The 72089-nt window shown below is 38.6% G+C and overlaps 3 protein-coding genes and 2 long non-coding RNA genes across 5 annotated transcripts in view; 1 reads left to right on the plus strand and 4 right to left on the minus strand.

Annotated features, from left to right (window-relative positions):
- The first annotated feature begins 3488 nt into the window (after positions 1 to 3488).
- Positions 3489 to 6502, plus strand: LOC121993830 (beta-eudesmol synthase-like). Its single transcript, XM_042548125.1, has 7 exons — positions 3489 to 3611; positions 3773 to 4031; positions 4441 to 4813; positions 5143 to 5361; positions 5552 to 5687; positions 5772 to 6020; positions 6095 to 6502. Exons 1-7 carry the CDS (start codon positions 3489 to 3491, stop codon positions 6386 to 6388), a joined length of 1653 nt encoding a protein of 550 aa, XP_042404059.1. The 3' UTR covers positions 6389 to 6502.
- A 29808-nt stretch (positions 6503 to 36310) lies between these two features.
- On the minus strand, positions 36311 to 40947 carry LOC121996194. The gene is made up of 4 exons (XR_006115987.1): positions 38189 to 40947; positions 38021 to 38083; positions 37838 to 37900; positions 36311 to 36486 (listed from the first exon to the last, which is right to left on the minus strand). It is a non-coding gene; the product is annotated as an uncharacterized LOC121996194 (long non-coding RNA).
- A 2-nt stretch (positions 40948 to 40949) lies between these two features.
- On the minus strand, positions 40950 to 42127 carry LOC121996193. Its single transcript, XR_006115986.1, has 4 exons — positions 41721 to 42127; positions 41553 to 41615; positions 41370 to 41432; positions 40950 to 41013 (listed from the first exon to the last, which is right to left on the minus strand). It is a non-coding gene; the product is annotated as an uncharacterized LOC121996193 (long non-coding RNA).
- Positions 42128 to 42419: 292 nt separating this feature from the next.
- LOC121994708 lies at positions 42420 to 43049 on the minus strand. The gene is made up of 2 exons (XM_042548652.1): positions 42734 to 43049; positions 42420 to 42622 (listed from the first exon to the last, which is right to left on the minus strand). Exons 1-2 carry the CDS (start codon positions 43047 to 43049, stop codon positions 42420 to 42422), a joined length of 519 nt encoding a protein of 172 aa, XP_042404586.1.
- A 7294-nt stretch (positions 43050 to 50343) lies between these two features.
- The window catches only part of LOC121994709 (cysteine proteinase inhibitor A-like), a 26811-nt gene continuing 5065 nt past the window's right edge, over positions 50344 to 72089 (minus strand). Inside the window, exon 4 of the mRNA XM_042548653.1 lies at positions 50344 to 50460. Within this exon, the coding sequence (XP_042404587.1) occupies positions 50359 to 50460 (102 nt within the window). The 3' untranslated portion in view covers positions 50344 to 50358. The remainder of the gene's footprint in view (positions 50461 to 72089) is intronic.

The following is a 72089-nucleotide window of genomic DNA, read 5'->3' on the forward strand; positions in this document are numbered from 1 at the left end:
GAACTCCGGCTTCCTTGACCTTTGGTGCCGGTAGAGTTTTCCTAATCCTCTTTGGACATTTACTTTTGTAATGCCCATATTCCCTACACTCAAAGCACATTATATGTAATTTACTTGAAATTAAGTTACTTGAGTTACCTAGGGTTGAGGATGGATATAAGCTCTCTCCTTCATCCCTTCCGGAGGTAGAGGCTTCTTCTTCTTGCTCCAATCTTGAAGAAGAACTCTCCTCCTCTTCTTCCTTAGATGTTGAGTAGCCCTCAACTTCTAATTCCATACCTCCATGATGTGAGCTACTTGACTCACTTGACTCCTCTTCATAACTTGAATTGGAGCTCTCTTCATGGAACTTAGCCAAGTTGTTCCACAACTCCTTGGCATTGTTGTATTACATATCTTACACAAGATATTATTAGGTAATGAAAATTCAAAGATTTTCGTTACCTCGTCGTTGATTATGGATTGGTGGATTTGTTCCTTCATCCACTTCTTCTTCTCGAGAGGTTCTCCTTCTTTATCCACCGGAGGAATAAAACCTACTTGTACACAATTCCAATTTACTAGGTTAGTCATAAGAAAATACTTCATTCTTACCTTCCAATACACGAAGTCGTCGCGATCGTAGAAGGGTGGAATCGTGATGTCTTCTCCAAGTTGATCCATTCTCTAGCTCGTGCTCCCCCGGGTGTTAATCCGACGAAGAGCGACCTCGCTCTGATACCACTTGTTAGGACCTTCGGACGCGGCTAGAGAGGGGGGTGTGAATAGCCGACCCCAAATTCACGTTTCTTCCTACAATTTGAGTTAGCGCAGTGGAAATAAAAGATAGAAACGAAAATGGAGAAGATCAAACGTCAAACGCGACGATATAACGAGGTTCGGAGATGATACTCCTACTCCTCGGCGTGTCCGTAGGGTGGACAAATCCTATCAATCCGTCGGTGGATGAGACCCCGGAGAACCGGCTAATGAAAACTCCTTCTGGGTGGAGAAATCTCGCCACAATCTCTCTTGCAACAGCAAGATCAGTGTACAAGAAATACAGCAAGAAGCCAAGAACAATATGAATGTAAAAACACTAGTATGCTTGCCTTCTCGTCGACTGGTGATGAAGCAACCACTTCACGCCAACAACAGCAGCAACTGATCAGTTGGAGTCCAGCCGAGGGAAGCTCACACGAAGCTTCAGTAATGGAGAGCTCAGCAAAGCTCTGATCGCAAGGAACAAGAAGGAGCAAGAGCAAGATCAAAAAAAAAAAAAACTACTGTAGAGGCCCTTGATTTATATGAACCTGCGAAGAAGAAGAAAGAAGAAATCTAGCCGTTGTGTCTCAACGGCTAGACCTGGACCGATCAGGCTCCACCCTGATCGGTCCAGGATGGATCTGATCGGTCAGGGGACCGATCAGGCCCTACGCTGATCGGTCCCCAGACCGATCCCAACTCTCACAAAGAGTTGGTTGCGATTCCTGATCGGTCTGTGGACCGATCAGCCTTATTACTGATTGGTCACCAGACCGATCAGATTACTCACAGAACGTTTCTGTGTGGTTACTGATCGGTCCACAGACCGATCAGATAACCAAGTGTTTCACTGGATCGGTCAGCAGACCGATCCAGATACCCAGCCTTAAACCTAAAGTCTTCCTGATCTAGAGAACGAGCTACCGAGCCCTCTCTAACCTAGTCCGGAGAACAAGCTACCGAGCCCTCTCCAACTTCGTCCGGTCCAGAGAACGGGCTACCGAGCCCTCTCTGACCTAGTCCGGAGAACGAGCTACCAAGCCCTCTCTGACTCCATCCAGTCCAGAGAACGAGCTACCGAGCCCTCTCTGACCTAGTCCGGAGAACGAGTAACCGAGCCCTCTCCGACTCCAACAAGTTCAGAGAACGAGCTACCGAGCCCTCTCTGACCTAGTCCGGAGAACGAGCTACCGAGCCCTCTCCGACTCCATCCAGTTCAGAGAACGAGCTACCGAGCCCTCTCCGACCTCCCATGCCAAGCTTCCATACTTGGACTTTTCCCCGTGCCAAGCTCTCTGCTTGGACTTTTCCCCGTGCCAAGCTCCCTGCTTGGACTTTTCCGTGCCAAGTCTCCATACTTGGACTTTTCCCCGTGCCAAGCTCCCTGCTTGGACTTTTCCCGTGCCAAGCTCCCTGCTTGGACTTTTCCCGTGCCAAGCTCCCTACTTGGACTTTTCCCGAATCAGGTCAACTCAAGTCGGGTCAACCAGATCAACCTTGACCAAAGGTTGCACCCACAATCCCCCAAGTTCCTATTCTTGTCAAACATCAAAATACAACTTCTCTATTCTTGTCAAACATCAAAATATACCTCGAGTCAGGTCAACTCAAGTCGGGTCACCCAGGTCAACCTTGACCTAAGGTTGCACCAACAGTCTTAAGGTATTGTAATGGTTGAACTTTTGCTCTTGCTCGGTGGATTTTCTATTTGGTATGTTTAGCTATGTGCCTGTCAGTCGGTAGAAGAGGTAAGTTTGGATGTTTGTTTTTGATTTCTTTTCATATTGTGATGACAGCCGGAGGCTGTCATATTATAACTGTGTGGATTGTTTGTTTTTGTATGTCATATATATTCCAGCCGTGTTGGCTGATGAGTGTGAGCCCTAAGGGCTTTGTAGAAAAGTTTTAGATTGTCATCCGTATATGGGAGATGCTATCAAAATTTCTTCTGACAGGGACTTCCCCAAGGCATGACAGTTCCGAGATGCGATCGATAAAATATAGAAAATCTTTTGTTTGATAGAAGGATTATTGAGATTACAATCAAAATTCTAGAAAGACATAAAAGATATCATGAATTAAAAAAATGAAAATATCTATATTAATATAAGTCTTTTTAAGTAAAGTTAAAAACAAAACCATATCTAAATCCAAATAGTCTTTAACAAATCGTTCTCGAATTACAATCTAATTCCATTAACTTAATTTTCAAAGAAATATTTAAGATTATCCAAATCAATTTCTAAATTAAAAAGACCGTTTGAATTATATCATTGCGGCACACGTTCTTAAAAATAAAGTGCACGTTCTTTAAAAAACATGCACGTGTATAAAAAAATCTTAAATGAGATAAATAATTTTGACATTTATAGTTAAATTAATAGTAATTTTTCACAATCGACTTCTTTAGACATATGCAAATACATATGTAATACCAGCAACAACAATTAAAGTTTCTTATATATCAAATGTGATGAGCACCTCTTAAATCAATAATATTTATGGAATAACAATTTATATTTAATACGTAAACAATTTATTACGCTTACACATGCTTTAAAAAATGTCACAAAATGTTGTAATTTCTTCTTCCATACACCCTAAAATTTAGAAATCAATATCTTTGATTATGTCCTCAACTCAAACGCCATAAAATTAAAAGAAAAATTATACATGAGAAGGAAACTGGAAATGTGAGATCTTATAAATATCGAGAGAGAGGTAGCTTTAGACCACAAAAAAAAATGGAGAAGCAGTCACTACTAACTATTGTTGGTGATGAAGAAGCAAAAGTTCGTAAGTCATCAAAATTTCATCCAAGCATTTGGGGTGATTATTTTATCCAAAACTCACTCTCTCATGCAGAGGTATTATCAATTATAACCTTCTCACATTCATTCAATGTTCCTCACGAATTTCTTAAACTTTGAAATTTGGTTAGTAGAGACATATGTTAATTAGCTATGTATAAATAGATAGTGATCAAGTGATATTGTTGGATGTATATCTAATCATTTTGATTACGTAGGAGTCCACTCAAAGGACGATAAAGAGAGTGGAAGAATTAAAGGTGGAAGTAAAGAGCATGTTCGAGGACACTAGTGACATATTGCAGCTTATGAATTTGATTGATTCAATCCAAATGCTTGGATTGGACTACCATTTCGAGAATGAAATAGATAAAGCGCTAAGATTGATCTATGAAGTTGATGATAAGAACTATGGGCTTTATGAAACTTCACTAAGATTCCGATTGCTTAGGCAACATGGATATCATGTATCTGCAGGTAACACTAAAAATGGGTTAAAATTATTATGCTATATATATATATATATATAATAAAATTGGGCATGTCATGATAAACCATATCTTAGAGAGTTAATAGGATTTTATTACTGTAATATATTTAATTTTGGTACAAAATTCTAATATGCTAGATAGAAAATTTCACATATTATATTTATTATAATGAAAGAATGATGAACAAAAAGGTGTCAATGTATTCATATTGGTAAAAGGTAAATTGATGCCAACGTCTAGGTTTAAGATTTATTTTAATTAAAATGAAAACTTGCTTTCACATTATTACAAAGAAAAAGAGGATAAAATTATCATTAAATATAGCTTGCTATAGTATACTAATAACTAATAGTTTTTATGAACACAAACTATTGATTTCTTACCCACTCTTGTAGATATTTTTAACAAGTTTAAAGATGACAATGGAAGCTTTATATCTTCCTTGAATGGAGATGCCAAGGGATTATTAAGCTTATATAATGTGTCGTATCTTGGAACACATGGAGAGACTATACTTGATGAAGCCAAGTCATTTACACAGCCTAGGCTTGTATCCTTATTGAGTGAACTTGAACAATCTTTAGCTGCACAGGTCTCTCTTTTCCTTGAGTTACCAATATGTCGAAGAATCAAAATACTCTTGGCAAGAAAATATATACTTATTTATCAAGAAGATGTGATGCGAAACAATGTCATATTAGAACTTGCAAAGTTGAATTTCAATTTACTACAATCTCTTCATCAAGAGGAGCTGAAGAAAATTTCAATGTAAGTAAATTTAAATATTTCTAAGAAATATTTGTTCAACGTTTGTGAATACATGTGCACCAACGTTATAATCATCACATTTTCTCAAATATCTATTTTGTAAATATAGTTAGACATTTGGAAGGAATTTAAAAATGGGCATTTTGTAGTTAATAAATTTCTTTTAGTGCTTATTATTTACATGAATTTTAATTTTCATACATTATGTTAATTTGTTACTTCTAGTTTCCTAATTATAAGTTTTTGCATTTTATTTGTATTTGTGATTTAAACTAATCGTTTTACTTTATTATGTATACTTATTTTTTCCTATTATGACATATTTCAAGATGGTGGAAAGATTTAGCACTTGCTAAGTCTCTAAGTTTTACTCGTGACCGAGTTGTGGAAGGTTATTATTGGATTCTTTCAATATATTTTGAGCCTCAACATTCTCGTGCACGAGTGATTTGCTCCAAAATGATTTCTCTTCTATCAATTACGGATGATATCTATGATAACTATGGCACCTTGGAAGAGTGTACTCTATTAACCGAGGCAATCAAAAGGTTAGTTTTTCATATATCAAAATTCTAATAGTTTCTTGTATCCTTTTAAAATGTTGTTGTATTGTCTATACACCTGAAGGACTAAAATGTTGTAAAATGAATCCTACTGAAAATGTAAGAAATAATGCAACCTGATAAGTTACTTGTGAATACCATGATCATATGTTTGAATGTATTTTCTTACATTTAGGTGGAATTATCAAGCCGTTGATTGTTTACCAGAATACTTGAAAGATTATTATCTCAAGCTATTAAAGACTTGTGAAGAATTTGAAGAAGAGTTGGAACTCAATGAGAAGTACCGTGTGCTATATCTTCAAGATGAAGTACGTTGATAGGAAAGCGATAATGTCTTATGTAACCTTTAAACTTAATTATATACTAAGTTTGTTTTCCCATGGTTTACATAGATGAAGGCTCAAGTGATATCTTATCTTGAAGAAGCTAGGTGGGGTATCGAGCGACATGTACCATCACTTGACGAACACTTGCGTAATTCGTTAATATCCTCTGGGTGTTCTATTGTCTCCTGTGCCTCATATGTAGGTTTGGGAGAAGTGGCAACAAAAGAGGTATTCGATTGGCATTCAACTTTTCCCAAGGCTGTAGAAGCTTGTTGTTTAATTGGTAGACTCCTGAATGATATAAGATCACATGAGGTACATATTTGACACCCTTCCTTTGGTAGAATAGTTTAGCAACAATGTTTGACAATTCCTTAAAAAAAATTTAGCTGGAGCAAGGGAGAGACCATACTGCCTCTACTGTGGAAAGTTACATGAAAGAGAATGACACAAATGTAAAAGTTGCATGCGAGAAGCTACAAGAGATAGTAGAGAAAGCGTGGAAGGATCTAAACAAAGAGTCTCTTAATCCAACAAAAGTACCTCGAATTATAATTGAAAGAATAGTCAATCTTTCAAGATCACTGCAAGAAATATACAAGTATGATGATATGTACACCAATTCTGACACTAAGATGAAAGATAATATCTCTCTAGTGTTAGTTGAATCTTTTCCGGTATAAGAGTGTTACTACATCAATAAATAATAGTGAGAAGAGCATGTTGAGGACTATTAGAGGCAACCATTACAGTTTGAGGATGCTAAATACTCAGTCAATGTTTGAATAAATTAAAGTAAACTCATATTTGGATGTTTTATGAAAATGTTACTAATATGTATTGATAGCTTATGTTTGTGATTTGCTTAATAAAACTTGCACTTTTGGTGGGAGATATTAAAAAAAAAATTCCAATTGACCTTAGTCACTAGTTTTTTTTTCTTAATCAATAAGATTTATAGAATAGTTAAAAGATTTTATAATTACTATGGACCTTTCTCTATTTGCTATGTCATTCTTTTCCAATTGATTACAAAATTGGCCTATGTTATGTCTTTCATATCCTTGATATTGATGAAACAAATGCAACCATATATATATGAAATTGATTTAGAGCCCCTATATACTATATATCAAAATATTCTTTCACAATATGTCTAGGGTTAAAGGGAAGGTTGATAACTAATTAAAGATAAAACCACTTATATGGAGTTCGATGGAAAGAGTAACTTGTTTACCAATGCATAGTAGACTATGGATTACACAAGTGAAATATAATAACATATAAAGAAATGGGCGAGCATATCTAGAGCTAGGGGAACACTGAAGAGCGCTTGCAAATGGCTGATCAAGGAGGCAAGAGGAACATTGTGGAAAAATTGTGCTCGAAGGCTAGCATTGGCATGTATGGTGTATCGATTGTGGTAAACATGTAATCAAGCAATATTTAAAGTTTCAATAGTTCTGGTGACCGTAACGATTCATAAAATCCAGACACATTTATACAAAATAATATTTGTAATTTATTCACAAATTCAATTCTTGTATGAACAAAATGGATAGTAAATATATAGTTGATGAAAAAAAATAATTGAGAAGGATTTGTGAGACATATAGTATGTTATGAAGATCGATTAATTATATGAGTAGATTAGAAAGAAAGTGTACGTGTATATTTTTATTTTAGTAAGTAATATTTATATTTCCTATCAAAAGAAATAAATTACTACGCTTACCCATTGATAAAAAAAATTGGGAGCTTTTTGATAAAAGGTAATAATGTGTTTTATTATAATCAGAGAATTCATATAAATGACATATAAATTACCTATCATGCGCTCGTTGTTGTTGATTAATTACTTTTATTTTTATGTGCTACATATGCCTTAATAATTATTAATAAATGGTTCTGATATTATAAGCTAAGAAAAAATATTTAAATAATTAACTTCCATGCCTCTTACATATGCTCTTTAAAAAAAAGAATCCCACTTGCATTATGTGAGCTTATAAGTAACAAGAGAAAGAGCTAGGTATCAACCACCAAACCACTTGGTCATATTTGCTAATTAAGTTTCTAATTAAGATGGAGAAAAAAACCAACCACCCTTGTTGCTAGCAATCAAGAGATAGTTCGTAAGGCATCGAAATATCATCCAAGTGTATGGGGTGATTATTTTATCCAACATATTTCTTATAATCTTACAAAGGTATTTCATGGCCTTCACACATTTATTCCATATTTCTTACTCTACTTCTTTCATGAACCTATTCATAAAATATGATCATTTAATATCATATTTGATATTCATAAATTATCACTACAACAAAAATATTAAAAGACAACGGTTAAAAACTATTGTCGTAGGCTCTTTAAAACCGTTGTAATTGACAGTGTTGTTAAATGTGCGGTAAAAGACAACGGTTTAAAACCGTTGTCTTTGATCACATTAGACAATAGTCATGCAACGGATTTAAAGCGTTGTCTTTTAATACCAATGACAACAGTTCTGCAACATATAAAACCGTTGTAATTGCCAGTTTTGCAATAATTTTGATCGCAAATATGCTTTTGACAACAAATACACTGTTGTCTTTCTTCCAAATTTAGTTTTAAACCATTGTCTTTGCATACTTTTCACAACGGTTAAAAAATTGTTGTCTATGTTGATTAGAAAATGCATCACGAATAGATAAAATAATTTTTTTGCACACAAACCTGTACAACATATATACATTCACAAAACCATTGTCAACATATATACATTCAGTTGCGTTTTATACATCTTGTCTCAACCAAAAACTGGTACAACATATATGTATATTCACTTAAGTTAAGTTTATAAACTTCTACAATTACTACAAGCTAAGCTATCCAAACATGACCATAAGTTCATGACAACCACAAAATTAAGTTTATCAAACCACAACCAATGCAAATTAACTTATCCGTTTCTGAATAGATCAATTGATCAGGATGTGCAACAATCTTCACGTACTAGTCCTTTTTCTGCATACAAAACTTCATAGACTTAGCTTACAAACCCAGCTTTATCCCTTTTCTGAAAATAAACGTCTTGGAGATTACTTTCCTTCAGGATGAAAAGAAGAAAAAATATATTAATATGATGTGCTAGATTTCTAAAGAAGAAAGAGGGGTCATTTCTTACCTCCTAATAAGTTGAGACTTAGCCAATATCCATGATCATGATAGAGGTTTGAATACTTAAATTTAGTCCCTCAAATTTCATTTGAATCAATGAAACCTTTGGTATTTGGTTAAGTACTCACTATGGTCCTTCTCCAGACCGAACCTGGATTCGGAAGCTTGACCCATTATTTCATTGAACTACATGAGTTAAAAAAACAAAAAACACAACAGAAGCTAAAATGTTAAAAGACAACATATTTTATTTATGAATATGCAAAGATATGATAATTTAGGTTTTACCTTTATGTTTTGCATCAGTCGTTGACCTTATGTAGGGCAACACCGAAACAACTTCCAAGTAAATTGCAAGTGCTAACAATGGACAAGGCACAATCTACAATTATAGAAAAAAAAATCATTAGATCTTGTAAAAACAATCATATAAATAAAAGAAATGTTTATTAGATCTTGTAAAAACATGCAAGTTATTTATGATCAAAGGAGACAAGTTTCAAAATCTTGGACAATTCACTTCAGCAGGTTAAAACTGGAACCAGTCACTAATCTTGTCTGGTAGGATTGGATGGACTCTAGTTAACCTAAAATTTTCACAAGTTTAACTTGGAAAGAATGACTACAAGAAAAAAGCCTTACAACAACGGTTTTTCACCGTTGTCGTAGCCCCTTTCGGATTGTTGTTAAAGGCTGTGTTGTTAAAGGGGGTGCTCAAAGACAACAGTTTTTAACTGTTGTCTTTGAAGACAGACAACAGTTTTACAACGGTAAAAACCCGTTGTCTTGTCATTGACAACAGTTTTTCACCGTTGTCTTGTCATTGACAACAGTTTTTCACCGTTGTCTTTGAACGTATGCCTTTAATAATAGGCTCTTCAACAACAGTTTTGAACTGTCTACGACAACGGCTAAAAACCCTTGTCTTTTTAGCCAATGACAACGGTTTGACAACGGTTAAAAACCATTGTCTTTTTAGCCAACAATGTTATTTAACATCAGTTTGACAATGATTTTTCACTGTTGTCTTTTAATGCCATTGACAACAGTTTCACATATTTAAACTGATGTCTTTGGGTACAATATATAATATTTTGACAATAAATAAAAAACTGAATTTTTTCCATCATTTAATAACCATTATTTTATTTAAATAATATATCTACAAAATATCATATATCAAAAACCTACAATCCAATCCAAACATCATTAGCCAGTGCAAATTTCATTAAAGTATCAAACATCATCATCCAAACATCATTAAAGTACCAGACATCAACATCCAAACATCACAAAAGTTTACAAAACTAAATAGTACCCATAACAATATATCACACATATATATGAAGTCCAAAATATCTTGTTTTGTTGGATCAAATCTTCTCTACCTGTGCATCTTCTAAATACCTTGTGCATCTTCTAAACACCATATCGAGAACTGCAGCTTTTTCCCTGAGATATTATGCAGAGTTTATATAAGCTTTCTAAACACCCTGTGCTTTCTCCTCCCTCCTAGCTTCTATTTTCTTCTCCTTTCTGGGTATGGTCATTATCTTTTCATTGAAGTAAATAGAAAATGATTACAAGTTAAGTCATTTCCCCAGAGTAAATGGCATAAAGATGATGATGACAAAGATGCTGTACACAATTGAATATGATAACAATACTTCTTTCTAGGCACAAACAACAACAACAAATTAATAAGACAAACTTTATTTTGGTTTCCATTGTATTACAGCAAACTTATCTCAAAATCTCAATATTATTCAAGCTGATTTTTTTTTCTAATGTTCTCAAAACCTAAGCTTGATTTCCTTAGATATATGCCTAGGGAAACATTTCATTAATTCTCAGTTAAAGTATACTTCCTTCATTTCAATTCAATTCTCAGCCTTTACAAGACTTGCACAGAATCTGCACTGCATAGAATTTGCACTATACTGCAAATGCTGTCTTCACTGTTTTCAGTTCCAAAACTCAGACTCCAAGTTCTTTTCCAATTGTTTCCTTAATTTGATAATTTATGAACCTATAACTCCTTCCATTCTGCAATTCAATTCTGATTCCTTTAAATTGGCTTCTATATTCAGATTCTGCAGTACTATAATTCTACAATCTAGCTAACTTCTAATCTCCTTTTACCATTTGGTCACATAATGATTCTCACATCACATTTCTTTCAATTTAATCTTGAACACAATAATTTCCAAATTAGGTACCCAGTCTTAATACTGGATACAAAATTCTAAACAATTTAGTTTCAGATTATAGTTCTTGAATTGTTCAGTATTGCTCAAATTCCTTCTCAACTTGAGTTTCTGTTTTTCTTAATAAGCTGCTCTTGTCTTATTAATATTAAACACCCTTTTACTTCCTGTGAAAATAAAAATCACATGATTTTAATCCAATTCAACAACAAGAAGTCTAGCTAGTCTCCAGTAATATAGAGCTTTAGAGTTTGTAAAGAATATAACAACAACTGGCTAACAAGGTTTATTATTTTCTTCATTGTGATATACTGTAAATTAAACTTCTCATATAGTATTTTCATATAGCAGATCCTAAAAAATAGACGTTGGTTACCTATGTTGAAACGTTGCCAATTTGTTTCAATTTAACTGAATATTATCTTTGTCAAATGCAATAAGATGAACTCATGTATATACCTATTCATAAATATGATCTTATATGCATTCGGCTATTTCAGAGCGCACTTCATCAATTTCTTCTTGAGAGTATTCCGCTTTTGTGAATTGTGAACACACATAAATTATATGATCTTAAAGAACAAAATATAATTAATTGGAAAAAAATAATAACTAAATAACTTCTAATTATTTGAGATGATAAAGATAATATTACTATTGATGGTAGTGTATCCCCCTCGATCATTGCAATTTCTTCAGTAATTTGTCTCATAAATCTCATCACGTAATAACCACATTGTTTCGCATCTGGCTGCCTAGGATCCTTCGTTAAAGGCAATTCATATTGTTAATGATAAATATACACATTAAAATATTTGATTGAAATAGAAGTACCCATACCTTGATTACTTCCCATTGTACATGCTTTCTTCCTTTCCTTCCATTGTTCGAATTAAATAATCTTAACGCCCTTCATATATACATTCAACATAGTTGATATATAAGTGTTTTATGACTAAATTAAATACATAATATAAAGCATATATAAACTCACATTTCCATAACATATTTCCAATCTTCATCACAAATGCGATGACTTAAATAATCCAACACATAAACAATCTCCTTATGAGGTTTAATGACAGTCAAATTCCAATGGAAACTACACACAAATACAAAATTAGTGCATATAATTCACTAAAATAGTCAATTGAAAATGATATTAAAGATGTTCATTACCCATTGCAACTTGGTACCAAAACTAATTGATTAATTGATGCACCACTCATCCTATCTACTAATTGATTATGTATGTCTGCATAGGAAATAGGCCAATGAAGGACAGAACCTGCAAAATATTATGTATGTTGTCAAATCTTGGACAACATTTGATGTTACTTGGAACGTTGGCGGCACGCTAGGAAACTTTGTCAATAGAACCTGCAAAATATAAACATATATTAGAAAATAAAAATATCCAAAACAAGGTCATTATCCCCTCAACTAGTTAGGTTTCATCTTTGCAAGGCTTGCCACTTATCCCAATGATTTTAAATTCTTGATTTGTATGAGTTGTCTTCACTCTTGAATTTTCAAAACTCTTCTAGCTTAGCAACAACAAACAGTGAAAAAATAATTTTAGTAGACACAATATGAAGAATGAAACAAGCAAGCTAAAATAAGTTACCTCAATAGGTATATTATATATAGGCATTCAATAACCTAGAAAATAAAAATAAAGAACAAATTATTAATCACCTTGTTTCAGTCCAGTTGGTATGCATCCTTGACATTTTGATTTGCAAGTAGAAAACCAACCAATAGTCCAGGACACACAGTCATAGTAGTAGAGACATCTATGTTCAACAAATAAGAAAGATAATAATATTTTTAAAACAATAAAGTGATTGAATGTCAATGCAAGTAAAAGCAAATAGCAAAGGTGTAGAGACATTGTAAGTTCTTACCAATACTCAAAGAAAGACCTCCTTGTGAAGTCCTCAAATTAGAAGGAAAACCTCCATATCCCATGACTCCACCACTAAGGTAAATAAAGTTTTTAGGATTGTTTTGAAAAAATAATTGTCTCACAAGAAGACATTCCCTAAAAATGTATTTTGGTAACTATCAGAATGCAACAAATAAACCCACAATTATGCAATCCATAATTTCAACAATAAATGACTAGAAGGAAATTCACATACTAATTTTCCGCATGCTACCGCAAAATAATGTCAGGAACCTGTAAGGCCTCCTGAGAGTTCTTAGTTTCATTGCCCACTCAGATAGATTGTTCCTGAATATGATGGTTGTATCATTGATTCACATACGTGGAGTAATCATTCCAGTCTTTGACAGCCTGATCATAACATGAAGAATGCAACAGAAATGACATTTATATAGCTAGGAACAAAAGATTGCATATCAATGCAGTGACCAAGCAATCTTCAATACAATTCAACACCTCCAAAGAAATAGGCTGGGGATGCATAACATGCGTGCACATAATAATTGCCACCATTAGTAAATTCAGACAGAACAGTAGGCTGAAATGTTGGTGCCTAGCACTGACCTGTTTCGAGAGTTTTCGATTCTTAAATTTGAATGGGATGGTGTCTAGCACTGACCTGTTGGTGCCATGCTCATTGCTGTAGCAGTCATCAGCATTGAGGAAGTTCAGTATCAGTGCTTGTCTCATAGTATCAGTGCATAAGTCCCTGGCAAAGTAGGCTGAAATGACCTTCGAGAAAACCAGGGTTCGAACCCAACCCAACCTCTCAGTCTTGCGTTAGAGTTCGAATATGCAAGAGGCTGCTAAGAAGAAGTCCTCCAACAGGGTTCTTCTGCTCACACCATGCCATCCAAGGCCTGCCTCCTCGTACCACCTTGAGTGGAACCACACAATTGAAACTTGAATAGGTTGACTACATGTACAACACTGAACCAATGCAGGTCTCAATTAGAATAAGAAATATTTGACTTTTGAAGATAGAGCCACTCCAGCTGATGGTGAGCTTGGCAAGTCTAACTTAGCCAACTCCAAATACATATCATTGTTTACCAGAGGCATCCTGCCATATCACTCTTTCAGTTAATCATTCAGTTAAGTAAACAAGTTTAGTAAGTAGATAGCTTAAAGTAAGGAACTGCGATCAGTAGATGAGCTTACCTGTAGAGAGTCTTGCCAATCTAAATATCACTTCCCCCTCCATACTGCTCCAAGTAGAGTCTTGCCTCAACGCGAGGTAGGCTCGCGTACCAGGGGAAATCCAGAGCATACTCCACCTGCTCCGTTGATCAAACTAGGATATGGTACTAATTCGACACAAGTAGAAACTGAAATTTATCTATTTTAGTTGGACAATTACCTCCCCGGGCAAATCCTTGGTGATGATCCATTTGTCGAGCAGCTGGTGTGCAGCTTGTTTCTCTCGCAAGAAGGCATAGGAGAAGCTCTTAGCTCTCACCAGTATCTCTTCGCCGAGGAAGGCCACATGCGCCGCCTGGTTCAGATTGTATAGAGAGGATGAAACTGTCTCCAAACCCAGAATCGATGGGACAAGGAAGTAGGAGCAGCACGTTCCGGCAGCACCATCTGATCTGCAGTGTCCAAGAAATTAGGGTCCTCCGCGCAGGCCGCCTCGGAGCAGAGCCGAAGAGCCAGAGCTAGCTAGAGCTGGTACGTCTCCTCAGCCTGCTGCGCCCAGCTCTTGGCCAATGACGATGACAGACCGACAACAGCGCCGTCCTGCCCCCTCCCCTCTGCTCCTGCCTCTTGCCGCCATATCTCTTCGTCGTCATCCATCTCATCGTCCTCATCATATGGAAGCTCTCCGACCAAAAGCACCACCACGGGCCGCCGGAGGCGACAGAAGCCATGAAGATCAAGTCTTTCGAGAGTGCCCCTCCTCCTCCCGCTGCTCAAGCCGTTCCTCTCTCGCCCCGACCTACGCCGGCAACGCCTAAACTCCTATATCCAGATTCTGACGGCGATCCATTGGACAAGGAGGTGGAGAGCTCGGAGGAGAACAACTCTATGGAAGCAACTTGGAAGGTGATCATGGAGAAGACCCACAAGGCGGAGAGAACCCAGGACCGAGGAGGTCGCCTCAGCTTCCATCGCCACCTCCACCCAGCAATCTGCACAAGCAGCAGCAACCACCCACGCTCCTACCTCGCGTTTTAAAAAAGGGGCATACTTCCACACTCGCCAAGATCATATGAGGAGAGCCGTATGAAGATCGTATGACGAGAGAGGTTTAGGGTTTGGATAGGTTAAGGGGGGAAAATAGGGTGCCAAAAAATTTTCGGAGGGAAGTAAATCATTGCTACAACAAAAATGACGAATGAGAAAAACGGCGAATAAATAAAGTCAAAGACAACAGTTTAATAAACTGTTGTCTTTGACCCCTAAAAAAGTATTTAAAAACAACAGTTTTAGAAAACTGTTGTAACATGTGTTGTTGATTTTACAAAAAGTCGTTCAACAACAATGGTTTTTACAAACTGTTGTCTTTTATTTTTTTTGGGCGCTCAAAGACAACGATTTTGTCAAAATCTGTTGTCTTTTACCAAATTAACAACAGTTCCTTCTAAAACCGTTATATTTGTGGTATTGTTTTTTAACAATTTTGTTGTAGTGAATAGTCAAACCTGTAAATGAAACCACAGTCCAGATTTTTCAATACAGGGGTCCTAACAATTTATATGGTATGACACAAATCACGAAAAAATTTAAGAGCACTGGCCAACTTACCCACAGATATCACAGTTGTACTCCTCTTATAGTTGTACATTTGGACATAGAATATGATATCTCAATTACAATATTAATCATTGGAGAACTAAAATATTAGTTACGTATATATAAACAAGTACTTACACATGAGAAAGGGAATGAACAAGCTCCTGCAGGAAATCAGTAATAAATCCATTCTCATCCATTAGCACATGGTAATGAGTGGGTCGGGTTGTACCCTATGAAATTACAAACACCAATATAAGAAAAACTTGAATTACTTATAGCTCTTGAAATATTGAATTTATTTAGACAAATGGCAGAATCTAATTCACAAAGCAAGTTCCTATCAAGAACATTGATAATTTAATTTTGAAAATATACCTAGTAATTCAAAAAGCAGGTACTTGTAAAAAAGAAAGCACCCAAATAAAATCCACACCGACCAAGAATGCTAAAAATTTATAAATGTAAAGGCTTTAAATAGAGTACAACTTTTGAAACACAAAGCTTACAATCATGCCAGCATTAGAGCACATGTAGAAGTCATAATTCCTTGGATGACAAATTTGGTTAAAAATAATTGTCCCTGCATTTAAAACTCCATGGGAAAAAAGTAATGTCAAAACATACAATGCGCTTCATATTTGTGCATTTGCGCATGTCATGTATGAGGCTTGAAACATCACGTCGAGCTAAAAAATTAACAACAACCCAACGGGTGATTTGAGACGGCTCCATCAATTTCTGAAAGAGGTATATATTTTAACTACAATAATAAACTCATTGAAAGCAAAAAAAAAAAACACCTTTTGGTTAAAATTCCATCTCCCCCTTGATGGAATAAAGTCCTCTCCATTGCCAACTCTAAGCTGCAGCATTTGCTTTTGTCATAAATAACCTCAAATAATACGTAAAAATATAAATACAAAACATAAAACCATACCCGGGGAGGTTGCAATACTATGCCTTCTATTTGAGTAAAAGCAGTGGCAATGCTAACGCTACATGCATGTAGGAGTGGGTGAGCATCATAATTATTGAATCTCAAAGCCTATCTATCATCCAAGGATAAGCATGAAAAAACAGCATACATGTCATACCAACAAAATCAATCTTAAAGATTGACACATACCTCACTGAGGACACTTATTCATTCATAAGGCTTCAGCCTTGACTTTTCCACAAGGGAAGCTTGTTGAAATGTTGACAGTGATTTGGTATATCTTTGCAGTGAAACTAAGGAGCAGAACTGAATAGTTTGCCAAATTTGTCATGATAAAAATAAAGGTTCTTTCAAAAAAAATTTAAAAAAAGTGAAGTAGAATGAGCTCAAAAACCTCAAGGGGCACATATGATGGTCCTTTTGGTGTTCCAACATTTAAGCAAGGAAAATCAACAGAGTAACACAATTGAATTCTCTGTTGTCACAGAAAATAATCATAAACAATTACTTCAATTGTATATGAATTTTCATTTCCATTTCTCAAAGGAAGGAAGCAAGACCAATTCCAACCTTGAGGCAGATACAACACCATTATAAAAACACTAATGGTTTTCAGAAAGCAAGATTAGTTCCAAACATTGTAACACCCATAGGGTACTTAGCAAGATTTTAGATATTTTTATCATGAATAAAAATAAATAGGCCTTATATGTAAAATTTCAAAAACAATAAAATAAGAGAACCAAAAAGAGATGACCAAGGTTTGAACCTTGAATCTTTTACTAGATACATGTATGTGTTAACCAATAGACCAAGAGTAATTATTGTTAGAAATGAGAGGGAAATCATAGTTAAGAGTAAGAAAGAGCTTCTTTCATTTAGAAGGAGAAGTTAGAGTTGCCTTCTTTCTCTCAAAAAGAAAAGAGGACTCTTGCTTCCTCTTTTCATTAAGGGAGAAGTAAAGGAAAAGAGGAGGTAAAAACCCATTTTTCCTTTCCTCTTCTCATTTGGAATAAAAGGAGAAAATGAAGGAAACTCTTCATTTTTTCTTCCTTCCTCTTTCCTTCTCACCGTGACCAAACTTCTTCCCCTCACCCTTGCCGAACCCAAGCAAAGGAAACCTTCCCTCTAAGAAAGCTCCACAAATCAAGGTTACTTCCCTAAGGAAATCAAGCGAAAGATGTGAGTATCCCCTCACTGCAGTACAAGTAGTTTCGATTTGTGTTGTATGAAAACGCTTTTGAAATCTTATGAAATTCCTTGAAAGTTTTTGACAAGATAGATTGGTAGTCACTTAGGATTTACAAGTTACAAGTTATGCTTTATGTTGCAGAAAGAAAAATATATATATTCACATCATCTTGAAGTTTCAGCCAAGACAAAAAGGGAAGATCTAGAGCAAAGTTTCTTTTGGTATCATGCTTATCCATGCTCTTATATGATGTAGGATCCTTCATGTGTTGATAGTTTAAGTTTAAGACCTTATATGTCAATAAAAGAATTAGAAACCCTAATCTAATGGTTCGGCCAAGATGAATCATAGAGTTTAGGGCAAGATTTTGAAGAAAAGAAATATGTTGTTATGCTCCTTCATGATATATGAAATTTTTATATGTTGATAGCTTAGGTTTTATGCATCATGTGATAACAATAATGATGGAAACCTTAGTGTAAAGTTTCGGCCAAGACATGATACCAAGCTTAGGGTCAAAATTTGAAACCCAATCATGCTTATTTATGCTTATTCATGAAGTATGAGATCTTGTATATGGTAAGGTTAAAGCACTATGTTACTTGTTGCACTAGAAAACCTAAAACCCTAAATGAAGGTCTCGGCCAAGAAGGAATACCATGCTTAGGGTAGAGTTTTGAAACCCAATCATGATTATTTATGCTTATTCATGAAGTATGATATCTTGTATATGGTAAGGTTAAAGCACTATGTTACTTGTTGCACTAGAAAACCTAAAACCCTAAATGAAGGTCTCGGCCAAGAAGGAATACCAAGCTTAGGGTAGAGTTTTGAAACCCAATCATGCTTATTTATGCTTATTCACGAAGTATGATATCTTGAATATGGTAAGGTTAAAGCACTATGTTACTTGTTGCACTAGAAAACCTAAAACCCTAAATGAAGGTCTCGGCCAAGAAGGAATACCAAGCTTAGGGTAGAGTTTTGAAACCCAATCATGCTTATTTATGCTTGTTCATGAAGTATGATATCTTGTATATGGTAAGGTTAAAGCACAATGTTACATGTTGCATTAGAAAACCTAAAACCCTAAATGAAGGTCTCGGCCAAGAAGGAATACCAAGCTTAGGATAGAGTTTTGAAACCTAATCATGATCTTTTATGGTTAGATAAGTTTTATGCTACATGTTACACAAATGGAACCTAGCACTTCACTTTAGGGCTCGGCCAAGCAAGTGTAGAGGCCTAGAGCCATGTCTTGTAAACTAACCATGCTTGTTTATGCCCATTGATGATATATGGTTACTTATCTATAGGTGGCTTTAATTCATGTTTCTTATAGTGGAAACAAAATGGGAAACCCAATTAGTAGGGTTCGGCCAAGATGGATAATTAGGTCTAGAGTAAATCTAACTAAGCATGCTTATGTTTACTCATGATGTATGGTCTTTGATAAGTGATTAGTTTAAGTTCCATGTTCATGATATAATATGTTATGTCTTATGTTATGAGATAGGCTATGTTCCATGATATGATATGCTATACTCATAATAAGATATGTTATGTTATGATATGATATTTTATGCCTTATGTTATGAGATAAGCTTTGTTCCATGATATGATATGCTATACTCATAATAAGATATGTTATGTTATGATATGATATGTTATGCCTTATGTTATGAGATAAGCTTTGTTCCATGATATGATATGCTATACTCATGATAGGATATGCTATGCTATGATATGATATGCCATGCCCATGATATGATATGCTATACTCATGATATGATATGCTACGCTATGATATGATATGCCATGCCCATGATATGATATGCTATGCTTCATGATATGATATGCCATGCTTAGTGCTATGAAGGTCACATGATATGTTTTATGTTGTGATACGAACATGTTATGATATATGTATGAAAGGCTTATGTAAGAAGAAAAGCCTAAGAGTTGCTTCCCTTAAGTTGGGATCAAGAGCACTCTTCATGGTATGACAAGGAAATGCTTCCCTTAAGATGGGATCAAGAGCTCTCTTCATAATATGGCAAGAAATTATGACATGTATGATAAGCTATGATATGCATGATGACATGATATGTATGACATGGTATTTTATTTTATATGGCTTGCACCAAGGGTGGGCTCCATAAGCGCCCCAATGTCGATGGTCTATGAAACGGGCCTCGTAAAAAGGGATGGGCTCCTTAGTACGCCCTAGGTCGACAGACTATGAACGGACCTAGATCCCTAGTAGGTTCGGGGTTAGCTACCCTGTCCTAGGGATTGCGCGCATTTATGTATGTATGTGGTACAAGCCGGGCCCTCATGATGATTATGTTATGTTCAAGTATGTATTAAGATATGTTTTAAAAGCGACATGATGCATATGTGCATTCCATGATACATGTTTTGAAAATATACATCCTGCATTTACATGCATATGTTTTATGAATTATTAATTATGCATTATTATGAACAGGTATGAGTTATGATACATGCTTACAGGATATGATATGTTCCCATGATATGTACTCACATGCTATGCTATGCTATGTTATGCTTCATATATGACAAACTAGGTTCTATGTTATGATTCTCCATGCTATGTCATGCTATGCTATGTTTCACATGCTATGTGGTATTACGTGCCTTATGTTTTATGAGTAGGAAAGGAGCTCATTAAGCCTTTGGGCTTATAGTTTTACGTTTCCTTGTACTGTAGATAAGGGCAAGGAATGGATGAACTAAGGGGCGCAGCGGGAAGGGCGATGATGATGTGTGTGGAAGTGGCATGGTGGATAGATCAAATTAAGTTAAATTTATATTGACTAAATTGTGCATGTGAACTAAGTTTGGACCCTATGTTTATGATGATGGTTGAGCTAGTATGTTATGCTCTCATGATAGTTTGCCATGTTAGACTTATTATGATATGGTAAAAAGTTTAATAAGTTATGGTTCACATGCCATGTTTAAGACAATCAAATGCATATGATAATTTTTTTTTAAGCATGTCTTCCGCTGCCATGAGTTCATATGCATTAGTATGTTAGGTGAATATAAGTAACCCCGTCCCTCTAAGGGCAGTCAGAGTGTCCGTGGAAGGGCGGGCGTTACAGGTTGGTATCAGAGCAGGTCTACCTTCCACTACACACACATCAATCCTACATCCTGCCGCTCCAAGTAAGAATTTCTATGCTTAGTATGTTCTTTTTATGATGCTTATGCTTAGTTATTTTTATTTATTTTATTTATGATGCTGTAGTAGTATGCATGCTTACTTTATTCTTTTAAGTCACAGTTTTAGTTTAGGTTGCATGATGGTTGGTTAGGGACGATAACAAAACAACTTTACAATAGTTAGAAATGATGATAACCTTACGTTAGTCTGGTCAGAAATGATAATAACTTATGATAGCTCTATTGTCATTAATGAAGATAAGGATGGCTAGAACACGTAATACCAGTGCAGAGGAGACAACACCTCCACCTGATCTGATGCATGTAGTCACCGAGCTCCAGCGGCAGGTTACGGAATAGCAGCAGATGATCACTGCTCTGCTAAATCAGCAAGGGAATCCTGCTACCCCGCCAGGACACCAGAACGTAGTACCAGTAATACCAGTAATACCTACAGTTGTACCAGTACCACCGGCAACTGCACCACCGGTAGGCCCAGCTCCAGTGGTTCGTCAGGAGGCATATCTGATTCAGTGGCAGAGACTGAAGCCGGAAGCTTTCTCCGGTAACTGTGAACCATGGGACGCACAGGCCTGGTTCAAGACTGTGGAGAGCATAGTGGAGTTACTGGATTGGCCTGAGCACGAGAAGGTCAAATGCGGATCGTTCTGCCTTACGGGCGATGCCAGAATGTGATGGGACCGAGTCAAAGCAAAACGACAGATAAATCAGATGAGATGGACAGACTTTGAGACAGAATTTTTCGAGGAATTCTTCCATATGAGGGTGACAAACAGGCATTATGACGAGTTCACCGAGTTCCGACAAGGCGATCTGTCAGTTAATGAAGCGGTCAAGAAATTCAACCGTTTAGCGCGCTTATGTCCAGAATTGGTTAGCACTGAAAGAGAAAGGGTCAAACTTATGCTGAAAATGCTCAGACCTGAGATAACTTTGAACGTGGCCGGCGGAGTTAATAGACCGCAGACCGTCGAAGAATTAATCAGCAGTGCTCTGATCACCGAACACTATCAGAAAGCAATGAGCGATGGCAAGAGTCAAACTCAGCCGGGAGGACAGAAATCTCAGAATACCCGAACCAACTGGAAAGGTAATCACAGTGGCAAACGGAAGCAATGGACTGACTCCAAGGGTGGACTAGCAAGCAAGCAACTCATGTTTCCTCAGTTTACCACATGCGGAAAGAAGCATCCGGGAATATGCCGGATAGGCACAAATAGATGCTACAACTGTGGAATGGAAGGGCATATGGCTCGGAACTGTCCTACTCAGATTCAGGCACCCCCTCCATAGCATGTCCAAAACAGAAGTGTACCCCCACAGCTACACCTGATGCAAGCTGCATTAGAAGGCCCTCAGATAAGTCAAGGGAGATTGGAAGCTCCGCCGGTAGCAACGAACGCCAGGATCTTTTCTCTTACTAAGGAGGATGTGGCAAGTGCTTCTACAGTCGTCACAGATCAGCTACCTAATTTTAGTCAATATGCTAAAGTTTTATCTAGTACTAAAGGCGAACCAATAGTCGAATTTATCGGGAAGCCGAGAAACATTACGTGTCACTGGGTCGAAAATATGTCTGGGCAACTCTCTACCCTGACCTTAGCACCGACATTATTCGACAATATATTGGAAAAGCAAACTAGTGACCGAAGCCTCCAAAGAATTAAGCAAGAAACCTTAGAGGGAAAGAATGACGGATTCCGTATTGCGGACAGTGGAATATTATATCTCAGGGATCGATTATGTATTCTCGGGGATCCAAATTTGCAAAAGAAGATACTGGAAGAGGCCCATGCGACGCCCTATGTGATGCATCCGGGCTCCACTAAGATGTACCAAGATCTGAAAAAGAAATTCTGGTGGTCCGGTATGAAAAGAGATGTGGCTCAGTATGTCAGTACCTGCTTGACCTGCCAGCAGGTTAAAGCAGAACACAAGAGACCTGGAGGATTACTACAGCCAATCCAAATTCCAGAATGGAAATGGGAAGATATCTCTATGGATTTCATTTCAAGATTGCCCAAGACGACGAACGGTTACGACGCTATATGGGTAATCGTGGACAGATTGACGAAATCTGGCCACTTTTTGACAATTAAGATGACCTACTCTATTAAGCAATTAGCTCAATTATATGTCAAAGAAATTGTTAGATTACATGGGATTCCTAAGACCATTATTTCCAACAGAGATGGTCGTTTTATTTCACATTTTTGGGAATGTGTTCAGAAAGCCCTTGACACCAAGCTATTGTTCAGTACTGCCTTCCACCCTCAGACCGATGGACAAACAGAAAGGGTAAATCAAGTACTAGAAGACATGTTACGGGCTTGCGCCTTGGATTTCAAAGGGAGTTGGTGCCGATATTTATGTTTAGCGGAATTCGCCTACAATAATAGTTACCCGGCTACTATTGGAATGACACCCTACGAGGCTCTGTACGGAAGGAAATGTAGGTCCCCTATATGCTGGTACGAAGGTGGTGAAAAGAAGGAGATGGGAGTTCAAACAGAATTCATTGACAACACCACCCGTGCTATACAGAACATCCACCAAAGAATAGAAACAGCTCAGAGTCGACAAAAGAGTTATGCAGATAAAAGATGAAGGCCCTTAGAATTTAGTGTCAGAGATGCAGTATTCCTTAAAGTAGCTCCTATGAAAGGAGTGATGAGGTTTGGAAAGAAAGGAAAACTAAGCCCGCGCTATGTAGGCCCATATCAAGTTTTGAAAAGAGTTGGCAAGGTGGCCTACGAAATAGCGCTACCTCAGGAGACGTCACCTATCCATAATGTGTTCCATGTTTCGATGCTAAAGAAATGTATTCTGAGCACGGACCAAGTGATCGAACCACAAACTGTACAAATGCAAGAGGATCTAAGTTACGAAAGTCGACCGGTTCAGATATTGGATCGAAGTATCAAGAGACTAAGGAACAAAGAGGTACCCTTGGTAAAGGTCCTGTGGCAAAATCAACGGTTCGAAGAAGCCACATGGGAACGAGAAGACGATATGAGACAAAAGCACCCGGAACTATTTTAAGTTCGAGGATGAACTTTTATGAGGTATGGGGGACTGTAACACCCATAGTGTAACACCCACTAAGATTTTAAGATAAACATATGAATATGGGATTTTGCCTTAGAAAAATAATAAGAAGTGAGTTGAAGCAAAAAGAAATAAAATGAAATAAAAAGAAGAGGAAGTCAAGGATTGAACCTTGAACCTCTTATATTATATTTCATAGAATTAATTAGTAGAAACCAATTGGGATAGAGAGAAGATGTTGATAGCAAAGGAGGGAAACTCATGATAAAGGTAAGAGTAAAAGCTAGCCAAAAGAAAACAAGAAAGGAGCAAGAGAAAGGCAACTTGCCTTCCTCCCTTTCTCTCCCTCTTCCTCTTTGCTTTTGCCAAAAATTTAAAGAGGGAATTAAGAGGATTCAATCCCCCTTGTTTCATCATGAATGGTAAGAATAAATGAATAAATAAAATAAATAGGAAATAGAAAAAAAAAGGCTAAGGGAGAAGGAAAGCAAAAATCAACTTTGCTACCTCTTCCCCCTTAACATAAAAGGGAGCAAGAAAAGAGAAGTTTATTTTTCTCTCATTTTCTCTCATTCTTCCTCTCCCTCACCGAAACCATCAGTCCCCTCTCCTCCATCTTCGGCCCCAAAGCCAAGGTTTTTCCCCTAAGAAAGCCTAAGATACAAGGAGGACTTAGAAAGGGAATCAAGGGAAAGGAATTAGAAGAAGAGGCTACTTCTTCCATCACCATACCTTAGATCCACAAGCGAAAAGGATGTAAGCTTCCCCTCACCTGTGGTACAAGACTTTTTATGTGATTTTCGGATTTTATGAGGATTAGAAACCCTAGGAAAGAATTTAAGAAAATTCGGCTATAGAAAGGGTTTTCAAATATAGGAAGGTTTAAACAAGTCTTTATTTTATGATATGTTTTCTATGCTATGTAGGAAGGATTTTCTTCATGTTTTTATACCTAATTGATACTTGATCAGAGGAGTACCTAACCCTAGAATTTCGGCCAAAAATATTTTAAGGAGGTTAGGGAAAACATGGTGTAACCAAACTAGTACAAGATTCCCTCCATGAACTACTAAGGGTCTTTTATTGGTTTTCTTGCTTGAAAGTTACTTGAAACCAAAAGAAATCCATTTATATGTTTCGGCCAAGAAAAGGGCTTAGGGTTAGGAAGACCTTTAAATTTAAGTAACCATTTTTGTATGATAGAATATAGAGTTCTCTTAAAGAATTGCATGTTGAACATTGCTAGAAATTCATGAACTCTTATTTTAGATTTTCGGCCATGATAAGATGGATAGTTTAGAAAAGCTTGAACAAAATTCTAATATGCTCAAGACCTCTGTGATATTATGATATGAAAGTTGTTTAATGCTCTCATGTTTAATTGGAGTATAGAAAATTAGTTACATGATATATGACATGTAAGATCACAAGGGTCCTAGCTTGTTTATGAACCCACTTTGTATATGATGTTCTTAGTAATTTTTGCCATGAAACTTACTTAGGTTTTCCATGCTTTAGGCCACTTAAAACCTAGTTTAAAGATTGGTAGGTTTCGGCCATGAGGAAAAATAAAAGAAAAAGGGAAAGAAACCTAGGAAGCCTAAGACACAATTCACATGTATGTTATTATGCTTGTCTTTATACATGCTATGAAACTTGTATGACTTCTTATGCTTTTAGGCTATTTGAAGCAAGTTTATACACTGATAAGTCTCGGCCAAGTAGGGTTTAAAAGACCTAGAGGCCTTAGAAATGAAACCAAATGTGTTAAAAATGCTTCCTATGGAAATATGATAATGTGTTGATTGTGTCGCATGCTTGTATAATTTTTCCATGACCTAAATGGACCATTGCATGTTTCCTCCATGAAGGGATAGATGCCCTAGAAACCCTAGAATAAAAATTAAATATGCTTATGTCACTCTACATGGAATATGATAAGTAGAAAGACAAAGTTCCCATGCTATTTGTTGTTTAATGACCTAATTGAGGCTAGGGTAAGTTTCGGCCATACATATTGTATAATGTCTTGTTATGAATTTATACATGATGTTAGTTCAAGTTCACATGATTGTATATTTGTTTTTAGCCCTAATGAACACTTGTTAAAAGTTTGACCATGACATATGTTAAGGGCTTGAAGGACTTAGGAACTAGCTCAATATGCTTACTACGTTACTTGGAAAAAATGCTACAAATGTGGTTTAAGGTTTCCATGCTTTCATGACATTTGGGACCTTGTTTCACACCTGATAGGGTTCGGCCACATGAAGTTTAGGGACTTGGAGAACTTAGAAACCAAGAAAAATCATACTTATAATGCTTCCTATGAAATTTATGTAATGATAATTTAGGTTCCACATGCTTGGAGGTTATTTCTACCTAAATTGAGATCTAAGGGGGTTCGGCCATGATAAGAACCCAAGGGATTAGGAAGCTTAGAACCCAAGTTAACTATGTTACCACGTTTCTTATGATAGTATAATCACATGATACACCCTTATGCTTAAATATGTATGCTTGTGATTTATACTTTTTATGATATGATATGTGTTTAGAAATATGCATGCTTGGATGATATGTTATGTGCTTAGAATATGCATGCTTGATGATATGCTATATGCTTAGAATATGCATGTTTTTATGATATGATATGTGTTTAGAAATATGCATGCTTTGATGATATGTTATGTGCTTAGAATATGCATGCTTTGATGATATGTTATGTGCTTAGAATATGCATGCTTGATGATATGCTATATGCTTAGAATATGCATGTTTTTATGATATGATATGTGTTTAGAAATATGCATGCTTTGATGATATGTTATGTGCTTAGAATATGCATGCTTGATGATATGCTATATGCTTAGAATATGCATGTTTTTATGATATGATATGTGTTTAGAAATATGCATGCTTTGATGATATGTTATGTGCTTAGAATATGCATGCTTGATGATATGCTATATGCTTAGAATATGCATGCTTTTTATGATATGCTATGTGGATAGAAATGTGCATGCTTTGATGATATGCTATGTGCCTAAAATATGCATGCTTTTATGACATGAGGTATACCTAAGTGATGCATATTTTTTATGACATGATGTATGCCTAAGTGATGCATACTTTTATGACATGAGGTATGCCTAAGTGATGCATACTTTTTATGACATGATGTATGCCTAAGTGATGCATACTTTTATGACATGATGTATGCCTAAGTGATGCATACTTTTATATGATGTATGCCTAAGTGATGCATACTTTTATGACATAATGTATGCCTAAGTGATGCATACTTTTATATGATGTATGCCTAAGTGATGTATGCTAGTATGATGTATGATATGTATAAGTATGACATGTATTTTACTTTGAATGGCTTGTACCAAAAGGGTGGGCTCCTTATGCGCCCCTAGGTCGAATTACGGGCCTAGTAAAGGGTGGGCTCCTTACGTGCCCCTAGGTCGAGCTACGGGCCTAGTTTCCTAGTAGGTTCAAGACTAGCTACCTTGGATCTACTTAGGATGCGCGCATTATGTATGTATGTGGTACTAAGCCGGGGCCCTGAATATGTTGATATTACGTTCAAGTATATATGTAAGAAGAAATGGTTTTAAAGATCATGAGACATACATATGTTTTTCGGATACATGTTTTCAAAATCATATTGCATATACCTTATGATCATGTTGTGATGATGCTATGATTTATGATATGCCATGATTAGATATGATTATGTTATATTTCATGTTATGCTTGATATGCCATGCTACCTTATGATGATGTTATGATATGCCATGATTAGATATGATTATGTTATATTTCATGCTATGCTTGATATGCCATGCTACCTTATGATGATGCTATGATATGCCATGATTAGATATGATTATGTTATGTATCATGCTATGCTTTAAAAGATGATGTGCCATGATTAGATATGATTTTGTTATGTTGCATGATATGCTTAAAGAGTATGATATGTTATGCCATGACTAGTTGAGATATTCTTTGATCATGTGATGATTTTCGGTTTTAGTGAGTAGGAAAGGAACTTACTGAGCCATGAGTGCTCACAGCTTACTTTCTTTGTACCACAGATAAAGGAAAAAGCTGGATGTGCTAAAGGAGCAGCAGGAGAGGCAAGGAGATGTGTGTGGCTGTGGCTAGGCAACCAAATAAGAACCTGCTTTAAGAACTTTTAAGAATTACGCTTTGGTTTCATAAATTGTAGTACTAAATGGGTGACTTGATGTTATGTTTCTATTTATCTTGTTATCATGTTATGGAAACCATATTAGTGTAGTTCGGGTATGCAAACAAAAGAAAAGTTTTATTAATCTAAGAAAAATTATTTAAGTCTTCCGCTGTAATATGTACGTAGAGTATCGTAACCCCGTCCCTTAGGGTTAGCAGGGAGGGCGGGCGTTACACATAGGGTACTTAGCAAGATTTTAGATATTTTTATCATGAATAAAAATAAATAGGCCTTATATGTAAAATTTCAAAAACAATAAAATAAGAGAACCAAAAAGAGATGACCAAGGTTTGAACCTTGAATCCTTACTAGATACATGTATGTGTTAACCAATAGACCAAGAGTAATTATTGTTAGAAAAGAGAGGGAAATCATAGTTAAGAGTAAGAAAGAGCTTCTTTCATTTAGAAGGAGAAGTTAGAGTTGCCTTTTTTCTCTCAAAAAGAAAAGAGGACTCTTGCTTCCTCTTTTCATTAAGGGAGAAGTAAAGGAAAAGAGGAGGTAAAAACCCATTTTTCCTTTCCTCTTCTTATTTGGAATAAAAGGAGAAAATGAAGGAAACTCTTCATTTTTGCTTCCTTCCTCTTTCCTTCTCACCATGACCAAACTTCTTCCCTTCACCATTGCCGAACCCAAGCAAAGGAAACCTTCCCTCTAAGAAAGCTCCACAAATCAAGGTTACTTCCCGAAGGAAATCAAACGAAAGATGTGAGTATCCCCTCACTGCAGTACAAGTAGTTTCGATTTGTGTTGTATGAAAACGCTTTTGAAATCTTATGAAATTCCTTGAAAGTTTTTGACAAGATAGATTAGTAGTCACTTAGGATTTACAAGTTACAAGTTATGCTTTATGTTGTAGAAAGAAAAATATATATATTCACCTCATCTTGAAGTTTCGGCCAAGACAAAAAGGGAAGATCTAGAGCAAAGTTTCTTTTGGTATCATGCTTATCCATGCTCTTATATGATGTAGGATCCTTCATGTGTTGATAGTTTAAGTTTTAGACCTTATATGTCAATAAAGGAATTAGAAACCCTAATCTAATGGTTCAGCCAAGATGAATCATAGAGTTTAGGGCAAGATTTTGAAGAAAAGAAATATGTTGTTATCCTCCTTCATGATATATGAAATTTTTATATGTTGATAACTTAGGTTTTATGCTTCATGTGATAACAAAAGTGATGGAAACCTTAGTGTAAAGTTTCGGCCAAGACATGATACCAAGCTTAGGGTCAAAATTTGAAACCCAATCATGCTTATTTATGCTTATTCATGAAGTATGAGATCTTGTATATGGTAAGGTTAAAGCACTATGTTACTTGTTGCACTAGAAAACCTAAAACCCTAAATGAAGGTCTCGGCCAAGATGGAATACCAAGCTTAGGGTAGAGTTTTGAAACCCAATCATGCTTATTTATGCTTATTCATGAAGTATGATATCTTGTATATGGTATGGTTAAAGCACTATGTTACTTGTTGCACTAGAAAACCTAAAACCCTAAATGAAGGTCTCGGCCAAGAAGGAATACCAAGCTTAGGGTAGAGTTTTGAAACCCAATCATGCTTATTTATGCTTATTCACGAAGTATGATATCTTGAATATGGTAAGGTTAAAGCACTATGTTACTTGTTGCACTAGAAAACCTAAAACCCTAAATGAAGGTCTCAGCCAAGAAGGAATACCAAGCTTAGGGTAGAGTTTTGAAACCCAATCATGCTTATTTATGCTTGTTCATGAAGTATGATATCTTGTATATGGTAAGGTTAAAGCACAATGTTACATGTTGCATTAGAAAACCTAAAACCCTAAATGAAGGTCTCGACCAAGAAGGAATACCAAGCTTAGGGTAGAGTTTTGAAACCTAATCATGATCTTTTATGGTTAGATAAGTTTTATGCTACATGTTACACAAATGGAACCTAGGACTTCACTTTAGGGCTCGGCCAAGCAAGTGTAGAGGCCTAGAGCCATGTCTTGTAAACTAACCATGCTTGTTTATGCCCATTGATGATATATGGTTACTTATCTATAGGTGACTTTAGTTTCATGCTTCTTATAGTGGAAACAAAATGGGAAACCCAATTAGTAGGGTTCGGCCAAGATGGATAATTAGGTCTAGAGTAAATCTAACTAAGCATGCTTATGTTTACTCATGATGTATGGTCTTTGATAAGTGATTAGTTTAAGTTCCATGTTCATGATATACTATGTTATGTCTTATGTTATGAGATAGGCTATGTTCCATGATATGATATGCTATACTCATAATAAGATATGTTATGTTATGATGTGATATGTTATGCCTTATGTTATGAGATAAGCTTTGTTCCATGATATGATATGCTATACTCATAATAAGATATGTTATGTTATGATATGATATGTTATGCCTTATGTTATGAGATAAGCTTTGTTCCATGATATGATATGCTATACTCATGATAGGATATGCTATGCTATGATATGATATGCCATGCCCATGATATGATATGCTATACTCATGATATGATATGCTACGCTATGATATGATATGCCATGCCCATGATATGATATGCTATGCTTCATGATATGATATGCCATGCTTAGTGCTATGAAGGTCACATGATATGTTTTATGTTGTGATACGAACATGTTATGATATATGTATGAAAGGCTTATGTAAGAAGAAAAGCCTAAGAGTTGCTTCCCTTAAGTTGGGATCAAGAGCACTCTTCATGGTATGGCAAGGAGATGCTTCCCTTAAGATGGGATCAAGAGCTCTCTTCATAATATGGCAAGAAATTATGACATGTATGATAAGCTATGATATGCATGATGACATGATATGTATGACATGATATTTTATTTTATATGGCTTGGACCAAGGGTGGGCTCCATAAGCGCCCCGAGGTCGATGGTCTATGAAACGGGCCTCGTAAAAAGGGATGGGCTCCTTAGTACGCCCCTAGGTCGACGGACTATGAACGGACCTAGATCCCTAGTAGGTTCGGGGCTAGCTACCCTGTCCTAGGGATTGCGCGCATTTATGTATATATGTGGTACAAGCCGGGCCCTCATGATGATTATGTTATGTTCAAGTATGTATTAAGATATGTTTTAAAAGAGACATGATGCATATGTGCATTCCATGATACATGTTTTGAAAATATACATCCTGCATTTACATGCATATGTTTTATGAATTATTAGTTATGCATTATTATGAACAGGTATGAGTTATGATACATGCTTACAAGATATGATATGTTCCCATGATATGTACTCACATGCTATGCTATGCTATGTTATGCTTCATATATGACAAACTAGGTTCTATGTTATGATTCTCCATGCTATGTCATGCTATGCTATGTTTCACATGCTATGTGGTATTACGTGCCTTATGTTTTATGAGTAGGAAAGGAGCTCATTAAGCCTTTGGGCTTATAGTTTTACGTTTCCTTGTACTGTAGATAAGGGCAAAGAATGGATGAACTAAGGGGCGCAGCAGGAAGGGCGATGATGATGTGTGTGGAAGTGGCATGGTGGATAGATCAAAGTAAGTTAAATTTATATTGACTAAATTGTGCATGTGAACTAAGTTTGGACCCTATGTTTATGATAATGGTTGAGCTAGTATGTTATGCTCTCATGATAGTTTACCATGTTAGACTTATTATGATATGGTAAAAAGTTTAATAAGTTATGATTCACATGCCATGTTTAAGACAATCAAATGAATATGATAATTTTTTTTTAAGCATGTCTTCCGCTGCCATGAGTTCATATGCATTAGTATGTTAGGTGAATGTAAGTAACCCCGTCCCTCTAATGGCAGTCAGAGTGTCCGTGGAAGGGCGGGCTTTACAAACATAAGCAGAGAAAAAGGAGAATTCTGCAGTTCCAAGCAATAAATTCTTATTGCCAAAGGAAGAAACACAGAAGTTGTACAAACTCACATTTATATAAAAGCAGCTTCTCCTAGTTCTTAAAATAATGCTTCATTACATATGCTTCAAAAATTCAAAGATTCTTATAAACCAATTGATTGCAAAATGCCGACAAATAATGAAACAACACAACCTGGAAAAACTCACATTTCATCTTTGCAAGCCTTGTCACTTACCCCAATGATTTTAAATATGTTTAATAAAATTATTTTTTTTAAAAAAATCACTTTTCCAAACAAAACCTAGGTGAGACATACCTTTCGCTCATCCTCACTACCTCCATGTTCTTACTCATAATTGCTGCCATCCTCACTGCCTCCATGTCCTAACTCAAGGAAGTAGGAAGCTGGTACACTTTTTAAGGTTAGATGAGACAAGAAGGCTTATTCATTTGTTACAAAGTTGTTCAGCTGTTCCTCTAAAGGAAGGTGAAGCGAAACCATCACAATCAAATGCTTCCTCCGTTTGCATCTATGAATTAATTGTAGCAACTTGAGTAAAAACCTTTCTTGAAAAAACCAAAGAGTTGCTAATCAATTCACAGATCAAATAGAGATCCAAGAAATCTCAGAACTTCTTGTTTTTAAAGCAAACAGAACATGAAGTCAAAGGTTTTCTTTAGTTTTGATTGTAATCTTTGATTAATACGATTGCCTAAGGAAAAGGGAAAACAAAATTGAAATAGGAAGAGGTTGTTTGGCGAGATCAAAGATTATTCGATCTGTGAACATGTACAAAGAACAGCAATAAAGCAATTTGGGGTAGAAAATTTGAGATCGACATATAATCAAACACCTTTGATGCATCTTGTTAGTTACCAGCACTGGTCCATCTCCCACGTCCACGGCTGGCGTCGGTCAGCGTAGAAGGAATACGACGATCAAGAAGAATGGAACGACCTCCATCTCCGATCGGCGACGAGGACCCCTCGATCATACTCGGTGCGCTTGTCCAGGTCGGAGAGCGTCTCGTAGGCCGCGTGGATCCACATGAACTCGTCAGCCTGTCCGCCGCGACCACCGCGTCCAGGTGGCATGCGCCGGCGAGCCTCCAGTAAGCCACCATGATCTCGAGCCCCGATGTGGCAGCGGCGACGCCGAGCACGTCGTACAGCGTGCCAGGGCTGAGGGTGAAGTCGGGGGCACCGAAACGGCAGTGCGAACGGGAATCTGGCAATGGCGATGAGCAGAGGGGGAAAGAGGAGGAGGGAGCCCCTAAAATCCCTCCTCTCACCCCTTCTGAAGGTTTCGGTAGGAAGGTCGGGGGGGGGGGGGGGTGGAGAGAGAGATCGTATGAGGAGAGGGGTTTAGGGTTTGGGAAGGCTAAGGGGGAAAATAGGGTGCCAAAAAATTTTCGGAGGGAATGCAGAACACTGCCACAACAAAAATTGTGAAGGGAAAAAACGGCGAAAGAAAAAAGTCAAAGACAATGGTTTTAATAAACCGTTGTCTTTGACCCCCTAAGAAAGCACTTAAAGACAATAGTTTTAGAAAACCGTTGTAAAATATGTTGTTGATTTTACGAAAAGTCTCTCAATGACAACAGTTTTGTAAAAACTGTTGTCTTTTGTTTTTTTTTAAAGCTCAAAGACAATGATTTTGTCAAAAACTGTTGTCTTTAACCAAATTAACAACACTTCCTTCTAAAACCGTTGTCGTAGGGGTGTTGTCTTTTAACATTTTTGTTGTAGTGTATGAGCTAATTATTATAAGTTATTATACCAAATACTGAACATATTCTTGATATTATTTAAAAATAATAATAATAAAAAGACCTACTTCAGATAAAAACAAACACAATATCACCTACTTTATTTTTCAATTAAAGAAGATATGAACATAACTTCCAACTAGCCAGTCAAAACAACTTAAAATTGCCTATAAGCTAACTAATATTTTGATCATATTATCTAAAGATCAGATATCAATAACAAATATATAACAATATAGCATAAAATAAGTAGTTATCCCCACACTACAGGAACATCTAAGTAACTCACTAGTCACCACTACATATCCTATGCTTATATGTGCCTCTTGTGTAGGTATCACTACAACAAAAACCCTCATAGACATCGATTTTCCACCGGTGTCTATTATATTTTCGACCGATGTCTATGAAGGCGATGTAAAAGGTCCACCATTTTAGACATAGGGTTAAAACCGGTGTAGTATCACTTAACGACACCGGTGTTCGAATCGGTTATTAACCGGTGTAGTATCACTTAACGACACTGTTTCATCAACGGTGTAAAACCGATGTAATATTCTATGTTAATAACACCAGTTTTGGCAGCGATATATGACCGATGTAATATTAGTTAATGACACCGGTTTTGCAGCGGTGGAAAACCGATGTAATATCAGTATTTTTTGACAACACAAATTTGATTTTTGAAACAGTGAAAAACCCACAGTAACCAAAAATATACACAAATATTCTTCATTCAATAGGATCCATAAAATACACAAATATTTACAAATTACATAAATATTCTTCTTACAACAGTATCCATAAAATACACACACATTCTTTTTACATTAAAAGTATAACGTTTTTCTATACAGAGAACACAACGCAGGCTCTATATGCTCCTACTACATCTTATTCGAAATGTTAAGTTGCTCCAAGGTTCTTGTAGTGCTCCAAACATGGACTCTTAGCAAACTCTTCAATCACGTGATAATTGAAAAGAATCAAACAATTTGTTACCTTCGGTTAGTGATCATGTTGATAGTTTTTCAAGTAGCACAAGTAAACAAGGCATGCTTACTTCAATGCTTGCAATAAGGATCTTCAGTGGTTCACAAGGTATTAGAAAGTTGAATTTGCAGTTACAAATGAAGTAAAAGAATCATATTCAGCTGTCAAAATATAACTAGGTCCATGATCTTAGAGAGAACCATAAAAAAACAAAATGAAAGGTTTCGAACATAAAAAAATAAAAAAAAATGTTAGTCATGCCAAGACTGAGATCACTCATCTATCTATCATTTCAACCTAATAAATTAGTTACTTTGGTTTTGCAAAGTCTCCCAATTGTGTAGGAACCTCAGTAGCTTTTATCTCAAGTTCAGAGAAGAAGAATAATAATGAGGAAAATCAATTTCTATATTTACAACACTACTTTGATGTTAAATGTTGTTAACATGTTTGTCTAACGTTGTTGTCTCCTTGTTTAGGAGCATTCTTCATAGCCCGCATGAATTTTTAAACAAAAATCATGTCTAGTACTATTTTTCATTTTTCTTATTGATGGAATTGAATCCAAATCCATCGCTAAGAACTAATTTGTCTCTGGAGCACAAAAAATTATGAATTTTCATAACCTCAATCAAAGCATTAGTTTGCTTTTTGTTCTAGCATCTAAAGCAAAAGAAAGTACATAAAGGATAGAGGATAAGGAATAACCATGACAAGAAACCAGGAAAATATATAATAACAGTAGTTCTTCAAAGACAATGAAAATCAAGTAACTAACTTAAATCTGAAGGTGATGCGTAAGTTCAAAAATCTTAATAAAACACTTTGAGTGAGGCCATATTGATAACAGGTAGTCGAAGATTGTAAACCTCAAATTTCATTCCCATGCTCTGATGAATCAAGGTATAGCAAGATTTTAAGATTTACGAACTACTAAACAAAAATATCATGAGGAAGAATCTATAGAAGTACCTGGACAACATGGGAAAATTCATTAAATTTTGTGTGGCTAGGGACAGATGACTGCATGTCACGCCCCGAGAGTAAGGTTGTCCGACGAAAATCGGACAGCACCTCCCCTGTAGCAGTGACAAATGGAACCGGTATACATCACCAACAGATAATACATATACAAATTAAATCACAACCACGCAGATAATATGCAGCCCACACGGCTGTAAAATCAAACACAGCGGAAAACAAGAATAGCAAGTATAAAGAAACAAAAACTCACCGCGGGCCGGCCCGGCTTGACTCCTCGACAAAACAATCAAATACAAAATAACAAGTCCACAGCTCAATTATTACAATGCTAAATTCAAAGGTTTAACTCACAATAAAATGAAAACCAAAACCATAAAACCGTCATCGGAAGTGATGTGGGACCGACAGTCGGGATCCTCCTCCATGTGTACTAGTATCGCTATCAGCTACCTGGTGAAATTACCAATGTGGGTGGTGAGTATAAAAACTCAGCGGGTAATAGAATAAACAGTGCATGAGTATCATAAAGAACAGGAATGCAAAAGGATACAGTCTCGGAAAGATAAATAGCAGATACTATTGTGTAAAACAAAGTATATATATATATATCCATACCTAATACCACATCCTAAGCTAGTATAAAGTCTGAGGTAACATAAACTGCTAGAGTACTACTCATAATCACCCAGATCACATGTAAGGTATACTGTAAAAGAAAATATTGTCCAAGCATACATAACAAATATGTAGTATCAGAACAGTATAAGTAGACATATAACAGCAGAAGCCGGTATAATAGAACCAGCGTATGCACGGATGGTCACCTCGCCCACCTCTCTGCACCACGACCCCTGTATGGTCGAGAGGCCGGATCGATGACAACTGTACAACACTCCAGCAGCAACTACTCTCGAGTGATCGAGTGGACAGTTAGCATAGTAGCTAAATAGCTACATAGCAATAGGGTCCCTGAGGCTCACAACTCCAGCCGCCACTACCCATGAGTGGCCGAGCGTGCGACTTTGGCCAATAACCGTCTCAACCACAAGGGAGCCAAGGTCATCGGCGATGCATGCATGACATGATGCGAATAATGCAACAGTCATCATATATATACAAAAATCAAGTATGCTACATGAAGCCGCATGCTCAATACTAAGCATAAATAAACAGTAGTCAAACAGGTAAACATGGCATATAGTATCTGCTAGTTATCATGAATAACAACGGGAGACTATATAGATACGGAAGTGAGAATCTCGAAAATTGAGTGGATAAAGTATCAAGCACAAGAAATAAAATAAGTGGAGTCAAGATAAACTCTACTTTATCTGGGCTACTCATGCACCAAGAACAATAACTAACGAAACAAGTAAAAGTACCCGCCTCAAATGTAGGCTGAATCCGACGTCAATCTCGTCACGACGCTCGTCTCGATCAAAGTCCTATGTCAACGTATCAATTTTAGCTAAATATATATGCAACTGATTAACTGTACTAATGTACACGACAGGTGAATTTGATCCGAGTTCCATTTATTATCCAAACGAAACCACACTAAACTACTTAACACTAGACCCAAGCCTTAATCTGTCTGTGCCCTCAGATCCCACAATTCTAGCTGAAACCGATCAACAAGAGGTATTCTAAACAAGCATGGATACTATATGAACTGATACAGTACAAGAAATGGTCACATTCTTTAACCACATCTACCGCTATCAATCTTCTGAGAACAATACTAACATAATTCCAAACTTCTAATAGGATCACTATAATTTATTACCTAAACAAAACATACCTTAATCACCTCCCACAATCTCAGATCTGATCCCCACTCTAAACGTAGGATTCGTTATCAAACCTGCAATCCAATGTTTCCACAAAGCTATAATTTGTACAATCACATTAATCAACACCCAATTCTCACCGAATTCATCACCTAGATCTACATATCGAACTTCTAGAGTGGTGCAGACCTTACCTGATGTTTCCCAGGTGAAGAACAGCTGCTGAGAGTTGTGGTCGAGCCCCTCAGAGCAAGCCACTACCAGAACCGAACAAAAATCAGTCCAATCTCTCGTCCAGGCCGCAAACCACAAATCCCACAGCTACCAAAATCCTAATTGAAACAATCCTCACCTCCACTTACCTCAATGACGAAATTCCTCACAGTCGACAAAGGAATCTTGACGGAGAACCTCAGCCTTAGAGCTCGGGTGGATAAACCACCGCTGGGAGCGCAGTCCTCAACCACGATGAGCTCTAGAACTAACTACTCGACTCCCGCCTCCACAGGATCCAGATCTCGCCACCTGACCGGAGATTCCCTGGCGAAGTGGCGTGTTTGAGGAAGGACATCGCCGGTGAGACCTCTACGGAGATGTCGAGGAAGTCGGAGGCTCGTCTCGCTACAAGGAGCCGGCGATCAGACGCGGTCGTGCGTCGGAGCTGGGTTTCGTAGGCAAAATCGGGAGGAAAGGGTGAGGAAATCGACGAAGGCAGAAGGTTCGGAGGAATAAGGGAAAACGACGATTTAGGGCTAGCACTATAGCTTCTTATAAGCAGTAGGGTTTGGGTTAGGTTAAGTTCCCACAACCCTTAAGTAGTCCTCCATTATCATGATTTCCACTACATCTTAAGCCCAATAATTTATCCACTTAAACCCTGTCATAAGTCCTCCAAATAAATCCAGAAAAATGTCTAAAAATTCCCAATAATCATTATAGGTTATTTTATTTTGCCGTATCTCACATTCTCTCCCTCTAATAATAATTTGGTCCCCAAATTTACAACATAAATGCAATAAATGACCAACGACATGCGAAGTCAATCATTAAATGAAATAACTTACATACCTTCATCAAACATCCGTGGGTATCGCGCTCGGATCTCATCCTCCAGCTCCCAGGTTGGCTCGTCATCGGAATGATGCTCCCATCCAACCTTGACCAGTCGGATGGTCTTATTCCGCAGCTGGCGTTCCTTGCGATCCAATATCCGCACTGGAACCTCCTCATATGTTACATCTGGCTGAAGGGTGATCGGGACATCTGTCAAAATATGCATAGGGTGTGGTACATATTTCCTCAACATGGATACGTGAAATACATCATGCACCCCGGCAAGTAAAGGTGGCAGCGCCAGTCGATATGCTACCTCACCGATCCTCTCAAGTATCTGAAAGGGACAGATGTAACGAGGAGCTAACTTCCCTTTTAATCCAAACCTCCTCACTCCCTTGGTAGGAGACACTCGCAGGAACACATGATCGTCCACAGAAAACTCTAAAGGTCTCCGTCTCTAATCTGCATAGCTTTTCTGTCGGTCCTGGGCTTCTGACATTCTGCGTCTGATGGTGCTAACCAACTCTGCATCTCGCTGAATACGCTGAGGCCCCAAGACTGACGATTCTCCAACCTCATCCCACAAAGTAGGAGATCTACATGCTCTGCCATATAATGCTTCGAATGGTGCCATCTGAATCGCTGAGTGGTAACTGTTATTGTATGCAAACTCCACCAAGTGCAAATGATCCTCCCAGCTACCGCCGAAGTCCATGACACAAGATCTCAATAGATCCTCCAATGTCTGGATAGTACGTTCCGACTGCCCATCCGTCTGAGGGTGAAATGCTGTACTAAAACGGAGTTCTGTACCCATGGCCTGCTGGAGACTCCACCAAAATCGAGAGGTAAATTGTTGATCTCTATCTGATATAATACTCAGAGGTATACCATGCAATCTAGTGATCTCTCTGCAGTACAACTCCGCCAATCGATCCAACGAATCCGTCCGACGGATCGGTAAGAAGTGTGCAGATTTGGTTAACCGATCAACGATTACCCAAATCGCATCATGACCCTTCCGGGTCCGGGGTAGTCCTACCACAAAGTCCATCGTGATATGCTCCCATTTCCATTCTGGTATTTCTATCTTCTGCAGTAACCTAGCTGGTCTCTGATGCTCTGCCTTAATCTGCTGACAAACTAAACACTGCGCCACAAATGTCGCAATATCCTTCTTCATACCATTCCACCAGTATGATCGTTTCAGATCCCTGTACATGCGAGTACCTCCTGGATGAATCGCAAATCTAGATCGATGTGCTTCCCAAATTCTTCAACCAGCTACGAGAAGCCCAGGGGTATGCTCCGCCCTGGTATAGAGTAACCCTGTCCTTGACGGACCTTGCCAACAGTGGTATATGCGCTCTATCCCTCATCCAGTCAGTAGTAGCAGGAGTGGTATAATAGCAGAAGCAGGTATAATAGAACCAACGTATGCACGGATGGTCACCCCGCCCACCTCTCTGCACCACGACCCCTGTATGGTCGAGAGGCCGGATCGATGACAACTGTACAACACTCCAGCCGCCACTACTCTCGAGTGACCGAGTGGACAGTTAGCATAGTAGCTAAATAGCTACATAGCAATAGGGTCCCTACGGCTCACAACTCTAGCCGCCACTACCCATGAGTGACCGAGTGCAGCGCGACAGGACACGCGGCACGCTCCAGCCGCCACTACCCATGAGTGGCTGAGCGTACGACTTTGTCCAATAACCGTCTCAACCACAAGGGAGCCAAGGTCATCGGCGATGCATGCATGACATGATGCGAATAATGCAACAGTCATCATATATATACAAAAATCAGGTATGCTACATGAATCCGCATGCTCAATTCTAAGCATAAATAAACAGTAGTCAAACAGGTAAACATGGCATATAGTATCTGCTAGTTATCATGAATAACAACGGGAGACTGTATAGATACGGAAGTGAGCATATCGAAGATTAAGTGGATAAAGTATCTAGCACAAGAAATAAAATGAGTGGAGTCAAGATAAACTCTACTTTATCTGGGCTACTCATGCACCAAGAACAATAACTAACGAAACAAGTAAAAGTACCCGCCTCAAATGTAGGCTGAATCCAACGTCAATCTCGTCCCGACGCTCGTGCCGATCTAAGTCCTGGGTCAACGTATCAATTTTAGCTAAATATATATGCAACTGATTAACTGTACTAATGTACACGACAGGTGAATTTGATCCGAGTTCCATTTATTATCCAAACGAAACCACACTAAACTACTTAACACTAGACCCAAGCCTTAATCTGTCTGTGCCCTCAGATCCCACAATTCTAGCTGAAATCGATCAACAAGAGGTATTCTAAACATGCATGGATACCATATGAACTGATACAGTACAAGAAATGGTCACATTCTTTAACCACATCTACCGCTATCAATCTTCTGAGAACAATACTAACATAATTCCAAACTTCTAATAGGATCACTATAATTTATTACTTGATCAAAATATACCTTAATCACCTCCCACAATCTCAGATCTGATCCCCACTCTCAACGTAGGATTCGTTATCAAACCTGCAATCCAATGTTTCCACAAAGCGATAATTTGTACAATCACATTAATCAACACCCAATTCTCACCGAATTCATCACCTAGATCTACAAATCGAACTTCTGGAGTGGTGCCGACCATACCTGATGTTTCCCGGGTGAAGAACAGCTGCTGAGAGTTGTGGTCGAGCCCCTCAGAGCAAGCCACTGCCAGAACGGAACCAAAATCAGTCCAATCTCTCGTCCTGGCCGCAAACAACAAATCCCACAGCTACCAAAACCCTAATTGAAACTATCCTCACCTCCACTTACCTCAATGACGAAATTCCTCACAGTCGACGAAGGAATCTTGACGGAGAACCTCAGCCTTAGAGCTCGGGTGGATAAACCACCGCTGGGAGCGCAGTCCTCAACCACGATGAGCTCTAGAACAAACTACTCGACTCCCGACTCCACAGGACCCAGATCTCGCCACCTGACCGGAGATTCCCAGGCAAAGCGGCGTGTTTGAGGAAGGACACCGCCGGTGAGACCTTTATGGAGATGTCGAGGAAGTCGGAGGCTCGTCTCGCTACAAGGAGCCGGCGATCAGACGCGACCGTGCATCGGAGCTGGGTTCCGTCGGCAAGATCGGGAGGAAAGGGTGAGGAAATCGACGAAGGCAGAAGGTTCAGAGGAATAAGGGAAAACGGCGATTTATGGCTAGCACTGTAGCTTCTTATAAGCAGTAGGGTTTGGGTTAGGTTAAGTTTTCACAACCCTTAAGTAGCCCTCCATTAATCATGATTTCCACTACATCTTAAGCCCAATAATTTATCCCCTTAAACCCTATCATAAGTCCTCCAAATAAATCCAGAAAAATGTCTAAAAATTCCCAATAATCATTATAGGATATTTTATTTTGCCGTATCTCACATTCTCCCCCTCTAATAATAATTTGGTCCCCAAATTTACGACATAAATGCAATAAACGACCAACGACATGCGAAGTCAATCATTAAATGAATTAACTTACATACCTTCATCAAACATCCGTGGGTATCGCGCTCGGATCTCATCCTCCAGCTCCCAGGTTGCCTCATCATTGGAATGATGCTCCGATCCAACCTTGACCAGTCGGATGGTCTTATTCCGCAGTTGGCGTTCCTTGCGATCCAATATCCGCTCTGGAACCTGCTCATATGTTACATCTGGCTGAAGGGTGATCGGGACATCTGTCAAAATATGCGTAGGGTGTGGTACATATTTCCTCAACATGGATACGCGAAATACATCATGCACCCCGGCAAGTAAAGGTGGCAGCGCCAGTCAATATGCTACCTCACCGATCCTCTCAAGTATCTGAAAGGGTCCGATGTAACGAGGAGCTAACTTCCCTTTTAATCCAAACCTCCTCACTCCCTTGGTAGGTGACACTCGCAGGAACACATGATCGTCCACATAAAACTCTAAAGGTCTCCGTCTCTGATCTGCATAGCTTTTCTGTCGGTCCTGGGCTTCTGACATTCTGCGTCTGATGGTGCCAACCAACTCTGCATCTCGCTGAATATGCTGAGGCCCCAAGACTGACGATTCTCCAACCTCATCCCACAAAGTAGGAGATCTACATGCTCTGCCATATAATGCTTCGAATGGTGCCATCTGAATCGCTGAGTGGTAACTGTTATTGTATGCAAACTCCACCAAGTGCAAATGATCCTCCCAGCTACCGCTGAAGTCCATGACACAAGATCTCAATAGATCCTCCAATGTCTGGATAGTACGTTCTGACTGCCCATCCGTCTGAGGGTGAAATGCTGTACTAAAACGGAGTTCTGTACCCATGGCCTGCTGAAGACTCCACCAAAATCGAGAGGTAAATTGTTGATCTCTATCTGATATAATACTCAGAGGTATACCATGCAATCTAGTGATCTCTCTGCAGTACAACTCCGCCAATCGATCCAACGAATCCGTCCGACGGATCGGTAAGAAGTGTGCAGATTTGGTTAACCGATCAACGATTATCCAAATCGCATCATGACCCTTCCGGGTCCGGGGTAGTCCTACCACAAAGTCCATCGTGATATGCTCCCATTTCCATTCTGGTATTTCTATCTTCTGCAGTAACCCAGCTAGTCTCTGATGCTCTGCCTTAATCTGCTGACAAACTAAACACTGCGCCAAAAATGTCGCAATATCCTTCTTCATACCATTCCACCAGTATCATCGTTTCAGATCCCTGTACATGCGAGTACCTCCTGGATGAATCACAAATCTAGATCGATGTGCTTCCCAAATTCAACCAGCTACGAGCAGTCCAGGGGTCTTCTCCGCCCTGGTATAGAGTAACCCTGTCCATGACGGACCTTGCCAACAGTGGTATTGACGCTCTATCCCTCATCCAGTCAGTAGTAGCAGGAGTGGTATAACAGCAGAAGCAGGTATAATAGAACCAACGTATGCACGGATGGTCACCCCGCCCACCTCTCTGCACCATGACCCCTGTATGGTCGAGAGGCCGGATCGATGACAACTGTACAACACTCCAGCCACCACTACTCTCGAGTGACCGAGTGGACAGTTAGCATAGTAGCTAAATAGCTACATAGCAATAGGGTCCCTGCGGCTCACAACTCCAGCCGCCACTACCCATGAGTGACCGAGTGCAGCGCGACAGGACACGCGGCACGCTCAAGCGCCACTACCCATGAGTGGCCGAGCGTACGGCTTTGGCCAATAACTGTCTCAACCACAAGGGAGCCAAGGTCATCGGCGATGCATGCATGACATGATGTGAATAATGCAACAGTCATCATATATATATAAAAATCAGGTATGCTACATGAATCCGCATGCTCAATTCTAAGCATAAATAAACAGTAGTCAAACAGGAAAACATGACATATAGTATCTGCTAGTTATCATGAATAACAACGGGAGACTGTATATATACGGAAGTGAGCATCTCTAAGATTCAGTGGATAAAGTATCAAGAACAAGAAATAAAATGAGTGGAGTCAAGATAAACTCTACTTTATCTGGGCTACTCATGCACCAAGAACAATAACTAACGAAACAAGTAAAAGTACCCACCTCAAATGTAGGCTGAATCGACGTCAATCTCGTCACGACGCTCGTCCCGATCAAAGTCCTGTGTCAACGTATCAATTTTAGCTAAATATATATGCAACTGATTAACTGTACTAATGTACACGACAGGTGAATTTGATCCGAGTTCCATTTATTATCCAAACGAAACCACACTAAACTACTTAACACTAGACCCAATCCTTAATCTGTCTGTGCCCTCAGATCCCACAATTCTAGCTAAAACCGATCAAAAAGAGGTATTCTAAACATGCATGGATACCATATGAACAGATACAGTACAAGAAATGGTCACATTCTTTAACCACATCTACCGCTATCAATCTTCTGAGAACAATACTAACATAATTCCAAAATTCTAATAGGATCACTATAATTTATTACCTAAACAAAACATACCTTAATCACCTCCCATAATCTCAGATCTGATCCCCACTCTCAACGTAGGATTCGTTATCAAACTTGCAATCCAATGTTTCCACAAAGCTATATTTGTACAATCACATTAATCAACACCCAATTCTCACCGAATTCATCACCTAGATCAACAAATCGAACTTCTGGAGTGGTGCAGACCTTTCCTGATGTTTCCCGGGTGAAGAACAGCTGCTGAGAGTTGTGGCCAAGCCTCTCAAAGCAAGCTACTGCCAGAACCGAACCAAAATCAGTCCAATCTCTCGTCCTGGCCGCAAACCACAAATCCCACAGCAACCAAAACCCTAATTGAAACAATCCTCACCTCCACTTACCTCAATGACGAAATTCCTCACAGTCGACGAAGGAATCTTGACGGAGAACCTCAGCCTTAGAGCTTGGGTGGATAAACCACCACTGGGAGCGCAGTCCTCAACCACGATGAGCTCTAGAACAAACTACTCGACTCCCGCCTCCACAGGACCCAGATCTCGCCACCTGACCGGTGATTCCCTGGCGAAGCGGCGTGTTTGAGGAAGGACACCGCCGGTGAGACCTCTACGGAGATGTCGAGGAAGTCGGAGGCTCGTTTCGCTACAAGGAGACGGCGATCAGACGCGGCCGTGCGTCGGAGCTGGGTTCCGTCGGCAAGATCAGGAGGAAAGGGTGAGGAAATCGACGAAGGCAGAAGGTTCGGAGGAATAAGGGAAAACGACGATTTAGGGCTAGCACTGTAGCTTCTTATAAGCAGTAGGGTTTGGGTTAGGTTAAGTTCTCACAATCCTTAAGTAGCCCTCCATTAATCATGATTTCCACTACATCTTAAGCCCAATAATTTATCCCCTTAAACCCTATCATAAGTCCTCCAAATAAATCCAGAAAAATGTCTAAAAATTCCCAATAATCATTATAGGTTATTTTATTTTGCCGTATCTCACATTCTCCCCCTTTAATAATAATTTGGTCCCCAAATTTACGACATAAATGCAATAAACGACCAACGACATGCGAAGTCAATCATTAAATGAAATAACTTACATACCTTCATCAAACATCCGTGGGTACCGCGCTCGGATCTCATCCTCCAGCTCCCAGGTTGCCTCGTCATCGGAATGATGCTCCTATCCAACCTTGACAAGTCGGATGGTCTTATTCCGCAACTGGCGTTCCTTGCGATCCAATATCCGCGCTGGAACCTCCTCATATGTTACATCTGGCTGAAGGGTGATCGGGACATCTGTCAAAATATGCGTAGGGTGTGGTACATATTTCATCAACATGGATACGTGAAAACATCATGCACCCCGGCAAGTAAAGGTGGCAGCGCCAGTCGATATGCTACCTCACCGATCCTCTCAAGTATCTGAAAGGGTCCGATGTAACGAGGAGCTAACTTCCCTTTTAATCCAAACCTCCTCACTCCCTTGGTAGGTGACACTCGCAGGAACACATGATCGTCCACATAAAACTCTAAAGGTCTCCGTCTCTGATCTGCATAGCTTTTCTGTCGGTCCTGGGCTTCTGACATTCTGCGTCTGATGGTGCCAACCAACTCTGCATCTCGCTGAACACGCTGAGGCCCCAAGACTAACGATTCTCCAACCTCGTCCCATAAAGTAGATGATCTACATGCTCTGCCATATAATGCTTCGAATAGTGCTATCTGAATCGCTGAGTGGTAACTGTTATTGTATGCAAACTCCACCAAGTGCAAATGATCCTCCCAGCTACCGCCGAAGTCCATGACACAAGATCTCAATAGATCCTCCAATGTTTGGATAGTACGTTCCGACTGCCCATCCGTTTGAGGGTGAAATGTTGTACTAAAACAGAGTTCTGTACCCATGGCCTGCTGGAGACTCCACCAAAATCGAGAGGTAAATCGTGGATCTCTATCTGATATAATACTCAGAGGTATACCATGCAATCTAGTGATCTCTCTGCAGTACAACTCCGCCAATCGATCCAACGAATCCGTCCGACGGATCGGTAAGAAGTTTGCAGATTTGGTTAACCGATCAACGATTACCCAAATCGCATCATGACCCTTCTAGGTCTGGGGTAGTCCTACCACAAAGTCCATCGTGATATGCTCCTATTTCCATTCTGGTATTTCTATCTTCTGCAGTAACCCAGCTGGTCTCTGATGCTCTGCCTTAATCTGCTGACAAACTAAACACTACGCCACAAATGTCGCAATATCCTTCTTCATACCATTCCACCAGTATGATCGTTTCAGATCCCTGTACATGCGAGTACCTCCTAGATGAATCGCAAATCTAGATCGATGTGCTTCCCAAATTCTTCAACCAGCTACGAGCAGCCCAGGGGTCTGCTCCGCCCTGGTATAGAGTAACCCTGTCCTTGACGGACCTTGCCAACAGTGGTATACGCGCTCTATCCTCATCCAGTCAGTAGTAGCAGGAGTGGTATAACAGCAGAAGCAGGTATAATAGAACCAACGTATGCACGAATGGTCACCCCGTCCACCTCTCTGCACCACGACCCTTGTATGGTCGAGAGGCCGGATCGATGACAACTGTACAACACTCCAGCCACCACTACTCTCGAGTGACCGAGTGGACAGTTAGCATAGTAGCTAAATAGCTACATAGCAATAGGGTCCCTGCGGCTCACAACTCCAGCCGCCACTACCCATGAGTGACCGAGTGCAGTGCGACAGGACACGCGGCACGCTCCAGCCGCCACTACCCATGAGTGGTAGAGCGTGCAGCTTTGGCCAATAACCGTCTCAACCACAAGGGAGCCAAGGTCATCGGCGATGCATGCATGACATGATGCGAATAATGCAACAGTCATCATATATATACAAAAATCAGGTATGCTACATGAATCCGCATGCTCAATTCTAAGCATAAATTAACAGTAGTCAAACAGGTAAACATGACATATAGTATCTGCTAGTTATCATGAATAACAACGGGAGACTGTATAGATACGGAAGTGAGCATCTCAAAGATTGAGTGGATAAAGTATCAAGCACAAGAAATAAAATGAGTGGAGTGAAGATAAACTCTACTTTATCTGGGCTACTCATGCACCAAGAACAATAACTAACGAAACAAGTAAAAGTACCCTCCTCAAATGTAGGCTGAATCCAACGTCAATCTCATCACGACGCTCGTCCCGAACAAAGTCCTGTGTCAACGTATAAATTTTAGCTAAATATATATGCAACTGATTAACTTTACTAATGTACTCGACAGGTGAATTTGATCCGAGTTCCATTTATTATCCAAACGAAACCACACTAAACTACTTAACACTAGACCCAAGCCTTAATCTGTCTATGCACTCAGATCCCACAATTCTAGCTGAAACCGATCAACAAGAGGTATTCTAAACATGCATGGATACCATATGAACTGATACAGTACAAGAAATGGTCACATTCTTTAACTACATCTACCGCTATCAATCTTCTGAGAACAATACTAACATAATTCCAAACTTCTAATAGGATCACTATAATTTATTACCTGAACAAAACATACCTTAATCACCTCCCACAATCTTAGATCTGATCCCCACTCTCAACGTAGGATTCGTTATCAAACCGGCAATCTAATGTTTCCACAAAGCTATAATTTGTACAATCACATTAATCAACACCCAATTCTCACCGAATTCATCACCTAGATCTACAAATCGAACTTCTGGAGTGGTGCAGACCTTACCTGATGTTTCCCGGGTGAAGAACAGCTGCTGAGAGTTGTGGCCGAGCCCCTCACAGCAAGCCACTGCCAGAACCGAACCAAAATCAGTCCAATCTCTCGTCCTGGCCGCAAGCCACAAATCCCACAGCTACCAAAACCCTAATTGAAACAATCCTCACCTCCACTTACCTTAATGACGAAATTCATCACAGTCGACGAAGGAATCTTGACGGAGAACCTCAGCCTTAGAGCTCGGGTGGATAAACCACCGCTGGCAGCGCAGTCCTCAACCACGATGAGCTCGAGAACAAACTACTCGACTCCCGCCTCCACAGGACCCAGATCTCGCCACCTGACCAGAGATTCCCTGGCGAAGCGGCGTGTTTGAGGAAGGACACCGCCGGTGAGACCTCTTCGGAGATGTCGAGGAAGTCGGAGGTTCGTCTCGCTACAAGGAGCCGGCGATCAGACGCGGCCGTGCGTCGGACCTGGGTTCCGTCGGCAAGATCAGGAGGAAAGGGTGAGGAAATTGACGAAGGCAGAAGGTTCGGAGGAATAAGGGAAAACGACGATTTAGGGCTAGCACTGTAGCTTCTTATAAGCAGTAGGGTTTGGGTTAGGTTAAGTTCTCACAACCCTTAAGTAGCCCTCCATTAATCATGATTTCCACTACATCTTAAGCCCAATAATTTATCCCCTTAAACCCTGTCATAAGTCCTCCAAATAAATCCAGAAAAATGTCTAAAAATTCTGAATAATCATTATAGGTTATTTTATTTTGCCGTATCTCACACTGCAAGCCAAAACCTCCAGCATATGCTTGATAGCCAAATCAAGAACTCCAATAAAAGAATACCATGTAAGTAAATGGAAGGAGATAAGGTCAAAAGCATCAAAGATAAATGCACAAATATACAAACAAAGCATAGAGAACCTTCCAACATTGTAGTGAACATGATCAGATATATAACTCCAACCATTTTCTTTGTAAATGAAGAGTGCATTCCTGTAAGCTCGAATCGCATGTTGTCTCTACATTTTACAGAATGAATGTTTTACAATTAGCACATAAAACTTTGAACATGCTTTAAATATCTGAGACACAAGTTTCAATATGAAGATGAATTTGACATGCAATCGAGTACCTGATCAGAAATGTAGTAACGATTTCCAGACAAAACAAGATGAAAACCATACTTGCGTAACATTGGTGGGATGGAAAGCAAATAGCAGTAGGATGCTTGTTCAAGCATCATAGTTGCATGCAGAGAAGGCTCCTAATGAAATATGTACATTAGCTGCACGCTTAGACACTCAAGTTTAGTCATTTTATTTACATGGTTAGCATTACCTCATTAGAAATGCAAAAAAAAATATATTTGCGGCATCCTTGAACTGCCCCGTGGCCTTGAGCATTTCTGCCCACCATAGACCACACCTTAAGGCATTTTTTTGACTAGATGACCCAATTTTCTAAATAAAAAATTAAAAACATCAGAGATCTAGCAAATAAATAAGAAAAACAATCAGGTTGTATAATTTTACTGAAGAACATTCACAAGAAGATATGAAGTGCAACAAATGTGTAAAGATCTATACACAACACAAACATGTAACAAAAAAACCTAGTTTGGATTATTCTACAGTACAGTATAGCATAAACATGATATTAATCTTTTTGTATAGAGCACAGTGATGAGGATAGAAATTTGATACTCAAAATACTATTTTCATTTTATTTATTGATGGAATTGAACCCAAATCCATCGCTAAGAATTGACGCCAGATTTACCTTGTTCGCCAACATGCTTGAATTCTTCAACCTGTTTGAAATTAAGCCATGTCTTCACCCACACTTTGGGCTCGTAAAGAGGACATGAAGAAGATGAGCATTCTTGGTTATGTTTACTTTAATCAAAATATATAGAAATAATGAAATGAATTAGATAAATATTCGAAACTTAAATAGTAGTTGTATCTTCCAAATCATCATATGGTAATAGTACTTCTATAGTTCTATAAATTTATTAGTAGTTAATTAATATTTGAATAATTGCAATCAACATAATAAATTATTTGAAGAAGCAACCATATAAGCTTATGGAATGAGAGAATGCTACACTTATTAATGTTGCTTAAGGATTATAGGAGTTAAGCAAATTTCCAGATCATAAAGCAAAGTGATGCCATTTGAATAAACTTATTTTAGGCAAATAAAGCAACCATATAAGCTTATGAAATGAGAGAATGCTACACTCATTAATGGTTGCATAAGGATTGCTTAAGTCAACATATAAATTTTCTTTAATGGGATGTAGGTCAATTAATATGGGCTGTTTAATTCATGTGTTTTATGTTGTGTGAATTGCTTAAGGTCATCCCTAAGCTACTGTACATGATATGTCAGAGCTAAATTCGTCCCAATTTGTGTGGGTTCTTTTCTCCTTTTCACCTAAGCCATATGCATAAACCATGTACATATTAAGTAGAAGCAACTAGTTTTCACTCTTGTGAAACAAAACATCTAATGCTTTTTGTATTGTGAGAATTTACTTGGATCATAGTAAGAGTACCCATCCAGTATGGGTGTCGATCTGTGTCCAACAGGGTGTTTTTTGCAAACGTTTACATGCTATCAAATTAAGAGTGTCAAGATTTGATTGGAAGTGTGGATGTTGACAGGTGTAGAGAAGGCATATGAAAGCCAAAGTATCAGAAAGGACAATATCTAATGGAAAAAAAACTGTATTCACTAATGCATTAAAACCCCCCATTGAATCAAGAACCCAACAAGTACTTATGAACTTTTGATGTAGCCTGATGTGGGCATATAGTGAAATATACTGTCCTAATTCCATTTGTGGAAACAAAATTGTCAATATAGATTTTGGCAAAAGTTGGAATGTAAAATTTGTTTATTTATCTCCTCATAAATTTTTTGATAGGATATAAATAATTTAACCTGAAAAATCCAAAAAAGTTAATATAGGTTGTACAGATGAGTTACTCGACTTCATGTGCACGCATTATCCAGACAAAATTTGTTGGTACGGGAAGCATCCGACGATCGAACCTTAGTTTTGATAATGGCAAAGGGATTCAAAGTTAAATTTAATTGTTATCTAATGTGTATGACTGAGTGTTTCAGGAAAGTCCTAACTACGATTAGGCAAGGTGAAAACCCTAGGGGGTGGTAACCCTAGGTCCTAGGGGGTGGTAACCCTAGGTGGAGAAAAGTCCTAGCTGCGGTTAGGCAAAAGGAAAACCCTAGGGGGCGGTAACCCTAGGTCATAGGGGGTGGTAACCCTATGCGGGAAGTCTTGGCGGGTCGGCGCTTCGGGCAAAAATCCTAGGGGGTGGTAACCCTAGGTTAAAATCCTGGTGTCGCGAACCGGGTAGAAGTCTGGATGGGCCGAGGACCGGACATCCAGCATGAAGACCGGAAGCATCGGATGTTGAGCAAAAGTCCAGTCGATCTGGAGGATCGTACTGGCAACAGGTATATCTCCTGAGAGGAGTAGGTGAGGGCGCGTTCCCTGTAGAGGGAACAGTAGGCGTCGGGTCGACCTAGGGTTTTCGGTCGAAAACCCGAAGTCATACCCAGACAGTCCGAAGGCTGTCAATTCATTTGTTTATATATTATCTTTAGTGTTCTAACTCTGTTTTGCAGGAAACTAATACTTTTGTGCAGGGTTAGTACTGACCGGGATCGGTCGACCGAACCTTTGGATCGGTCGACCGAACCTTGGGATCGGTCGACCGAACCTCCAAGCTACCAAATTAGATCTCCAGAAGTTGGACCAGGCTCGACCAGGGATCAGTCAACCAGACCTCAGGATCGGTCGACCGAACCTGGGATAGGTGTCGACTGGATCAAGCCGAGGTGTGCGGGTCAGAGGAGACTGATCGGTCAACCGAACCGTGGGATCGGTCGACCGAACCCAGGGATAAAGTTTGACCAGATCAAAGAGGAGCGACGGATGGATGAATCAGATGCGGTGGAGATCATCTGATCGGTCGACCGAACGTGAGGATCGGTCGACCGATCTGCTTCGGGTCAAATCTGATCCCGAGACTTGGGGATTTGGATCAGACCTTGCAGAGCAATAAAAAGAGGCCTCGAGGTGCAGCTCATATCATCGAATTCCGAACAGAAGTCTTGTGCTCTCGTGTGCTCCGTACGCTTCAACAACGCTCTGCTGCAACAACGAACTGAACCTCCAACGCTCTTCTACTTTTTTGTTCGTTGGTAAAACTTTCTTATTTGTACTTAACTGTAATTGCTTCTAGCTTGTAATAATTTTGAATTTATAGTTGTTGCCCACCGAAAGTGGTCAAGGACCGCGGGCCTTCGAGTAGGAGTCGCTATAGTCTCCGAACGAAGTAAAACACTTGCGTCTCTGTGTGTTTGCTTTAACTTTCCGCTGCATTTCAACTCTGTGTTTTAAATCGATAAAATAGCCACGAGCGCTATTCACCCCCTCTAGCGCTTTCAATCCATCAATTGGTATCAGAGCGCGGTCGTTTTGAATCGGTGCAACCACCATTCAAAATAATTTTTTTCGTGGTATTTTCAGGTTTTTCGGAGTCAATTAGAATTTGGCTTTATAAGCCATATTCTAATTTTTTTCTCTCGAATCAGTTTTCTGCTCGAGGTTGGTGCAACACCACCCGAGTTCGTGTTCTATTCTTTTTTATACCGCACTACTAAGCCAGGACCAAGTCCTGGGATTTTCTTGTTGTTTATTTTTTTATTGTTGATCTAAAATGGCCCTTCAAGAAGGCTACAGTACAGCCCGCCCCCAGCTATTCACCGGAGATGACTTAAGATACTGGAAGGGTCGGATGGAGGCATATCTCCAGACTCATTTTGAAGTCTGGATGATTGTCAAAATCGGACTCCAACTACCAACTGATAGCGCCGGCAAACCACTACCATACGAGGACTGGGACGCATCTCTGATTAAGAAGGTGGAAGCCAATGCCAAGACGACCTGCACCCTCCAGTGTGGCCTATCAAAAGAAGAACTCAACCGCGTAGGCCCCTTCAACAGTGTCAAGGAGCTGTGGGAGAAACTCATTGAACTTCACGAAGGGACGTCCGACACCAAAGTAAGTAAAAGAGACTTAATTTTCAATAAATTATTTAATATCAAACTGCATGAAGGTGAGACAGCTGCCCAACTCCATGCCCGAATTCAAGATATGCTCAACGACCTTCATGCAATTGGACAGATGATAGATAACGGGGACATCATAAGGTACTCCTTAAACGCCTTTCCGAGGAACACCTTGTGGGCATCCATGGTTGATGCTTACAAAGTTTCCAAGGATTTATCTTCAATAAAACTAGATGAATTTGTAATACCCACTAAGCTTGTAAGATAAATATATGAATTTGGGATTTTTCCTTAGAAAAATAATAGGAAGTGAGTTGAAGCAAAAAGAAATAAAATGAAATAAAAAGAAGAGGAGGTCAAGGATTGAACCATGAACCTCTTATATTATATTTCATAGAATTAATTAATAGAAACCAATTGGGATAGAGAGAAGATGTTGATAACAAAGGAGGGAAACTCATGATAAAGGTAAGAGTAAAAGCTAGCCAAAAGAAAACAAGAAAGGAGCAAGAGAAAGGCAACTTGCCTTCCTCCCTTTCTCTCCCTCTTCCTCTTTGTTCTTGCCGAAAATTTAAAGAGGGAATTATGAGGATTCAATCCCCCTTATTTCATCATGAATGGTAAGAATAAATGAATAAATAAAATAAATAGGAAATAGAAAAAAAAAAGGCTAAGGGAGAAGGAAAGCAAAAATCAATTTTGCTACCTCTTCCCCCTTAACATAAAAGGGAGTAAGAAAAGAGAAGTTTATTTTTCTCTCATTTTCTCTCATTCTTCCTCTCCCTCTCCCTCACCGAAACCATCAGTCCCCTCTCCTCCATCTTCGGCCCCAAAGCCAAGGTTTTTCCCCTAAGAAGCCTAAGATACAAGGAGGACTTAGCAAGGGAATCAAGGGAAAGGAACTAGAAGGAGAGGCTACTTCTTTCATCACCATACCTTAGATCCACAAGCGAAAAGGATGTAAGCTTCCCCTCACCTGTGGTACAAGGCTTTTTATGTGATTTTCAGATTTTATAAGGATTTGAAAACCTAGGAAAGAATTTAAGAAAAATTCGGCCAAAGAAAGGGTTTTCAAATCTAGGAAGGTTTAAACAAGTCCTTATTTCATGATATTTTCTCTATGCTATGTAGGAAGGATTTTCTTCATGTTTTTATACCTAAATGATGCTTGATCAGAGGAGTACCTAACCCTAGAATTTCGGCCAAAAATATTTTAAGGAGGTTAGGGAAAATATTGTGTAACCAAACTAGTGCAAGATTCTCTCCATGAACTATTAAGGATCTTTTATTGGTTTTCTTGCTTAAAAGTTACTTGGAACCAAAAGAAATCCATTTATATGTTTCGGCCAAGAAAAGGGCTTAGGGTTAGGAAGACCTTTAAATTTAAGAAACCATGTTTGTATGATAGAATATAGAGTTTTCTTAAAGAATTGCATGTTGAACATTGCTAGAAATTCATGAACTCTTATTTTAGATTTTCGGCCATGATAAGATGGATAGTTTAGAAAAGCTTAAACAAAATTCTAATATGCTCAAGACCTCTGTGATATTATGATATGAAGGTTGTTTAATGTTCTTATGTTTAAATTGAGTATAGGAAAATTAGTTACATGATATATGACATGTAAGATCACAAGGGTCCTAGCTTGTTTATGAACCAACTTTGTATATGATGTTCTTAGTAATTTTTGCCATGAAACTTACTTAGGTTTTCCATGCTTTAGGCCACTTAAAACCTAGTTTAAAGATTGGTAGGTTTCGGCCATGAGGAAAAATAAAAGAAAAAGGGAAAGAAACCTAGGAAGCCTAAGACACAATTCACATGTATGTTTATTATGCTTGTCTTTATACATGCTATGAAACTTGTATGATTTCTTATGCTTTTAGGCTATTTGAAGCAAGTTTATATACTGTTGAGTTTCGGCCAAGTAGGGTTTAAAAGACCTAGAGGCCTTAGAAATGGAACCAAATGTGTTAAAAGTGCTTCTTATGAAAATAGGATAATGTGTTGATTGTGTCACATGCTTGTATAATTTTTCCATGACCTAAATGGACCATTGTATGTTTCGGCCATGAAGGAATAGATGCCCTAGAAACCCTAGAACAAGAATTAAATATGCTTATCTCACTTTACATGGAATATGATAAGTAGAAAGACAAAGTTCCCATGCTATATGTTGTTTAATGACCTAATTGAGGCTTGGGTAAGTTTCGGCCATACATGTTGTATAATGTCTTGTTATGAATTTATACATGATGTTAGTTCAAGTTCACATGCTTGTATGTTTGTTTTTAGCCCTAATGAACACTTGTTAAAAGTTTGACTATGACATATGTTAAGGGCTTGAAGGACTTAGGAACTAGCTCAATATGCTTACTATATTACTTGGAAAAAAATGCTATAAATATGGTTTAAGGTTTCCATGCTTTCATGACAATTGGGACCTTGTTTATATACTGATAGGGTTCGGCCACATGAGTTTAAGGACTTGGAGAACTTAGAAACCAAGTAAATCATACTTATAATGCTTCCTATGAAATTCATGTAATGATAATTTAGGTTTCACATGCTTGGAGGTTGTTTTTACCTAAATTGAGACCTAAGGGGGGTTCGGCCATGATAGGAACCCAAGGGTTTAGGAAGCTTAGAACCCAAGTTAACTATGTTACCATGTTTCTTATGATAGTATAATCACATGTTACACCCTTATGCTTAATCATGTATGCTTGTGATTTATACCTTTTTATGATATGATATGTGGATAGAGATATGCATGTTTTAATGATATGTTATGTGCTTAGAAATATGCATGCTTTAATGATATGCTATGTGAGTAGAAATATGCATGCTTTAATGATATGCTATGTGCTTGGAATATGCTTGTTTTTATGATATGCTACGTGGATAGAAATATGCATGCTTTCTCAAGACATGATGTATGCCTAAGTGATGCATACTTTTTATGATATGATGTATGCCTAAGTGATGCATACTTTCTCAAGACATGATGTATGCCTAAGTGATGCATACTTTTTGATGATATGATGTATGCCTAAGTGATGCATACTTTCTCAAGACATGATGTATGCCTAAGTGATGCATACTTTTTATGATATGATGTATGCCTAAGTGATGCATACTTTTATGACATAATGTATGCCTAAGTGATGCATACTTTTATGCTATGCTATGTGACTAAATGATGCATTTTTATACATGCTACTTTACTTTGTAAGGCTTGTACCAAGGGTGGACTCCTAATCAGTCTATAGGCCTTGCTTTGTGATCTAGGCTAATAAGGGATGGGCTCCTTAGTACGCCCTAAGCCTTGCTTTGTGATCTAGGCTAATAAGGGATGGGCTCCTTAGTACGTCCTTAGGCCTTGCTTTGTGATCTAGGCTGATAAGGGATGGACTCTCTAAGTATGCCCCTAGGCCATGCTTTGTGATCTTGACCTAGTTCCTAGTATGATTCAAGACTTGCTACCTTGGATATACTTAGGACGCGCGCATTTATGTTATGTATGGTACAAGTCGGGGCCCTGAATATGTTGATATTATGTTCAAGTATATATGTAAGAAGAAATGGTTTTAAAAGATCATGAGACATACACATGTTTTTCGGATACATGTTTTCAAAATCATATTGCATATACTTTATGATCATGTTGTGATAATGCTATGATTTATGATATGCCATGATTAGATATGACTATGATATGTTTCATGCCATGCTTTAAGAGATGAGATGCCATGATTAGATATGAATTATGTTATATTTCATGCTATGCTTTAAGAGATGATATGCCACGACTAATTATGATTTTGTTATGTTGCATGATATGCTTAAAGAGTATGATATGTTATGCCATGACTAGTTGAGATCATGTTATGTTGATATATTCTTTGATTATGTAATGATTTATGGTTTTAGTGAGTTGGAAAGGAACTTACTGAGCCATGAGTGCTCATAGCTTACTTTCCTTGTACCACAGATAAAGGAAAAAGCAGGATGAGCTAAAGGAGCAGTAGGAGAGGCAAAGAGATGTGTGTGGCGGTGGCTAGGCAACCAAATAAGAACCTGCTTTAAGAACTTTTAGGAATTACACTTTGGTTTCATAAATTGTAGTACTACATGGTTGACTTGATGTTATGTTTCTATTTAACTTGTTATCATGTTATGGAAACCATATTAGTGTAGTTCGGTTTTTATTAAACCAAGAAAAATGATTTTTAAGTCTTCCGCTGTAATATGTACGTTGAGTATCGTAGCCCCGTCCCTTAGGGTTAGCAGGGAGGGTGGGCGTTACAGGATTGTTTTCTGAACTAGAATTGCATGAGCAGACTAATGCACGCCCGATCGAGAAAGGTGTTGCTTTGGTTGCAGGTACCAGTAGAACGCGCGAACCGACATCAAGGTGCAAATCCAAACCCGAGTCCAAAGATGAATCAGACGCAGAAGACGAAGAAGAAGTTATTTCCGAACTGTTAAAACTCGTGCGGAAAATATGCAAGTCAAAAAGGGCAACTCAAACGAACCCGAAGGACAGATCTGGAGTCACCTGCTACGGATGTAACCAGAAGGGGCACTACAAGCCGGATTGTCCAAACAAAAAGCAACGTAAAAAGAAAGCATTAAAAGCAACCTGATTCGAGTCCTCAGATGAATCTGAGTCCGACGAAGAAGAACCGACAAGCTTCCTCGCGTTGCCAGTACAAGTAAATATTGACGAAACCGAGTCTGAATTCGAGTCTGAAACCGAGAGCGAGTCAGAAACTGAGTCCGAGCGAAGCCACGGATCCACATCCGTTTCCGAAGGACCGAACCCCACTGTAAGTGCTTTAATGTATAGTATTAACTTAGATGATGTGGAGAATTTAATTCCGTACTTGCTTAAAAAGTTGGCTAAATCCAACGTCCGGGTTAAGTCGCTCCAAAACGAGGTAACAGCCCTTAAGGGAGCGACTAACTCGAGTTCTTTAACTGAGTCAGTTCAAATTGGAAGTTCAACTCAAGTTCAACAACTTGAAGAAGAAAATTCAAATTTGAAAACTCAAATTAAGGAACTCAAGAACACGTTGGAACGGTTCACTATGTAATGCCCGCCCTCCCTGCTAACCCTAAGGGACGGGGCTACGATACTCTATGTACAAATAACAACGGAAGACTTAAAATAATTTTCTTAGTTTCATAAAAACTTTTCTTTTGTTTTTCTTTTCATCAAAACCGAACTACACTATCATGGCCTCAATAACATGATATCAAAATTAGTAGAAACATAACATCAAGTTACACATAAGGTACTACAATTCATGATACCAAAGCATAGTTCTTTAAAAGTTTTTAAAGCAGGTTCTTATTTGGTTGCCTAGCCACTGCCACACACATCTCCTTGCCCCTCCTGCTGCTCCTCTAGCTCATCCAGCTTTTTCCTTTATCTGTGGTACAAGGACAGTAAGCTGTGAGCACTCATGGCTCAGTAAGTTCCTTTCCTACTCACTAAAACCGAAAATCATAGTATAATCAAATAATGTCTCAACATGGCATCATTTCAACTAGTCATGACATAATGTAACATACTCTTTTAAGCATATCATGCAACATGAAGAAATCATAACTAGTCATGGCATATCATAGCGTAAAGCATAGCATGAAGCATAACATAATCGTATCTAATCATGGCATATCATCATAAGGAGTCATGGCATATCATACACATGAACATATTATGGAACATAACATAATCATATCCAACCATGGCATATAAATCATCATAAGGAGTCATGGCTTATCATACACATGAACATATCATGGAGCATAACATAATCATATCTAACCATGGCATATAAATCATCATTAGGAGTCATGGCATATCATACACATGAACATATCATGGAACATAACATAATCATATCTAACCATGGCATATAAATCATCATAAGGTATATGCATATGATTTTGAAAAACATGTATCCGGAAAACATGTGTATGTCTCATGATCTTTAAAACCATTTCTTCTTACATATATACTTGAACATAATCTCAACTTAAAGGAGATCCCGGCTATGTACCACTTACATATTGCGCGCAACCTATGTAGGTCCAAGGTAGCAAGTCTTGAACCCTACAAGGCAAACATACTAGGACCGAGTCTTACTCCATCGACCTAGGGGCACTTAGGAGCCCATCCCTAACGAGACCCGAGTCTTATTCCATCGACCCCGGGGTGCTTATGGAGCCCACCCTTGGTACAAGCCATATAAAGTAAAGTACATGTCATACTTATACATATCATACATCATAAAAGCATGCATCACTTAGACACACATCATATCATAAAAGTATGCATCACTTAGGCATACATCATGTCATAAAAGTATGCATCACTTAGGCATACATCATATCATAAAGGTATGCATCACTTAGGCATACATCATATCATAAAGGTATGCATCACTTAGGCATACATCATATCATAAAAGTATGCATCACTTAGGCATACATAATATCATAACAATATGCATCACTTAGGCATACATCCTATCATAACAATATGCGTCACTTAGGCATACATCCTATCATAACAATATGCATCACTTAGGCATGGATCATAAAAACATGCATATTTTAAGCATAAAGCATATCATCAAGCATGCATAATTTAACCACATAGCATATCATGAAAGCATGCATATTTTAGGCTCATATCATATCATCAAAGCATGTAAAATTTTCCCACATATCATAACATAAAACATGCATATTTTGAACTCATAACATATCGTAGAATTTCTCATCTTGTATAGTTCACAAGCATACATGTCTAAGCATAAAAGTGTATCATGTGTTCATCCAATCATAAGGAACAATGTAACATGATTAATTTGGGTACTAAGCTTCCTAATCCTTTGGGTTCTTATCATGGCTGAAACCCTCTTAGGTGCCCATTTAGGTTTTAAACACATCCAAGCATGTAGAACCTAATTCATTCACATATCATTTTCATAGGAAGTATCATAAACAAGGTTTACTTGAACTCTAAGTTCTCCAAGTCCTTAAACCTCATTTGGTCGAATCTTAACAAGTGTGAAACAAGGTTCTAAAGGACATAAAGCATGGAAACCTTAACCATATTTATAGCATTCATTTCAAGGAATATGGTAAGCACCATTGAGTTAGTTCCTAAATTCTTTAAGCCCTTAAATTTATGTCTTGGCCGAAACTTACAAGTACTCATTTAGGTTTTCAAACAAGCATACAAGCATGTGAACTTACTCTAACATCATGTATAAATTCATCAATGGCATCATACAAGTGGTCATGGCCGAAACATCCCTTAGCATCAATTTAGGTCACAAACAACATATAGCATGTGAATTTTTAGCTTTCTACATTTCATATTTCATGGAGAGTGACATGAGCATGTTCAATGTAAGTTCTAGGGTTTCTAGGGCATGTATCCCTTCATGGCCGAGACCTTAAGATGTCCATTTGAATCATAGTTAAATATGTAAGCATGTGAACACAACAACATGTTATCTCAATTTCTTAAGAAGCATCTTTAACACATGAGGCCTAAATTTTTAGGGTTTCTAGGTCTTTAAACCCTACATGGCCGAACCTCATCAAGGATAGAATTTTTTCAAATGGCATAAAAGCATAGAAAGTCATAACACATTTCATAACATGTATAAAAGTCAAGCACTATAAGCATACATTTAAATTGTGTCTTAGGTTTCCTAGGTTTTTCCTTTCTTTATCTCATAGCATATGTTTGGCCGAAACCTTCCAAGTCTTTAAACTAGGTTTTAGGTGGCCTAAAGTATGAAAAACCTAAACAAGTTTTATGGCAAAAATATCAAAGAACTATACATATAAATTTGGTTCACAACAAGCTAGGACCCTTGTGGTCATAATTATCATATATCATGCAACCAATTTTTCCTATACTCTAATTAAGCATGGGAGCATTAAACAACTTTCATATCTTATTTTCATGGAGGTTTTGAGCATGTTAAAAATCTGTTTAAGATATTCTAAGCCATCCACCTTACCATGGTCGAAATATTAAGAGTGGTGTTCATGAGTTTCTATCAACATACAAGCATGCAACTTCTTTAAGAAACTCTATATTCTATCATATAAACATGGTGAGTTTAAATTCAAAGTATTCCTAACCCTAAACCCTTCCTTGGCCGAAACTTGTGAGTGGGATACTTTTGGTTCCAAGTAACCTTCAAGTATGAAAACAATAATGGATCGTTAACCATTTATTTAGAGGGTTTTGTGCAAGTTAGGTAAACAAATAAATTCCCTAGCCCTTATAAAAGCTTTTTGGCCAAAACTCTAGGGTTAGATACATCTCTAATCCAACATCACATATATATAAAAATATGAGAGAAAACCTTCTTACAAAGCATAGAAAAATTATCATGAATCAAGGCTTATTTTAAACATTCCTAGGATCACAAGTCCTTCCTTTGGCCGAATTTTTCACAACTTTGTTCTAGGTTTTAAAATCCTCATAAAATCCAAAAACACATCAAAACTAATTGTACCACAGGTGAGGGGATACTTACATCCTTTTCGCTTGTGGTTCTAAAATGTGGTGATGGAAGAAAAGGGTTTCTTCTTCTTGTTCTCCTCCTTTGTTTTCCCTTGGTAGCCTTACTTGTATCCTAGGAGGAACTTTGCTTTGGGGGCCGAAAATGGAGGAGAGGGGACTGAGGTTCTCGGTGATGGAGAGGGGAGAATGAGAGAAATGAGAGAAAAATCCAATCTTCTCTTCACATGCTCCCTTTTATGTTAAGGGGGAAGAGGTAGCAAAATTGGTTTTTGCTTTCCTTCTCCCTTAGCCCTTTTTTTTCATTTTTATATTTATTTTATTTATTTATTTGTTCTCATCATTCATGATGAAACAAGGGGGAATGAATCCCCTTAATGGTCCTCTTTAAGTCACGGCAAAAAGAGAGAGGAAGAGGGAGAGAAAAGAAGGAAGGCAAGTTGCCTTTCTCTTGTTCTTTTCTTGTTTTCTTTTGGCTAGCTTTTACTCTCATCCTTATCATGAGTTTCCCTCCTTTGCTATCAATATATTATTCATATCCCAACTGGTTATTACCCATTAATCCTATCATTTACATCATGAGAGGTTCAAGGTTCAATCCTTGACAACTCCCTAATTTTATTTCTTTTTATTTCTTTTTGGTTCAACATTCTACTAATATTTTTCTAAGGCAAATTCATCATTCTCTTATTTTATCTTAAAAGCTTAGTGGGTGTTACACACTATGAGTTCCAAGAATTTGGATCTGATTCTTGGAAAACAGCGAGCCGTTTACAACAAATCCGGACTTGGATTTAAGACCAAAACAAAGTTTAAATCATACTTGTCATTAGTAAATAGAAATAATAGAAACATAATTCAAGCATGGGTCCCCAAGTCAAACTTGGTTAATCAAGTTGGACCTGGTAACTATTGGGTCCCCAAGGATCAGATCCATTTCCTTGATAGACCATATCGAGGCTATGATCCAGGGGGATCAAATAGAAAAACTATCTCAATAAATAGATAAAATGCTTGTTGATTTATTTTTCCTTACAATATACATGCTTAGACTAGGATAGCTTAAGGATCTAGGCATAATTTACACTTGCTAGTTAAATCTAGGAGTTTCAAAAAGAAAATTAAATATATATTTCTTTGAGCGGTTCTGTCTAGGAAGGGGTGGATGATCTCATACCCAAGAAGGCCTAGAGCCTCACCCTGACCTGGGAATCAATCTTTGAAATACTTATTTAATTGACTAATTGGAAAACCTATTTTTAACACAAATGTAAATTAATCCTTAGAAACTATTTAAATCAAAGATAACCATCTCACAAAAATACGTAAGATTACCTGTTTGATAACTTAGAATCGGGTGAGGTGGATCTAGGTTAAACTTAGTCTTAAATAAATTCAATTTAATCAAATAAAATGACTTAATTAACTTAAATCAAATTTAAAAAGTATTTAAAAAATTACTTTAAAAATCCTTTGAAAAATTATTTCAAAATTACTTTAAAAATTATTTGAAAATCATTTTAAAAATCCTTTTGAAAAATTTCAAAATTACTTTAAAAATTATTTGAAAATCATTTTAAAAATCCTTTGAAAAATTATTTCAAAATCAATTTCAAAATCATTGAAAAATTATTCAAAATTATTTCAAAATATTTGAAAAATTATTTCAAAATCATTTTAAAATCCTTTGAAAAATTATTCAAAACTATTTCAAAATCTTTGAAAAATTATTTCAAAATCAATTTCAAAATTTTTAAAAATTATTTCAAAATTGAAAAAATTATTTGAAAATCAATTTCAAAAATTATTTTAAAATTATTTTAAAATCCTTTGAAAATCAATTTCAAAATCTTTGAAAAATTATTTCAAAATCTATTTCAAAATCCTTGAAAAATTATTTCAAAATTGAAAAAATTATTTGAAAATCAATTTCAAAAATTATTTTAAAATTATTTTAAAATCCTTTGAAAATCAATTTCAAAATCTTTGAAAAATTATTTGAAAATTGAAAAATTATTTGAAAATCAATTTCAAAATCTTTGAAAAATTATTTCAAAATCTTTGAAAAATTATTCAAAATTATTTCAAAATCCTTTGAAAAATACTTTGAAAATTAATTTCAAAAATAATTTTAAAAATACTTTGAAAATTAACTTCAAAATTAATTTCAAAAATAATTTGAAAATTAATTTAAAAATAATTTGAAAATTACTTTGAAAATTAATTTGAAAAATAATTTGACAAATGCTTTGAAAATTAATTTCAAAAATAATTTGAAAAATACTTTGAAAATTAATTTAAAAAATAATTTGAAAAATTCTTTGAAAATTAATTTCAAAATTATTTGAAAAATACTTTGAAAATTAATTATTTCAAAAAAAATACTTTGAAAATTAGTTTAAAAAATTATTTCTGAAACTTAGAATTTAGAAGAAATTTTGTTAGACTTTAATGTTTACAGGAAAAATAATTTGAAAAGCTAAGTGTTTCCATCAGTACTCTTTTTTTTTCTTCGTCCCTCTCTTTATTTTTTGATATATGGCAAAGGGGGAGAGTATAAGGAAATTCAAAAAAAGGAAACTAAAAGGGAAAAATTCAAAGGAAACTAAAATTAAAAAATTCAAAACTAAAATTCAAAACTAAAAGAAATCAGTTTCAGGGGGAGCTCCTATTAAGGGGGAGCTCCAACATGCTTAGGCGTTATTTATGCTTGTACTCATTTATATTTACCGTTATTGCATTTTTTTACTTAACTTTGAATTTCGATTGTCATAATCAAAAAGGGGAAGATTGTTGGTGCGGGAAGCATCCGACAATCGAACCTTAGTTTTGATAATGGCAAAGGGATTCAAAGTTAAGTTTAATTGTTATCTAATGTGTATGACTGAGTGTTTCAGGAAAGTCCTAACTGCGATTAGGCAAGGTGAAAACCCTAGGGGGTGGTAACCCTAGGTCCTAGGGGGTGGTAACCCTAGGTCCTAGGGGGTGGTAACCCTAGGTCCTAGAGGGTGGTAACCCTAGGTGTGTTGGTGCAACCTCAGGTCAAGGTTGACCTGGTTGACCCGACTCGAGTTGACCTGACTTGAGTTGTATTTTGATGTTTGACAAGAACAAAAGAGTTGTATTTTGATGGGAGATTGTTGGTGCAACCTTAGGTCAAGGTTGACCTGGTTGACCTGACTCGAATTGACCTGACTCAAGTTGTATCTTGATGTTTGACAAGAACAGAAACTTGGGAGGTTGTGAGTGCAACCCTTGGTCAAGGTTGACCTGGTTGACCCGAGGTGAGTTGACCTGACTCGGAAAAGTCCAAGCAGGGAGCTTGGCACGGGAAAAGTCCAAGCAGGAAGCTTGGCACGGGAAAAGTCCAAGTATGGAGACTTGGCACGGAGAAGTCCAAGTATGGGAACTTGGCAAGTGGAAGTCGGAGAGGGCTCGGTAGCTCGTTCTCTGGACCGGAAGTGGAAGTCGGAGAGGGCTCGGTAGCTCGTTCTCCGGACTAGGTCAGAGAGGGCTCGGTAGCTCATTCTCTGGACCAGAAGTGGAAGTCGGAGAGGGCTCGGTAGTTCGTTCTTCGGACTAGGTCAGAGAGGGCTCGGGAGCTCGTTCTCTGGACCGGATGGAAGTCGGAGAGGGCTCGGTAGCTCGTTCTCCGAACTGTGGTCAGAGAGGGCTCGGTAGCTCGTTCTCTGGACCGGATGTGGAAAGTCCTGGTGAGTGAAGCCAGGCAGACGGAAAAGTCCTGGTGAGTGAAGCCAGGCAGATTGGAAATCCTGGTGAGTGAAGCCAGGTGAAAATCCTAGTGAGTGAAGGTAGGTGAAAGTCATGGTGAGTGAAGCCGGGCAAGGAAAAATCTAGATGGATCAAGGATGATCGGGCATCTGGTGTTGAGAAGGTCAAGTGGGTCAAAGGGATTGACCGGACACTTGGTGGGGAGTCTTAGCAGGTCAAGGGAGTGACCGGATGCTAAGCATGATGTACCAACAGGTCAAGGTTGACCGGATGTTGGTTTGGAAGGCTTGGGACTTGGTTTGGGCAAAAACCAAGCTCTGGATCGATCAGTGGATCGATCTAGTGATACACTGGGTATCTGGATCGGTCTGGTGACCGATCAGTAACCAAACAGTAGCCTACTGAGTGTTATCTGATCGGTCTGCAGACCGATCAGGAAACAACAATCAGAAGGCAAGAAGTTCGGGAGAAAAGGGTGCTGATCGGTCCCTGGACCGATCAGAGGGAGCTCTGATCGGTCCCCGGGACCGATCAGGGTACACACAGAGAGTTGGGCATCTTTGTAAGCGTTCTGATCGGTCTGGGGACCGATCAGCATAGAGCCTGATCGGTCCCCATGACCGATCAGCAGCACCCTGGACCGATCAGGGTGGAGCCTGATCGGTCCAGGTATAGCCGTTGTAAGTGACAACGGCTATCTCCGTCTTCTTCGCTGTCTTCTTTGCGTAGGTTATAAAAGGAGATCGAGGGCTTTCTACAGTTCAACTTCCTCTCCGAAAGCTTCTGCTTCTTCTTCTTCACTACTGTGATTTGAGCATTGCTTAGCTCGCTCCTTCTTGAAGCTTCGGGTGAGCTTTCCTCGACTGATCAGCTGCTGCTGTGAGTTTCCTGAAGTTACTCCTTCGGATTCCAATCGACAAGAACAGTAGGCAAGCTTTGTTTTGTACATTCATATTGTCTTCTGTTTTGTGCTGTATTTTTGTACACCTTTCTTGCTGTTGCAAGAAGTTTCTGTGGCGAGGTTTCTCCACCTAGAAGGAGTGTTCTTATTAGCCGGTTTTCCGGGGACTCATCCACCGACGGATTGATAGGCTTCGTCCACCTTACGGACACACCGAGGAGTAGGAGTATCATCTCCGAACCTCGTTACATCTTCGTGTTGAGGTTTTCTTCTCCTTTATCGTTTCTATTGTTTATTTCAGCTGCACTAACCCTAATCGTAGGAAGAAATGAAAGAATTTGGGGTCGGCTATTCACACCCCCCTTTCTAGCCGCGACCATCGATCCTAACAAGTGGTATCAGAGCGAGGTCGCTCTTCGCCGGATTAACACCCGAGGGAGCACAAGCTAGAGATGGATCAACTCGGAGAAGACAACACCATTCCACCTTTCTACGATCGCGACGACTTCGCGTTTTGGAAGGTAAGAATGAAGTACTTTCTTATGACTAACCTTGAAAATTGGAGTTGTGTTCAATTAGGTTTCAAGCTTCCGATGGACAAGAAAGGAGAAACCCTAGAGAAGAAGGAGTGGACCAAGGAACAAGTCCACCAATCCCTAGTCAACGATGAGGTATTGAAAATTTTTGAATTTTCTTTACCTAATGACATTCTATGTAAGATAGGTGGATACAACAATGCCAAGGAGTTGTGGAACAACTTGGCTAAGTTCCATGAGGGGAACTCCACTTCAAGCCATGAAGAGGAGTCAAGTGAGCCAAGTAGCTCACATCATGGAGGAGAGGAATTAGAAGTTGAGGGATACTCAACATCTAAGGAAGAAGAGGAGGAGAGTTCTTCTTCAAGAATGGAGCAAGAGGAAGAAGCTTCTACCTCCGGAAGGGATGAAGAAGAAAGTCTTCATCCATCCTCAACCCTAGGTAACTCAAGCATTTCAATTTCAAATAAATTACACATAATGTGCTTTGAGTGTAGGGAGTATGGACATTACAAGAGTAAGTGTCCAAGGAGGATTAGGAAGACTCCACCGGCACCAAAAGTCAAGGAAACCGGAGTCCCGATACGCAAGGGCAAGGAGCACGTGGTGTGCTTCCAATGCAAGCGAAGGGGACACTATAGGAGCCAATGTCCGAGGGGGAGGCAACCTCACAAGGACAAGAGATCGAGCACATGTATAGGGGGAGCTAGGGCAAACCCTAAGGTAATCTCTAAGGCACATTCTTGCAATTCTAGTAGGATGCATGCTAGTAGCCTTATTGCTATTGTCAAGAATGATAAGCATGTTAATTATAGGAATCAATATACATGCTTAGGTGCCAAACATGTGAGCCTAGATAAGGATAACACTAGGAAAGCCAACCCTAGAATTAACCCATCTAAGGCTAAGGAAAATCTAGGTAGAAATCCAAAATCAACTAGACACATGCCTAGGAATGCCTCAAAGAAAAATGAAAAATCAAAGCTTGAGGTATTAGAGAAAGAAAATCAAGTCTTGAGGTCAAGACTTGACTCTCTAGAAAAGGCTCTTGAGGATTTAACTCTAGGGTCTAAGGGTCAAAAACCCAAGTCCAAGGACATGAAAGGTTTGGGTCACAAACCTAAGTCCCAAGTGGTCAAGCCCACTTATCACAATGTTCCATTCGATTATGGAATAAGACCTAGGGCTAGAAAGACCATCACCAAGGTCACAAGGGGGGTCACCCCTAGAGTTGATCTTGATGAGTCCCAAATGACCAAGGCTTCAAAGCCTAGGAGGGTCATTAGAAGGATTGCTAGGAAAGTCATCCCTAGTAATACTTAGTGAACCCAATGAGCTCCAATAGGTATTGGGTTCCTAGTAGCGTGATTTCATCACGCTAGATGAGTTAGGGTGTGCCAACCTTACTTGAATAGGTAGTTAACCTAATCATGGCAAAAGGTGGCACTTTAGGAGTTTTCAAGGTGTAATCAAGCCTTGAAAATGAAATGGAAAGCTATTCCTAAGGTGATTAGGATGTGCCAATCACATTCGAGGAGTTCTCTAGAGTCAATTGGCACATAGTGATCTAAAAATCTTTGGTATATGATTTTAGGTCTATTACTCTTAGGAATATAGAACCTATGGCAAAATGATCAAAACTGTCAAAAATGGCAACTAAGGTTAAAATTAGGTATTTCCTATACCTTTACATGTTATTTTCCATATATTGTTTGTCATATGCCATGTCATGACATCATATTTATTTTATGATCATTTAAAATGTCATGATAATGCTTAGGTTGTTTAAATGTCATGCTTTATTTAAGTTTCATACTTTATGCCATGACATCATGACATTGGCACATGTTATTATGTATGATATCATTTTATGCCATGTCATCTTCTATTACATTTATAATCAATGAAATTGATTTAAGGTTAAAAACACAATTTGATATGGAGATCAAATTGATGTTTAGAAAATGCATGAGACCTTAGCCTAAGATAACCTAAACCCATATCTCACATCAAAATTGACTTGGATGTGTTTGATACACCTTAGATGTGTGTGAGATATTAGGATGATGAGTTAGGAACAAGGTGCATAGTTCTTGTATCTAGATGAGCCTAATTCAAAATTGGGGATCATAGGGAAAGCTTATGTACAAGTCATGTACATTTAGCCCAAAGATTGTGGTTCTAAATTAAATGGTTTAAAATCATTTCAAAATTGATTTGAAAAACCTTGATGAAGCTTTTCTAGTGATAGCATTCATCATTGAGCAAAGTGATACAAAATGAGTTAACTTTGAGCTATTTCAAAGACTTTTGAACTTTGTATCAAGATTTGAAAATGGAACTTATTTTCATAGAAAATTATTTTTCCATGATAGTATATGTTATGAGGAATGTATCCTCAAAATTTTACAATTTTTGAAATTTTCTGTGATTTTCTAGAGGTTTCTGAATTTCGAGAGAAGAAATCAGAAATCAGAAATCAGAGTTGTGGACCGATCAGAGGGGATTCTGATTGGTCCAGGGGTGCCTGGATCGGTCACCGTGACCGATCCAGGGAATCCCTGATCGGTCTGGTGACCGATCAGGGCGTGCCAAGTTGCTGAAATTCGACTGGTTGTCTGAAATTTCAGCTCGGGAATTAGTGTTTTAGAGTTCTAAAGGTTTGAAACTCTCCGAGACATTGTTGGTGCAATGGTCAAGGGGGAGTTGACCTTTAGGGGGAGTTTTACCTATTAGTCAAGGGGGAGTTGACTTTTAGGGGGAGTTTTTACTCCTAAAAGACTTAAGTGATATGAGATTATCACTAAGTTAATTGTTGACTCTAGTGTCAAGGGGGAAATTAAGGGTTTCAATGAAAGATATGGGACTTTCATTAGGAAGAAACTCTTGACCTTGATTCACTCCTTTTGATGTATGTCAAAAAGGGAAAGAATGTCTAGAGAATGTTCAAGGAAGAACATTGGAGTTAGTGGGAGAGTTTGTTGATCACGACGAGTGAAGTTGTGAACAACGATAACTTACTCTTCAGGGGGAGAGTTTGTTGATGTGTGCCAATAGGGGGAGAATGAAGGGTTTAAGTTAGGCCTTCATTATCTAAGAAGGAGGTTGACTTCTTAGAAGGAGAATGTAAGGTTGTAACTTATGTTTCATTACCTAGTGGCATGAGGAAAGTTGAGGCTATTGGATTAGCCTAACTTAAAGGTATTGTCAAACATCAAAAAGGGGGAGATTGTTGGTGCAACCTTAGGTCAAGGTTGACCTGGTAGACCCGACTCGAGTTGACCTGACTCGAGTTGTATTTTGATGTTTGACAAGAACAAAAGAGTTGTATTTTGATGGAAGATTGTTGGTGCAACCTTAGGTCAAGGTTGACCCGGTTGACCTGGTTGACCTGACTCGAATTGACCTGACTCAAGTTGTATCTTGATGTTTGACAAGAATAGAAACTTGGGAGGTTGTGAGTGCAACCCTTGGTCAAGGTTGACCTGGTTGACCCGAGGTGAGTTGACCTGACTTGGAAAAGTCCAAGCAGGGAGCTTGGCACGGGAAAAGTCCAAGCAGGGAGCTTGGCACGGGAAAAGTCCAAGTATAGAGACTTGGCACGGAGAAGTCCAAGTATGGGAACTTGGCAAGTGGAAGTCGGAGAGGGCTCGGTATCTCGTTCTCTGGACCGGAAGTGGAAGTCGGAGAGGGCTCGGTAGCTCGTTCTCCGGACTAGGTCAGAGAGGGCTCGGTAGCTCGTTCTCTGGACCGGAAGTTGAAGTCGGAGAGGGCTCGCTAGCTCATTCTCCGGACTAGGTCAGAGAGGGCTCGGGAGCTCGTTCTCTGGACCGGATGGAAGTCGGAGAGGGCTCGGTAGCTCGTTCTCCGAACTGTGGTCAGAGAGGGCTCGGTAGCTCGTTCTCTGGACCGGATGTGAAAACCCTGGTGAGTGAAGCCAGGCAGACGGAAAAGTCCTGGTGAGTGAAGCCAGGCAGATTGGAAATCCTGGTGAGTGAAGCCAAGTGAAAATCCTAGTGAGTGAAGGTAGGTGAAAGTCCTGGTGAGTGAAGCCGGGCAAGGAAAAATCTAGATGGATCAAGGATGATCGGACATCTGGTGTTGAGAAGGTCAAGTGGGTCAAAGGGATTGACCGGACACTTGGTGGGGAGTCTTAGCAGGTCAAGGGAGTGACCGGATGCTAAGCATGATGTACCAATAGGTCAAAGTTGACTGGATGTTGGTTTGGAAGGCTTGGGACTTGGTTTGGGCAAAAACCAAGCTCTGGATCGATCAATGGATCGATCCAGTGATACACTGGGTATCTGGATCGGTCTGGTGACCGATCAGTAACCAAACAGTAGCCTACTGAGTGTTATCTGATCGGTCTGCAGACCGATCAGGAAACAACAATCAGAAGGCAAGAAGTTCGGGAGAAAAGGGTGCTGATCGGTCCCTGGACCGATCAGAGGGAGCTCTGATCGGTCCCCGGGACCAATCAGGGTACGCACAGAGAGTTGGGCATCTCTGTAAGCGTTCTGATCGGTCTGGGGACCGATCAGCATAGAGCCTGATCGGTCCCCATGACCGATCAGCAGCACCCTGGACCGATCAGGGTGGAGCCTGATCGGTCCAGGTATAGCCGTTGTGAGTGACAACGGCTATGTC

This window comes from Zingiber officinale, chromosome 6A, assembly GCF_018446385.1.
Source record: "Zingiber officinale cultivar Zhangliang chromosome 6A, Zo_v1.1, whole genome shotgun sequence".
Taxonomy (NCBI): domain Eukaryota; kingdom Viridiplantae; phylum Streptophyta; class Magnoliopsida; order Zingiberales; family Zingiberaceae; genus Zingiber; species Zingiber officinale.

Excerpts from the sequence above, each read along its gene's own strand:
- LOC121993830 (XM_042548125.1), top strand. The coding sequence starts at position 3,489 with ATGGAGAAGCAGTCACTACTAACTATTGTTGGTGATGAAGAAGCAAAA. Across the intron at positions 3,612-3,772 it reads ACTCACTCTCTCATGCAGAG|GAGTCCACTCAAAGGACGAT; the intron begins GTATTATCAATT and ends TTGATTACGTAG. Across the intron at positions 5,688-5,771 it reads TGCTATATCTTCAAGATGAA|ATGAAGGCTCAAGTGATATC; the intron begins GTACGTTGATAG and ends TGGTTTACATAG.
- LOC121994708 (XM_042548652.1), bottom strand. The coding sequence starts at position 43,049 with ATGGCACCATTCGAAGCATTATATGGCAGAGCATGTAGATCTCCTACT. Across the intron at positions 42,623-42,733 it reads TCAGATACTTGAGAGGATCG|ATGTCCCGATCACCCTTCAG; the intron begins GTGAGGTAGCAT and ends ATATTTTGACAG.